The sequence below is a fragment of the Dasypus novemcinctus genome, chromosome 19 (genome assembly GCF_030445035.2).
Source record: "Dasypus novemcinctus isolate mDasNov1 chromosome 19, mDasNov1.1.hap2, whole genome shotgun sequence".
NCBI lineage: Eukaryota > Metazoa > Chordata > Mammalia > Cingulata > Dasypodidae > Dasypus > Dasypus novemcinctus.
The window spans coordinates 22,680,851-22,750,509 of record NC_080691.1 but is presented as its reverse complement, the minus strand read 5'-3'; the positions used below and the strand labels follow the sequence as shown (position 1 = coordinate 22,750,509).

Here is a 69,659-nt window from a genome sequence, read left to right as displayed (position 1 = left end):
CATACAATGGAATACTATTCAGCTGTAAGAAGAAATGAAATTAGGATGCCTATGACAACATGGATAAACCCTGAGGACATTATGTTGAGTGAAATTGTTGCAGCAAAGCCAGTAGTTCTGAATAGCAGAGAAACCCAAGATGACCCTCGGAGAGAGGCGGAGGAACAGATTTATTATGCGCGGTCCCAGAGGAGAGTCAGTCTCCAAATTCTGAGCCCCGTTTTTCAGTTTTCATAGGTTTATATAGGATTTTATATGGGATCAGCATGACTTTTGCTTATTGGCTAATGCGTTGCTAGGCAAAATTTTGCAAGCGGGATTACAGAAGCAGAAGGCAGGTGCAAGGTCGTGCTTTTGCGGGCTGATTTACAGAAGGGGGAGCGGAAGTGGTTTGTTAGATTACAGAAGGGGGGGCGGGCAGGAGTCGTTCGTCTGATATTCTCCTGCAAGGCCATGTTGTTATGGGCTGATTTACAGAAGCGGGGGCAGGAGTGACCCGGTAGATGCTTTTTCTACAAAGTTATGCTTTTTATTTCTCAACAATTCTTCCCTTTAACGCCCTTATAATTTTTTATAGGACATTACTCAAGTTAAGTGGAAAAACAATTCAAGGTAGTAAAGCATTTTATGAAACACAAGTACATTATTAAGATTAGTATTTTTCTAACTACATTCCAGTCTTTGGGAGCTGTAGTTGTTAATTCAGTCCCAAATAGTAATCCGAGCAGTTGGAAAAGGAGCAGTTGGAAAAGGAATAGGAAACAAGAGTTTATTAAGTCAGGTGATGGTGATTTTCGGTGGCTCTGGGCAATTTAGATTTTCAAGGACGGTCAGGTACAAGGTGAGTTGTCCAGCTGTCTTGTTTTTCGTTGGAGTGTGCCCTTTTAACTCTAGTGTGAGGAATCCAACGGGAAATACCTGAAACTTTGAGAGCAGTGGGGTTACAAGGATAACAGTATGTGGGCTCATCCAGGTGGGCTGGAGGGGCTTTTCCTTTTAGTTTTTTTTTTAACCCAAACTAGGTCTCCAGGTAAGTGTGGGTGTACTGGGTGGCCTAATGGGATGGGTTCCTGAGACAGGACAGTTTTGTGTATTTGGGCCAACTGCTAACTGCTGGAGGGTAGAATCCTGGCCAGTTTTTCCTAACTGCTGGAGGGTAGAATCCTGGCCAGTTTTTCCTAGGAGCCTGAGATTTCTCTTGAAGGTTTGAATAATTGGGGGTGGTTGTTTAAACAGAATTTCAAAAGGCGAGTAGCCTGAGGACCTAGGGGGTGCATCTGACTTTAAGGAGGGCTAATGGGAGCAGTTTTACTCACCGGAGTTTTGTTTTTTTTTTTTACAGAACTTGGCTAGGGTGATTTATGTGTTTTACTTTCCCTGAGCTCTGGGGTTTATATGCTGCGTGGAGCTCTCGCTTAATTCCTAATATTTTTGCCTGCTATGAAAGCCGGGCCATTGTCGCTGCCTGTGGATAAGGGTGTCCCGTGCTGGGGGATTATTTCTGGGAGCAGAGCTTTAGTTACTTTTCTCGCTTTTTAGTAAGGATGGGAAAGGCTTCCAGCCAGCCACAGAAGGTGCACATTATTACTAGTAAGTCCTCAGACTCTCGACGTGGTTTTAGCTCTGTAAAGTCCGTTGTTAAGCTTTTAAAAGGGGTGGGTTTTGTGTGCTGGACGCCGGCCGGGCCTGGGGACCTGGGGAGGGTGGTTTTTAAACGCAGGCTTGGCGTCGGCTGCTAACGGTGGTGCAGAGTGGGGCCATCCGGGCAATGTGGCACTATTTCCCGAGCACGGCTTTTAAAGCAGTTTTTCCCAAGCGGGCGAGCTGGTGGTGGTGCTGAACCAGGGTGCAGGAGCCCCGTTTGAGATGAAGACTTGGCTATCCAGGAGTAGCCTCTGGGGTCTGGTGCCTGTTTTTTTTCCCTTTGCCCACTCCCGTTTCTCCCGGGTATAGTTGAGTTTTCCAGTGTGTTGCCCTGAGAGGGACAGGTGAGGCAGCGGTGGGGGGCTCGCCGTGGGAGGGCTCTCTTGGCTGCCTGCCGAGCCGCTTCGTGGGCTTGTGTTTCCTTTAGTAACTGCACCTGTTCCCTTCCGATGTCCCCGACAGTGGATGGCGGCGACCCTGCTTGCCTTCCAGGCTGCCTCCAGGAGCTGAAGGATTTTTCTCTATTTTGATTCCCTGCCGTCAGGAGTCCCCTGTCCTTCTAAATTGTTCCATGGATATGTATAGTAGCGAATGCTACTACAGAGTTCGTGTAAATGTTTGCTGTTTGTCTGGCGGCCAGTTGTAGGTCTCGAATTAGTGCCCAGAGTTTTGCTCGCTGTGCGGACTGCCTTTTAGCCAGGGGAGCTGCTTTTACTGTTTGTTTAGCCATGGTGACTGCGTGTCCAGCCAGCTTCTCTCCATCTCTGATAAAACTGCTGTCGCCTGTGAACAGAGCTGGATTTAGGCCAGGAAGTGGCCTGACCTGGAGGTCAGGGCGACCGGCATACACTGTTTCTGTTTCGCTAGCCAGCAAGAGGCTATTTAAGTATTGAAGGAGAGTACAGTTTAAGTTTTCCCGTGGGTAGGAAGCCAGATCCTCCGCCAGGGCTTTTGCAAAAAGGCTGGAGGAGTTTTTGAAGCCCTGCGGAGCCGAGTTCAAGTTAATTGAGTTTTTGTTGAATCCTGGGATTCTCCCATTCAAAAGCAAATAGAGACTGGCTCTGGGGAGCTACCCGCAGGCAGGAAAAAGCATTTTTTAAATCCAGACGGGTAAATCAGGTGGACCCAGGAGGTACCGACAGCTGCGGAAAGTTTCAGGGCAAAATACTCTCCCCTTTTTGGGGGGGCCTTTCTCGATTGGTTGGGTCTGGATTCTTTAAGGCTGCTGCTAACAGGGAGACCTGCTGTTTCATTCACTTTTTTGCTTCCCCCTCAGCAGTCTTGTCCCGACTGACCAATACGTTGCGACTTTGAGGAGCTGGGAGATGCTTATCTCTGCGAACCCGGTTAGCTTCTGAAGTTTCTGTTTGATGTCTGGTGCCACCTGTGACGAAAGCTGCCTTGACCATTCTCTGGCTTTCTGGGGCTTCTGGTTCAATGGGGGTGTAAATCTCGAAGGCTTTGTGAAGTTGCTTACCAAAACCTTCCAGAGGTGTTTCAGGCTTTTGAGTGATGGGGGCCGTTGTGGACAGGTCTGTGGGCCGCCTCACTCCTTCGCGTACCCCCCTGAGGAGGGCTTCTCGATCCCGCTGAAGGGCAGCCCGTCCCTGAGCTGTGTTAAAGCCCCAGGCCCGTGGAGTTTCCGGTGCCGCTTCTCGGGCCCAAGAGCCCTGCGGGGGCCTGTTCTCGCAACCACGTTCTGGCTCCGGGAGGACCTGGCTGTCTCTTCCGGACTGAACAGGGCTGGGCGGAGCTGGCGGCAATCGTTCCACGTGGGGCGGTGGGTTTGGAAAATGGACTCGGTGAGGTCGCTAAGAGCCTGAGGCTTTTCTGAACTTGAGGGGGTGTGGTGCTTGCAGTTTAAGCGATCTGCAGTTGTGAAAGGCTGATAACCAGGACTGGCCTTCCGGGCTGGGCTCTCCTGTCTGCAGTGATCTGGGCGGGACCCTGTGTTTCATGGAGGGGCGTCGGAGGCACGGGTTGCGCTGGCCAGAGGGGTTTCAGGATGCCCCTCAGCGTGGGCTGATGGGCCCAGGGAGACTGAAGGTGGAGGAATTTCTGAGAGATCTGTTGGTGGAGGCTCCAGGGCAAGGAGATGTCCTGGAATGATTGGAATATATACGGTAGGGGTAGCAGGTTTTCTTCCAGAGATTTTTGTAGAAAAATAGGTTCTCGAGGTCAGGCTGTTTGAGTCACTGGGACCCAACTCTGATCCTTCCTTCCCACACAGAACTGAACCTAAGGGGGCAGGGTTTGGGCAATTTCTAACCGGGAATTGACGTCGGGACACTGATCAGGGTGGCCGGGGGTCCCGGTGACTGCCTGCCCAACTGCACGAAGCTTGCCACCTCTAGGGTTCCTTCTGAGGGCTAGTCAACCCCAAACATAGGCTACTCCGATTCATGCAGAGTCCGGAGAGTTCTGAGGGACATACGGACACTGTAGTCCCCGGAGAAGTCTTTTTTGAAACTTTCATTTTTAAAATTTTTATTCCCCCCGCCACCCCACCACCCCAGTTGTCTGTTCCCTTTGTCTATTTGCCGCGTGTTCTTCTTTGTCTGCTTCTGTTGTTGTCAGCGGCATGGGAATCTGTGTTTCTTTTTGTTGCGTCATCTTGTGTCAGCTCTCCATGTGTGGCGCCATTCCTGGGCAGGCTGCACTTTGTTTCGCGCTGGGCGGCTCTCCTTACTGGGCGCGCACTCCTTGCACGTGGGGCTCCCCTACGCGAGGACACCCCTGCGTGGCACGGCACTCCTTGCGCGCATCAGCACTGTGCATGGGCCAGCTCCACACGGGTCAAGGAGGCCCGGGGTTTGAACCATGGACCTCCCATGTGGTAGACGGACGTCCTATCCATTGAGCCGAGTCTGCTTCCCCTAAACTTTTAACATACAATTAAAAGCTGTGCGTTTGGATTGTGATGATCCCATCCCTGAACGGTGTCCCAGGACAGGCAAAGGAGGGGGCCCCTCACGAGGCCACTCAGATGCCCACCTGTCCGCGTCTCCTGTGAGAACTGAGGCTCGTCTTAGCTAAGGCGTCGTGTAGACTCCGGACTAGCCGTTATGCCGTGCGATGGGCCGCAGAGTGCAGGTTGGGGCCCCCTCGGACCCTGTAGCGCAGGCCGTGGAGCCACAGACTGGGTCAGCAGAGGCAAGCCCTGCAGTCCCCGTTCATTCACTCAATCACTCAGAGGTTACACGGTCCCACCCGAGGGATGGCCCTATCCCAGAATCTCCATCTCGAGGGTTTGAAGGTGATCAGTCTCCCCTTCCGTCTGGGGACGGCCTGACTGGGACTCAGTCAGGGGCCTTGCCTCTCTGGCGTCTTCTCCTGTTATTCTATCCACCTCTCTACCAAGTCTGGCCGGGTCAGAGGACACAGCCCACAGGGTCCTTCCCCCGAAGGAGGCCCCGTCCAGGGACAGGCCTCGCTCGTGTGGAGATCTCCGCTGGCTGCACCCACCAGTCCCAAACTGGAGGCTCGAAGGGCCGGCGTGGCGGGGTTTCCTGGTCAGGGAACCAAATGTCGCGGCAAAGCCAGGAGTTCTGAACGGCAGAGGACCCGAAGATGGCCCTCGGAAAGGAGGAGGAACAGATTAATTACACGCGGGCCAGAGGAGAGCCCATCTCCAAATTCTGAGCACCGTTTTTCAGTTTTCATAGGTTTATATCGGATTTCAGGTGGGATCAGCGTGGCTTTTGCTTATTGGCTAATGCGTTGCTAGGCGAAATTTTGCAAGCGGGTTACAGAAGCAGAAGGCAGGTGCAAGGTCGTGCTTTTGCGGGCTGATTTACAGCAGGGGGAGCAGAAGTGGTTTGTTAGATTACAGAAGGGGGGGCAGGAGTCGTTCATCTGATATTCTCCTGCAAGGCCATGTTCTTATGGGCTGATTTACAGAAGCGGGGGCAGGAGTGGCTCATTAGATACTTTTTCTGCAAGGTTATGCTTTTTATTTCTGAACAAAATAAGCCAAACACAAAAGGGCAAATATATGGTCTCACTAATATGAACTAAATACAACGAGTAAACTCGTGGATGAAAACTCTAGAGTATAGGTTACTAGGAGATAGAATGTGTGTTGAGAATGGGAGGTGACACTGAAAGTATGTAGAATTTTTAATAAGGTTTATTATAAAAGTGCGGATATGAATAGCGTTAATGGTAGCCATTATGGTGAGTATAACTAACACTGCTAATTTATAAATTTGAATGTGGCTGAAAGGGGTAGTCCAGGGACAAAAATGTCAATTGAAAGGAAGCTGAGGATAATCTAGGGACTGTATAACATGGTGATTTTGGTGATGTATGAAGATTGCGGTTAATAGTATAAATATACAATTATGTTCTTTTTTTGCAAAGTGTTATAAATATGGTGATACACAAGAAAATTACAACTAATGTAACTTACGGGCAATGGTTAAAAGTCATATTGTACTATCTTTGCCACAATGGCAAAGAAGGTATGAAGGGACAAAATAAGAGGGCATAAGGGGTATGGGATTTTTCCTTTCGGAGTAATGAAAATGTTCTAAAATTGACTGAGGTGATGACAGCACAACTCTGTGATGAAAATGAGAGCCACTGAGCGTGCACTGTGAATGGACTGTACAGGCATGGGATGTATAACACAGGGAATCCTGTGGTTAACAGAATATGGGACTGTTCTCCCATGAACTCTAATAAAGATGTAAGACTAATACAGGGTGTTCGTAACCAGGTGGTTGGGGAAATATACACCAAATGTAAGATATGGTCTATAGTTAGTAATATTTTTTTTTTAAAGATTTATTTTTATTTATTTAATTCCCCTCCCCTCCCCCGGTTGTCTGTTTTCTGTGTCTTTTTGCTGCGTCTTGTTTCTTTGTCCGCTTCTGTTGTCGTCAGCGGCACGGGAAGTGTGGGCGGCGCCATTCCTCGGCAGGCTTCTCCCTCCTTCGCGCTGGGCGGCTCTCCTTATGGGGTGCACTCCTTGCGCGTGGGGCTCCCCTACGCGGGGGACACCCCTGTGTGGCATGGCACTCCTTGCGCGCATCAGCACTGCGCACGGGCCAGCTCCACACGGGTCAAGGAGGCCCGGGGCTTGAACCGCGGACCTCCCATGTGGTAGACGGACGCCCTAACCACTGGGCCAAAGTCCGTTTGCCTAGTTAGTAATATTTTGATGATGCTATTTCACACTTTGTGACAACTGTATTACAATATTCCAAGGTGTTTGTAGTGGGTGAAGTATGGGGTGTATGATGAGATACATGTTTGCTTTGTAAGTTAACAACTTTTATTATACACTTATTATTTCTGTATGGTCATGTATGAATGACACACGTCAATAAACAACTTAAAAAACAACAGCATTGGATCCACACTGACACTTCTGATTCCAGTCCAACAGCCCAAGTTTTATTCTATCTTTTCCCATTTCTTTATCTGTAACTCACTGGCTGCCATCATTCACAAAATGTGGTTTATTCCTAAAATGCATAGAAGTTGTTTCTGAATTGCTAACTTGAGCTTCTGAGTGAAAGAAAGAAGCCTAATGGGTTCAAAAGCTACTTGAGTTTGTTTTCTTTCTCTCCTCCTTTTAGGGTTACTCACGTGAAATGTGGTTTAGTCCTTTTGTTTCCGTTTGTATTCCGTTTTAGAGTTTTCCTCCCGTTTTTGTTGATTTTGTTTTCGCTTGTTGAGTGTGTGAAAATTAATGTGGTTTCAAAAGCCAAAACTGTACAAGACGCCCAATTCCTTTTATCCTTTCTATCCTATTTCCACTCACTTCCTAGGTAACCAATTTCATTCGTTGCTGGTTAATCCTTCCTGTGTTTCCCTTTGCACAAATAAGAAGACTAGTGTATATTTTCTTGTTTTCCATTCTTTCTTACACAAAAGGTAGCTAGCATGCTATGGCTACCCCTTACACTTTGCTTTTTGTTACTTAGTGTGGTTTGGAAACAAGCCAGTTTATAGCACTTCATAGAGATCTTTTCCCATTTCCCCTTCTCCTTTCCCTTCCTCTCCTTCTCTTTCTCCTCCTCCTCTTTGTTTTCCTCCTTGCTTCTCCTTCTCCTCCATTTCCTACTTATCCTCCTTTTTTGCTGTCTCTTCCTCCTCCTCCTTCCTACAGCTACTTCTTGTATATATACTGTAGTTTGTTCAACCACTTACAAATTATGTAAATTATGTAAAGAAATTCTCTAAGTTCATCTTGTATTTCTGCTTCAAAAAATTTTTAGGTGGAAGGATCCTTAAAAATGTTGTTTGCAATATCTTTTTATTGCATTATGGTCAGTGAGTGTTGTTTGCAAGATTTCTACTTTACGGGACTTTTTGTGTGTGACCTGTGATCAAGTTTTGCACATTTTTCATGTAGGTTTGAGAGGGTGTTTTCTCTGTTATCTGGGGGTCAAATCAGGTATATATATCCCTAAGGTCCACCTTACTGATTACATTGTTTCAGTCTTTTATTCCAAAGCTTTCTTTAGTCCACCTGCTCTGGCTTGCCCTGAGTGTGTTCTGGTCAAGCCTCTTGCTATCAGCGTGTTTCCACGTCTCCCCATTTCTCCTGGGGTTTTTGCTTTGTAAGGTGGTTACCACACTGTAATTGCTGCAAGGAGTGATTTCTTAGAAATGCAACTGTGGTGTTACCAAGTGTATGACTGAAACAGCTACAAGATGATTTGTCTGATGGAGTCCCAAGTAAAAAAAAAATTTACACCTTTTACGATTGACAGCTGGGGGTATCGTTCTTTGTCACGTGGCTCTCTCACTAGGCTGCTCTCCCTGTCTATTTATTCATCTTTGCACACCCAGCAGGCCGCCCAGCTCACAGTAGCACCCTACAGCCACTGCTCAGTAAATGTGACTCAAATAAATACGGCTGTTTGGGGTCCCCGTGCTGGACTGTACTTGCACTTTGGGGCCAAAAGGAGTGGCCCCTGAGTCAGGAGGGTCATGTGAGAAAGCCATCAGGCTCCAGCTTCACATACCATGTCAGCCTCCATGTAGAGGACTGTTGTTTTTTTTAAATAAATGGGTACTAACCTTTTATTTTACTTATCTCTCCCTGCCCCCTTGTTGTTTGCACTTGCTGTGCCTGTTCATCCTGTTTCTTTTAGGAGGCACTGGAACCGATATCAGAGGGAGGAGTCTAATTGCTTAAGCCACCTCCGTTCCCCATTTTGTTGTGTCTCTCCTTATGTTTTCCCTTGTGTCTCTTTTCATGTCAGCTCTCTGTGTCCGCCCATCCTGCCAGCTCTCCATCCTGCTCATCCTCTTTAGGAGGCACTGGGAACCTCTGCTACCTGCTTTGCTGTGTCTCTCCTTATGTTTTTCTTCTTGTGTCTCTCGTTGCATCAGCTTGCTGCACCTGTCCATCGTGCCAGCTTGTTGTTTTCTTTGGAGGAACTGGGAACCAAACCACGGACCTCTCATGTGGTAGGCAGGAGCCCAATCACTTGAGCCACATCCGCGTCCCTAGACAAGAACATTTGTTACAGAGATCCGTGCCTGTAGGTCAGAGCATCTGTGAAGCACCCATCACATCAGGTGCCCTCCTCTCAGTTCTTTGTTCCTCCATCAATGGCTATTAATCAAGTGTTTATTTTCAAACGCTCTGTGATTGCAGATGGGTGGCTATCAGGCATGCCGGCTTTTTTTTCACCCTCTGTAGCACCAGACTTTCACTGACTCCAGGAGATAGTTTTTGGTGTACAAGGATGGTTAGTATTTACCCAGGTGGTTCAAGACTTGCACAGTTTGTGTCCCTGCGCCCCAGGGCACCTCTCGCTTCCCTGAGCCAAGCAGGCTGGTGGATGGGAGCACCGCTGTTTTTTCCTGGGATCACAGAGAGCCCCTTTCCTGGCCGCCATCCTCACCGTGTCCTCCTCACCCTGCCCTCCAAGCCAGCGGGTCCCTCGGCACAGAGCCGACGGTTTTGTTAAGCTTGGCGTTTGCTTTTTTCCTTGAGAAGTTGTAGGCTTGCAGAAAAAATCATGCATGGAACACAGAGTGCCGGTGTTTTACCGCCCTGTTACTCATGCCCTGCACTGGTGTGGTACATTTGTTACAAGTGATGAGAGAGCAATTTAATAATTGTACTATTAACTACAGCCCATCGTTTAGAGTAGGCTCACTGCGTTGGACAGTCCTACGCTTTATTCTCGTAACATATACAATCTGAAATCTCCCCGTTTAACCACACTCAAATATTTAATTAAATTAAATAAAATAAATATTTAACTTAATTCACAATGTCGTGCTACCATCACCATCGTCCATTATCAAAACTTTTCTCTCACCCAAAATGGAAACTCTGTATACTTTAAGCATATTCCCCCATTCCCCCTACCCCAGCGCCTGGTAGCCTACATTCTAGTTTATGACTCTATGAATTCTCTTATTCTAGCTGTTTCATATAAAAGGAATCATATAACATTTGCCTGGCTTCTTTCACTCAGCACCATGCTTTCCAGGTCCCCGCATGTTCTCGCACGCACCGGGACGCCGTGGCTCTGCGGGGCTGAGTCATGTTCTCTGGCACGTGCAGACGGCGTTTGGTTTATCCATTTATCTGCTGATGGAAACGTACACCTTTTGGCTCCTGAGAAAATCACTACGATGAACACTGGTGCACAGGTATCTTTTTAAATCCCTGCTTTCATTTCTCTTGGGTTTATGTTCAGGAGTGGGATTGCCAGGGCTATAGCACTTCTACACTTAGCTTTTTGAGGAACCACCAAACTTCTGCACAGTGGCTGTGGCATTTTATATTCCTTCCCTCCGGCCATGCATGAGGCTTCCATTTCTTCACATCTTCACCAACACTTGTTATTTTCCAGTTTTAGAACAAAGATGCTATTTCGATTTAAAGTAAATATAATAAAATAAATTTAAAATTCATTTCTCTAGGCCCACGGGCTGCCTTTCAAGTGCTCAACAGCGAACATGGCTCGTGGCTCCCACGCTGCACAGTGCTGGTCTACAACGTCCCCCTCATCTCAGAAAGTCCCACAGGTCCACGCTCCTTCGTCTGTGCCCGTAGCCTCCGGGGCATTCTGCTCGGCCATCTGTGAGGATTACAGGAGTGTGATGGTCAGGCTATTGTGTCATCTCGGCCAGGTCATTGTGCCCAGTTGTTTGGTCAAGCAAGCACTGGGCTAACTATAATACAAGGGCATTTATGGACTTTAGTCACCATTGACTTTACTGCAGCGGGAAATCATAGGTAGCTGGTTATAATTACATCAGTCAGAGACATTGCCATCAGCAATGAGTGACGCTTAACCCAATCAGTTGAATCCCTTAAAAGGGGAAGTGATTCCAACATTGAGAGAGAATTTCCCAGCTCGTCTTTGGACAGCCAACATCTCCCAGAGCTGGCCAAGAACCTTCACTGGACTTTCATCGCAGCCCCTGGTTCAGCCTGCCTGCGGAACCTGGACTTGTGCATCCCCATGGCTGTGTGAGACTCTTATAGAATTGCGTACTATTGATTCTGTTTACCTGGAGAACCCCGATTAATACAAGGAGATAATGGCTCCTGGATGTCTGGATCATGCAGGGAACTCTGGAAATGGTAGCTGCTGGCTTTATCCTTCAGCGACCCACACAGAGGTATTTCTGGATGGCTGGGACAGTAAGGTTAGCGACATCATTCAATTTAGCCCCACAAGTCTCAACTTAGTCATTGTCCTCATACAAGTGCATCATGGCTGGACTTATTTTGGACAAGTCAACCTACTCAAATATCTGGCACTATTTTTCCAAAGAGTTCACCCTTTTGAGACAGGAGGCAAATAGCAATACCTTTTATTGGCCCTTCTAAGATCCTTCCGCTGGTCAACCTCTCTGGACGGGTGTCAGAGGCTACATCTATCTGTGGATTCACGGCATGTTTCATTTCTGCTTTCAAGAAACTTAAAATCCAGGATGAACATGCTACACTGAATCATACAATACTTTCGTGCTGTAGTAACGGGGCAGATTAATATGAATGAGGATCAGTCCTGGTTCTATTTTTCCTTGTTCTGGTTCTAGCTCCAACTCTGGGCTGAGTTAACTGTAGCATGAGGAGCTTCTCTGTGGCAACCCCTGAGATGTCAGTTGATTATCCGTAGATCAGAAACCCCCTTCCTACAAACCAACAGGGTCTGGAAATAGACTTTCTTTGGAAATATGTCCAAAGCCTGAGCTGCCAGGTTTTCCTAGGAAGTGTACCACTCAGAGGATCAGGGACTTAAAGGAGGCGATATTAGTAATGGCACTTGAGGTCCACAAAGGTGCGAGGTTAAGGCTATCCCAGGGCTCTGGGCTGAATTGTGGTCCCCCAAATCAGCCCCTGGTCATGTGCATGTGAGCTTATTATTTGGAAATAGTTTTCCTTTTTAATTAAAGAAGTTGTAGATTTACAGAAAAATCACGCAGTTAATACAGAGTTCCCGTGTTATTATTAGCACTTTGCAGAAATAGGGCCTTTGAAGGAGTGATTAGTTAAGATGAGGCCAAACTGGATTAAGGTGGGCCCTAAATCCGACAGGACTGGTGTCCTCAGAAGAGGAGGACAATTTAGACCCACAGACACGAGGCGAGGCGGCCAGGAGGTTTAAGTGCTGCAGCTGCAGCCAAGGAACCCGGAGCAGGGCGGGCGACTGCCAGAAGAGGCAGGGAGGACCCCCCCAGAGCCCCTGGAGAGGGCGAGGCTATGCCCACACCTTGGCTTTGGGCTTCAGCCTTCAGAGCTGTGAGAGAGCGCACTTGTGTTGTTCTGAGCCGCGCCGTTTGTGGTTAAGGCAGCCCACATCGGGTGAGCGGAAAGCCCAAGCAGGTGCCCGGGCGTGTGCAGGAGATGTTCTCAGTGCATTAAAGATTCAGCAGCCCGAAGTCTTCTCTCATTAGGGGCGTGGGTCAGGGGCAGGGAGACAGATGAGGCTTACAGAAGAACGTCCTGAGATAGACCTGACGCCAAGGGAAGTTAGCCTAAGACAAAGGTAGCACATCTTACCCGGGCAGTGGTAAGAGCTTAAGGTAACTGGCCAAGCATTTTGGAAAGAAAATCAAGCTGGATTTCCACCTAGTTTCTTTTTTTTTTTCTTTTTTGAGATTTATTTATTTATTCCCCCTGCCTCATTGTTTTGTGCTCGCTGTCTGCTCTCTGTGTCTATTTGCTGTGTCCTCTCTGTGTCTGCTGCTCTTCTCTTTAGGAGGCACTGGGAACTGAACCTGGGACATCCCATGTGGGAGAGAGGTACTTAATTGCTTGAGCCACCTCAGCTCCCTGCTTTGTTGTGTCTCTCATTGTCTTTCCTCTTTGTGTCTCCTTGTTGTGTCATCTTGTTGTATCAGCTCGTTGCACCTGCCCATTGCGCCAGCTTGCTATCTTGCTCATCTTCTCCAGGAGGCACCAGAATCCGAACCTGGGACCTCCCATGTGGTAGGCGGGAGCTCAATTCCTTGAGCCACATCTGTTTCCCTCCACCTAATTTCTTTTTCTTTTTTTATTAACATTTATTTATTTTTTTATTTCTTTCTTTCCCCACCCCCCCACCTTGTCTGCTCTCTGTGTCCGTTTGCTGTGTGTTCTTCTGCGTCTGCTTGTATTATGGTGGCACCAGGAAACTGCGTCTCTTTTTTGTTGCGTTTTCTTGCTGCGTCAGCTCTCCATGTGAGTGGTGCCACTCCTGGGCGGGCTGTGCTTTTAACACATGGGGCAGCTCTCCTCGTGGGGCACACTCCTTGCACATGGGGCACCCCAATGCGGTGATGCCCCGTCATGGCACAGCACTCCTCATGTGTGGTAGCACTGTGCATGACCCAGCTCACCACACAGGCCAGGAGGCCCCGGGGATCGAACCCCGGACCTCGTGTGGTAGGCGGATGCTCTATCAGTTGAGCCACATCCGCTTTCCTCCACCTAATTTCTTACACCAAGAAATTCCAGACAGATAAAAACTGAAAAATGTAAAGACTGAACCTATTAAAATGGTACAAGTGGAGACTTTTCTAAGCACAACATAAAACCCAAAAGAAAAGAATATACAAGCAAAGATCATCAGAGAAAAATGCAACTCTAGTTAGAAAGCCTAAATGATTTATCATGGAGAGAGCTCGCACAAGTCATTAAGTAAGAGATGGCAGCTCAGAGAACTGGATAAAGGACGTGGAAGGTGGTTAATAGAAGGCTAAATGCAAATGAGTGCAAAATCCCTGATATGATGGTAGACACAGGTCTTTTCTTGTTTTGGATGACCTTGACAATTTTGAGACATACAGTAATGTATTTTGTAGAATATACCTCCATTTGGGTTTGTCTGATTTTTTTCCCTCCTGTTTACACTGGGGTTATGGATTTTGGGGAGGAAGACTGCAGAGATGAGCTGTTTGCCATTTAATTTGCATCTCTAAAATAGAGTTGGGTTCTACTTGTTCTCAAATTTTTTATGAGCAGAATCTGACAGTTTGCATTTTATGTTTGTGGGACTTTGCACTTACATATATTTTTGAGGTTTATTCATTTGCATGCAGCTGAAGTTCCCTCATTTCCATTCCATCGTGCAAATGTGCCCCCCTTCACTTGTCCGTTCTGTTCATCCACACATGGGTTGTTTTGCAGTTTGGGGCTAATCTACGTGTGTTGTGCCAGTGTGCCAGGCTGCTTTCCTAGTGGTCCTTTCATCTCGTAAGCGACATTCATCCCCGACTCCCTGCAACTGATAGGTGAGCCCGTGCTTTATCATACAAACTGGGCTGCTTGTGGCAGTGAGAGGAGGAACTAGAGATACTTACGTCAGGACAGCTGGCATAAACTGCTATTGTCCTGGCCACACCAAGCCACATGGTCCTGTCCAGTTGTCTTCTTTCCCCACTGAGAACTGGTAGCCCCAAGCCTGAAAACAGACTCGGGTAACCTGCCAGAGCAATGAGCCTCAGGCGTTAGGACAGAGGCTGGGCATGGAGCAACTGTGGTCACTGAGTCACCAGGCAGGTGAGGCTGATGCTCCAAGGGGCCCAGCCCTCCCCCCCACTCACCGCCTCCTGCCCTGTGCAACAGGTGCTGCCCGACCAGAGGGACAACGAGTGGAGCCTTAAAAAACCACGTGTGGGAAGCAGATGTGGCTCAAGCGATTGGGCTCCCATCTACTACACCGGAGGTCCAGAGTTCAATCTCCTGGCCTCCCAGTGAAGGCAAGCTGGCCCGAGAGGAGAGCTGGCCCATGCAGAGTGCTGGCCCACATGGAGAGTTGGTACAGCAAGATGACGCAACAAAAAGAGACACAGAGGAGAGACTGTAAGAGATGCAGCAGACCAGGGTGCTGAGATAGTGCAAGAGAATGATCACCTCTCTCCCACACTGGAAGGTCCCAGGATGGGTTCCCAGTGCCGCTTAAAGAGAAGACAAGCAGACACAGAAGAATGCACAGTGGATGGACACAGAGCAGACAATGGGGGTGTATGTGTGTAAATAAATCTTTGAAAATACCACATGCTTGGGAAGCAGATGTGGCTCAACCAGGTGGGTGCCCACCTACCACACGGCAGCAGAAGCCTAAATGAGCAGATGGCACAAGCCAGCAGACCCCGCAGCCTGCAGGAAGGGAATGTGGCTCAGGCTGTCGGGCACTCGCCTCCCACGTGGGAGGTCGCAGGTTTGGTTCCCGGTGCCTCCTGGAGAAGTCCAGTAGGCTCGGCAGGTCGCTTCGCTCAGGGTCCCAGGGGCCCGCAGTCTAGGCGTGGAGGGCTGCGCTCCTTTCTGGAGGCCCTGGGGAGAACGTGCTCCAGTTCCCTGCAGTCGGAGGACCTAGGGGCTGCTTCCTCGCTGGCTGGCTGCAGGGCAGTGGTCAGCTTCCAGGGCACCCCACTTCCCGTGATTCGTGCCCCCTTCATCTTTAAGCCGGCACCCGGGTCGGGGCCCTCTGCTGCCTCTTTGGGGGACTCTCACTTGGGCTGGGACAGGCGCTCTGTTTTAGGGTCTCGTGATTGCCTGGGCCTGCATCGTCCAGGGGAGTCTCCCCGTCCCCAGGTCTGTGAGCTCGACCACGGCTGCTAAGTCCCTTTTGCCGTGCAAGGCCCCAGGGACGAGGGAAAAGACGTCCTTCTGGAGGAGGGGTTGGCTCCCAGGGGTGCTGCGACCAAGTGCCACAGCCCGCGGGGCTTACAACATGCGTTTATTGTCTCAGAAGTCCAAACCGAGGTGTCAGCAGGGCCACCCCCTCTCTGAAGGCTCCAGGGGAGGGTCCTTCCTGGCTCCCCTGACTTCTGGCGGTGCTGGCAGTTCTTAGCGTCACCACAATCTCTGTCTGCGTCTTGACGTGGCGTCTCCTTGTGGGTCTCTTCTTATGAGGACACTGGCCTTGGATTAGCGCCCACCTGACCCTGGTGTGACCTCATCTGTGCTTAACCAGTTACGTCTGCCAAGACCTGATTTCCAAATCCCATTCCCAGGTATCGGGCACTAGGACCTCAATATATGTTTTTTTTTTAAAGATTTATTTTATTTTATTTCTCTCCCCTTCCGCCATCCCTGTTGTCTGCTCTCTGTGACCATTCACTGCATGTTCTTCTGTGTCCACTTGCATTCTTGTCAGTGGCACTGGGAATCCATGTCTGTTTTTTGGTTGCCTCATCTTGCTGCGTCAGCTCTCCGTGTGTGCGGTGCCATTCCTGGGCAGGCTGCTCTTTTTTTCATGTGGGGTGGCTCTCCTTACGGGGCGCATTCCTTAGCGTAGAACTCCCCTATGCAGGGGACACCCCTGTGTGGCATGGCACTCCTTGCGCATATCAGCACTGCGCATGGGCCAGCTCACCACATGGGTCAGGGGGCCCTGGGTTTGAACCCTGGACCTCCCATGTGGTGGGTGCTCTATCCATTGAGCCACATCCACTTCCCTCACCAATTCTTTTTGAGAACACAATTCACCCCACGACATGGGCCATTATGCTACCTAACTACATCCCTTCCTCTTGCTTTCTAGACCTCCAGTGGCCTTGGCAGCTGCCCCCGTCAGAAGAGGCCCAGGGTTCTCAGTGGCCCTCTGCCAGCCATCTTGTTCCCCCAGTGTTCTGGCGCTCACCGTGGCCAAATCCTGCAAAAATCCCCTCTGTCCTCTCCCAATTTTGGAACATTTCCTCTGCTGCCCGGGGCAATGGCTGAGCCCTGGAGAAGCCTCCTCTTTCTGAGCCTTTCTCCTTTGCCTGGCCCTGACCCTTCTGACCCCCAGCGTCTGGACCTTTCTCCTGGTGGGAACTTCCTTCTCCACCAGCTGGACCCCTACCTCTCCATTGTCCCCATTATCCTGGCCTGGCCTGCAGCAAATGGGTAGTGGCTTGGACCCAGCAGGTCTTGGAGAAGCTCCAGGCGAGCGAGCCGGGCACGGTCGGTGCTCCGGGGGAACCCCCTGGCGGGGTCGAGATCCTGGGGCCCTCACGGAGCTCGCCTGCTCGACTCCTGCGCCAGGGTCTTCCCTCTTGGTCTACGCCCCGCCCCGCGTGGTGGGCGCAGGCTGACGCACACAGGGCCAGTCACCTCTTCCTCGTCCGAGGTGCCTCCCAGGCCCTGATGCCCAGAATAAAGCCGGAGGGGGGCGTCTGAACTGCTCCCGTTTTCCCGGCTTGGCTGGAGCGGCTGAGGCCTCCTGCGTGCAGGCTCGGGGGACCCCTTCACCCACGCTTTCTCCCCGTGTGACCCCGTTCACAGCCGGCCTCTCAAACTCTTCCCTTACTCCTCCTAGGCCGTTGGCCACTTGCCACACGGAACTCGGCTTCAAATTACTGCTTATTGCCTTTGATGGAAGTGGGGCGCTGGTTGCTAGGGTAACCAGGAGAGGGGGAGGCGTGTCGGAGCTTGACCTTTCACTCTACTTAACTCAGGGCTTCTTAACAAGGGGTCCCGGAGCTTGACTGAAATTCAAAAAAACTTTATTTTTGTGGGGCCGTGTTGGTGCAGGTGTGATATATTTATTAAATAGCACACAGTGTAGTGTGGACTTAGTGAGGGGTCTGTGGTTTTCACCTGCCTGGCAAAGGGGTCTGTGGAACAGAAGAGGTTACAATCCCTTGTTTTTTTGTTTTTTTTTTAAAGATTCATTTTTATTTATTTCTCTCCCCCCTGTTGTCTGCTTTCTGTGTCCATTCGCTGTGTGTTCTTCTGTGTCCACTTGTATTCTTGTCAGTGGCACTGGGAATCTGTGTTTCTTTTTGTTGCATCATCTTGCTGTGTCAGCTCTCTGTTTGTGCGGTGCCACTCCTGGACTCTTGCACAGGACGGCTCTCCTTAGGGGGTGCACTCCTTGTGCGTGGGGCTCCCCTACGCGGGGGACACCCCTGCGTGGCAGGGCACTCCTTGCGCGCATCAGCACTGTGTGTGGGCCAGCTCCACACGGGTCAGGAGGCCCTGGGTTTGAACCCTGGACCTCCCATGTGGTAGGCGGATGCTCTATCCGTTGAGCCAAGTCTGCTTCCTGAACCCCTGGTTCTGCCCGTGTTCTTGGCTCTTCTCACTTTCGAGGTGGTAAGACGCACACATTCCACGTTTCTGCCCTGGGTCCTCCTTAGTTTTCATTGTCTCGTGGGACACCTGTCTGGTCTACGCCTTTTCTCCCGAATTCGCTGACTCAGTTGCTTTTGTTCCTTATAGGCCCACGTGGGTGCCGTTTCCTCCCTCGCTGGGAGGTGGGCTTCTGCAGGCGCTGCTGAGTCCCCCTTCCTCCTAAGGGACCTCGTGCGACTGTCGGGAGCGACAGGCTGGAGGGCGGTGGACCCATCACCCCTCGCCGTGCACAGTGTGCGGCGCCGAGGCCAGCTGCCTGTCCCTTCCCGCTCCCCTGGCCTCCCCCTGCCCCTGGATCGTTCCCAAGCCCCCGAGTCCCCTTTCCCCGTCTCCGTTTGGAAGGCAGCGCCTGCTGAATTCTGATGGACGCTCCCGATCAGGCTCCCCAGCCTTGCCCTGGCCATGCCGACGGGAGCTGCCCACAGTGGGAAAATCCTCTCTCTCCCTCCCCCAAAGCCTAACTTTCAAGCCCACTGAGATGCTAACATTCCTGTTTTGATAGCTTAAACTTGGACATTCCTTTGCATTTCTTCTGGAACAAACCCTAGCCTTTGCCCAGGGAGACGGACGAGTCGGGGTGTCTTGGGAGAGGGTCCCGCCCTTGGCAAGGCAAACAAGCACAGTCCCCTAAGATTTTTTCAAAGTGTTACCCACGTTCTACATATAAAGCATGTGACACTGTGCCCAGCTCAGAATGTGCCTCGACTAATGTCAATTTTCATGTAAGTATTGCTTTGGGCAGGTCGCCCCACCAAGGGTTGGCCCGGTCTTGTTACGGAGTTACCGGATCTGAAGGCTGTGCCTGCGGGGCCGGTTGCTGGGGGAGGGTTTGCTTTTTGTCTGGCCCCGAGGGCACTCTGCCATGGGTTGGGTCCCTCAGGATGGCCTGGCTGCCTCCACCGAGTTTGGGCATGTGCCTCCATGACCCTTGTGGGTCAGTCCAGTCTGATACCCGAGCATGAAGCATATAGCACAGTAAGGCTGATTTCTTGGAGTGCAAGACCTGGAACTTTCTTCTTAGCGTCATATTCAGAAAACCGACGGGCAGTGAGGGTAGCTGAGCACGCGGCGTGCCGGTCATCAGGCGGGCACCTTTCTTCCACGGGGGCCCGGCTGCACCGCGCTCCCCCTTCAGCGCTTAGGAGGGGCGGCCGGCCCCGAGCAGGGCGGAGGACGGCTCTTGCTGGCAGCCTCTGCTGACCCACCCACACGCCTGCTGTTCTCCTGGTGCGGTGACCCTACCGGGGCCGGCCGTGCTTGCGGACATGTTTCTCGCGGCCAAGTTCGCCCCGTCTGTGACTGCCCACTTCCTGCCCACAGCGCTCCAGAAAGTGGCCTGCGGTGACCCTCGTCCACACAGGGCCGTTGCAGCACGGGCAGCCACGGCCCACGGAGGGGCAGACCGCCTGCGTTTTGTTCACATCCATCAGCATCTCAGTGTTCACCGCTGCAGTCATAGCATGGACTAATTTTTCCTGTTTATTTTGAAAATGTTCACATAAACACAAATGTAGAGGGAGTAATAAATAACCGTGTGTGTGTCATCCCACCCCCCCTCCCCCCGCCCCAATACCCTTCACTAGATGCAAGAGTTGTTTCAGCTCTTATTTTTTGTTGATCTTATTTTGGGAGTATTTTAAAGTGAATAGCGAGTAGCACCCCCGCTGTGAAGGTTTGGCTATTGTGCCAACTCGGCCAGGTAATTGTGCCCAGGTGTTTGGTCAAGCAAGCACTGGGCTAACTGTAACACAAGGGCATTTATGGACTTTAGTCACCAGTGACTTTACTGCAGTGGTAAATCATAGGTAGCTGGTTATAATGACATCAGTCAGAGACATTGCCATCAGCAATGGGTGACGCTTAACCCAATCAGTTGAATGTCTTTTTTTTTTTGGTCTTTATTTATTTTTTTAATGTTACATTAAAAAAATATGAGGTCCCCATATACCCCCTACCCCTTACCCCCACTCCTCCCCCCATAACAACAACCTCCTCCATCATCATGAGACATTCACTGCACTTGGTGCTCCCGTGGCCCACTGGGTGGACTGTGGGAGAGTGTGGGCTATGGTGTGGACCATTGACCATGAGGTACAGCGGTGCTCAGTTGAATGCCTTAAAAGGGGAAGTGATTCCAGCACAGAGAGAATTTCCCAGCTCGTCTTTGGACAGCCAACGTCTCCCAGAACTCGTCAAGAACCTTCACTGGACTTTCACTGCAGCCCCTGGTTCAGCCTGCCTGCGGAACCTGGACTTGTGCATCCCCACGGCTGCGTGAGACTCTTACAGAATCGCCTACTGTTGACAGATAGCTCTTGCTGATTCTGTTTCTCTAGAGAATCCTGACTAACACACCCACATACCTCAGAATTCATCTCCAAAAAATATGGGCATTTTCCTATGTAACCACAGTGCTATTATCACACCTAATAAATTTAGCCACAACTCCTTGCCGTCCCCTAACACCTAGTCCATATGCAGCTTTCCCTGATGGTCTGAAAAAGAAGACTTTTTGTGGCTGATTTCTTTGAATCGGGATCCAAACAAGGTCCACACATTGCATTTTGTGGTAATGAATGCTCAGTCTATTTTAGCCTGGAGCAGTCCTTTTGACTTTTTGAAGAAACCAGGCCAGTTGTCCTATATAACAGGGGTTGACAGTTCTGGCTCATGGGCCAAATCCTGCCTGATACCTGTTTTGATAAATAGCTTTTATTGGAACAATAAATGGTGACTTTGGCATTTTTCTCCCCACAGTGTAGAGCTAGAGCTGAGTAGTCACGACAGAGACCAAATGGCCTGCAGGGTCACAAATATTTACTATCTGGCCCTTTCGTTAGTCCAGCTCTGCTGTAGAATGTCCTGGATGCTATTTCTCTGTTTGCCTCCTTGTGGTATCATTTAATTGTTTTTTCAATTCTCTATTTCCTGTAAACTTAAAATTAGTGCTAGAGGCTTGATTAAATTCGGGTAGTATGTGTCTAAGTATGCATCTGTGTGTCTGTAGACGTGTGGATGTAGGTATATGTGTGTGCACACATACACACAGCTTTCATTTGTTAAAAATACTTAATGGGTGAGGTGGTGGGATCTGTATTGCCTCATACCAGGAAGCACGCCACGTCTGGTGGTCTTTCTCTTAAATGAAGCTAAGATTAAACTGTGGACCCTGGTGGTGGCAGCCTGATTGTCCCCCACCCCCCACCCCATCACAGAGTTCTCAGCAGCATTTCATCTAGAGATTTCATCCACTGATAATCTCTGCCGAAATCATTTAATTCATCAGAGGTTGCAAAACAATGACATTTCTAATTAGTCATCCTTCCACATTTATTCAGTAGACTTTTTCTAATCTTACTGGTCTTAGATGATTACATACACATCACTTAGCACATGGTCGAAATTGACCTTCATTCCTCTACAGGGGATTCATAATGGAGGGTTTTAGTTTCTCCAACTACACCATAAGTCCCTGTGGGGATAGAGGCAGTATCTTATAGTTTTCTCCTCCTTGTTCCTACCTATGTACCCAGCACAAGTTTGGGCATCTAGAAGGGTCTGGTAACTAGTTCTGACTGAGTAGATGTGTGTCTAGGGTGTCCATTCTTTCATTCCTTAACCTCAAGTCCTGTCTATTTCTTTTACCCTCATCCTGGTCAAAAGTGTTGGTATGCGTGGTATGGCAGTAATAAGAGTTTATGTGTGGGTAGATGAGGTGGAAACATTTAGACCTGGCTGTGGCTTGGAGAGATGCACCCCAGAAAAACACGTTCTTAATCCGGTCTATTCCTGTGGGTGTAAACCCATCGTAAATAGGTTATCTCAGGTAAGCTGAGGTTATCTCAGGTAAGCTGCGGCCCAGCTGAATCAACACAGGTCTTAAACCTGTTAAATCACACCAACACACAGAGACAGACGGAAGCTGGAAGCCAGCAGACCTAGAGAAGCCAGGCGAGGCCGTCACACGCGCTGCCCAATGACCGAAAGCCGGGGATCAGGAATGACCAGCGGCCAGACTCAGAGTGCCACAGTCTTCTGGGAGAAAGCAACACCTTGATTTTGGACTTTTCCTACCTTCCGAAGCATGAGCCAATGAATTCCCATTCTTTAACCCAACCCATGGTATGGTATTTGTTTTAGTAGACAGGAAATGAAAGCAGACCTTCAAATGTCCTTGAAGCTAAACCCAGAGAGAAAAGCCTTCAGTTGTGGCGAGAGGATACTCCTGAGTAGGGAGACAAGTTTAGGCTCAGAAGGAAAAGGGTGGATAAGCAGGAAGATGGCAGTTTATCCTCCAGAAGTCCGGAGAGTTTGAGAGTCTAAGGAAGGGGTTGGCTGGCTCCTGGCTTAGAAGGAGAACTTTGAATTTAAGGGCAGAAAAAGCTGCGTGCACGGAGGAAAAGGGACTGGAGGTGGGTGTGGGGAGGATTGTGAGAGCAAGCTCGTGGACTTTGGATGGGTCCGAGGTCTTCACTTTGGAGACATGGAGAGATTTGTCTTCTAAGATTTGCAGGAAGAGGGAGGCCCTCATTGGACAAATACAGAATGGCTGACAGAAGTAGAGGGCACATAAAACTGGGTGAGAGCAAGTATGTTCCCGGAGTAGGTCCCCGCAGAGTGAATTCACAAGACTTGATGGGCTTTGCAGCCTTGATATCAAAAGGGGTCAAAGAAGCAAGGGAAGGGGGAGTAGAAATCATAAAGGGACAATGGGATCAGGGCTACTAATTTACACGGCGAGCCGCAATTACCAAGGCCACAGAATCAGAAACTAGAATATAGGCGACCAGGGGCCTGAGGCGGGGCTAGGCAATGGGGAGTTAATGCTTCACTTGTTCAGAGTCTCTGTTTGGTTGATTGTAAAGTTTTGGTAATGGATGGTGATGATGGGAGCATGACATTATGAATGTAATTAATAGCACTGAATTATATATGTGACTATGGCCAAAAGGCAAAACTTTAGGTTGTATATATGCTCCTAAAATAAAAACAAACATAGGGCTGTATGATGCAAACAGTGAACGCAGTTGTAAATGATGGACTATAGTTAATAGTACAATTATAAAAATGTTCTTTCATGAATTGTAACGAATGTCCCATACAAATGCAAGTGTCACTAATAGGGTGCTATATGGGAACTCTGTATTTTATGCATGGTCTTTCTGTAAGTTTACAACTTCTCTAAAAATGGGGAGGGGGGGAGCAATTGCCAGATGATCTCTAGAAGTTTCTTGGTGCATTGTTGTTCCAGGATTCTACAACCTCTGAACGAGAAATCTCATTGACAATAGGATTCATCCAGCTCTCCAACTTTCCTCTAGGAAGAAAGAAATCTGCATGAGAGAACAGTATGCTTCCTAAGCAGTTAAAAACCATGCGCTAAAAGGGCCAGAAAAGGGAGGGACGGAAGGGGAGGAGGGAGAGAGACAACGGTACCTGGGAGGGTAATTACTGCCAGACAATTTTGTTTTGTCCTTGCAAATGGCGAGGTCCTCAGCCACCCGAGCTAACCCCAGAGGAGGGCGGGGCTTCGTTTAAAGCCGTGGTTCTCAATGGGGGGGATTTTGCTCTCCCAGGAGACATTGGCAAAGTCTGGAGACATTTTTAATTATCACACCCTGGTGGCATCTAGTAGCTAGAGACCAGGGATGCTGCTAAACCTTCTCCAGTGCACAGGACAGTGCCCTACAGCAAAGGAATATCTGGCCCAAAATGTCAGTAGTGCGGAGGTTGAGAAACCCTGCTTTAAAGACTGGGGGCAGGAGCCAAACGCACCTGGGGGCAGGTGTCTGGGGAGGAGCAGCTCTGGACAGGTGTGGCGGACACGGCTGGTGGGCTGACCCGGCCGCATTCACTGTCGTCTTCTCCCCCTGCTGGTAGCCACCTTCGAGGTAAGGCGAATCACACAGAGTCCTGGGCAACGAAATGCCAGGGAATTTGCTGGATGAGGCAGTTAAGAAACCCGTGTTCTTGACCCTCGGATGTCATCCCCCTTCCTGCTCTCTCTGACTGGCCTGTGCCACGAGGAGATGACACCTAAAGATGACCGACCTGAAAGCCAGAAAGGACTGGGCACGACTGTGCTCCCACGAGACACTGGCCAACGTCTGGAGACAACTTTTTGCTGTTACACAGGGGCCGTGTGTGCGATTGGTTTCTTGTTTGGGGGAGAAGGTCAGGACAAGGCCCTACAAGGCACAGGACAGACCCCCAACCAGCAGCTACCTGGCCCCAAATCTCAGTAGTGGCTTGGAGAGGAAATCTGCATTTTGAGAAATCAGTATTGAGCTTCTGTGGGAGCCCTGCATGGCCAGCATCAGGATTTCTTGTAATAGGAGGCAAATAGCAACAATTGTGTAAGTGCCCGTGAGTTGGGTTCACTGTTATTTGTAGCTGAAATAACGCCAAGTTGAGAGAGCAGGAGAAGCCCTTTGGCTTAAGCTAAATTACAATGCCTGTAGATTACTCTTACCGGCACGTTCCATGGCTGTTCTGGGTATCGAGTCCCTCTTGGAAGCGTTCTTGAGCTTCTGAGCTGCAAGGTGCCAGCACCAACATGGCACCAGCAGGTGGTGCTGGGTCCAAGGTCACAGGCCTAAACGAGGGGTTCAGAGGCACTGGAGGATGCTTCAGGGCCTGTTCTGCCTGAACAATAAAACAATGTGTCTAAATTCAGGGGACATGTGACTCAATCAAATATGATGTTGCCAAGGAGACATCTGGTGGTAGCAACCTCTGGAACCTTCGGAACGTCGTTCTCTCCCTCGCCCCTGTTCTTTCCTACATGCCTATCTTTCTTTTTCTTTTTTTTAAAAAGATTTATTTATTTATTTATCTCCCCTCCCCCCCCCACCCCGGTTTTCTGTTCTCTGTGTCTATTTGATGCATCTTCTTTGTCCGCTTCTGTTGTTGTCAGCGGCACGGGAATCTGTGTTTCTTTTTGTTGCGTCATCTTGTTGTGTCAGCTCTCCATGTGGGCGGCGCCATTCCTGGGCAGGCTGCACTTTCTTTCACGCTGGGCGGCTCTCCTTACGGAGCGCACTCCTTGTGCGTGGGGCTCCCCTACGCAGGGGACACCCCTGCGTGACAGGGCACTCCTTGCACGCATCAGCACTGCGCATGGCCAGCTCCACACGGGTCAAGGAGGCCCGGGGTTTGAACCGCGGACCTCCCATGTGGTAGACGGACGCCCTAACCACTGGGCCAAGTCTGCCGCCCTACATGCCTTTCTTTCCTCTTTTTCTCCTGCTTCCGTTGCTTTCTGTCCCCTACTAGTGGCTCTGAGTGGACGCGCAGAGAGTTCTTACCATTCTTGAAGGACAAGGGTTTCGTGGGGCTAAGGTCAGGAACGGCGGGCAGGACTACTCTAGGGCAGACCCCGCAGGGCGGGTGGGCCCGAGGGCAGCTTCGGTTCTCCCCGCGTAGACCTTCCCACGAGTCCACGCTTGTCCTTCTGACCTGGAAAGACGATGGGACTCGGGGTCCGCAGCCCCGCCCTCCCTTCTCCGGGTGACACTTCCCCGCCTCTCCCTGGGGTTTACCGCCGAGGCTGGGGGTCCTGTTGATTACCATTTCCCCGCTAGTCCTCACACGAGAAATCGTGATGCAGAGGAGGAAAACTGAGGTTCTGCGGCGGTGCTAAGGGAAACCAGGCTGGGAAGAGGAGTGGTGGAGGGTTTGGAGCACCAGGTTTTCTGGATCTGCTTGAGTAGGAAGTTCCCCACATTTGGGTCCCCAAAATTGCAGAAATGCTGCTATGTCAGGACTGTTTGGAGACCTTTTGCGGTGTCAAACTCCAGCGCCCCACTCTCCTGCTCCCGGGCGTGAGTGGTTAGCGCCCCAAGGTGTACTTTGGGGGCAGAGACCCCTCTCTCTTCCGAGGGAAGAGTGGGAATATCAGGTGACACAGAGGGCTCAGTGAGAGCCGCACAGATTGCACGTTCAGGACTGCTGGGACACATTGGGGAAACTGAGTCACAAGGCTCCAAGCCAGGGTAGGGGTGCTTGGAGGCCTACACAGTGCAGGTTTGCAAGAGCTCATTTATCGCACAGCCCACGCCGGCCCTTTGTTTTGCTTTTGGCCACATACGCCTTCCTCGAGTAAGAATATAGTGACATTTTACTGACCGCCCCACCCCCACTGGGGGCTACTCACGATGCCAGGTGCTCTCCCTACGTCGTCCCCAGCCTTCCCACCTACCCTGCAAACAGGCATCCTGACCCCCATGTTAGCTGAAGCACGGGGCTTGGGGAAGTGGGTGGCAGCGTGGCCTCAGCAGTGGCGCCATGCCACCGCTCTCATCTTCTGGGGTAGAGACCACAGAGCTCAGCCTCCATCTCGGGCCCGTGGCAGCAGGAGGCAGAGAGGAGGGATCTCAGGAAAAGAGCTGACAGCGAACCGGAGCTTGCGGTCACAGCCATGCTCAGAGCGCACCCGTGAGCGGGTGAGTCAATGCAAGCGACGGGTGGCTCCAGAGAGAAAGCAGCCCCGGCCCCCGCCCGCAGCTTCCACCTGCCCTCCATAGGCCGTGAGCCACGGGCACCGGGCAGCAGACCAGCCACCTGGCGACCCGGAGGCACGCGAACCCCAGCTTCATCCTTCCTTCCATACCCCCAAGCTGGCCGCTTGGGTACCCGCATACCGAGTGGTGAGTGCAGGTGCAAGATAAACCCATTACCAGGTCGGGTGGCTCAAGGTGCTCGTGTGTGGATGAGTAGCGTCTCCCCAACGTTCACGTCCACGCGGAACCTCAGAACGGGACCTGGCTTGGGTCTTTGGGGATGTGATTGGATTAAGACGAGGTGATGCTGGATGAGGGAGGGCCCTGGGTCCAGGGGCTGGTATCTCTGTGAGAGCGGGGGAGACTTGGACACAGGGACACAGAAGAGACACGCAGGCAGGAAGGCTGCGCCACGACACGGGGATGCCCCCCAAGGAACGGCGAGGGCGGTGGGCAGCAGCCGGGAGCCAGGAGAGGCGAGGAAGGCCGCTTCACTAGCGCCTCCGAAAGGAGCCCGCCCTGCTGACGCCGCGATTTCCGCTCCCAGGACTGGGAGACGACACATTTCTGTGGTCTGAGCCCTCCAGTTACGGCAGCCCGAGGAAATGAAGACGTGCTGGAAGCCTGACCCGACTGAACAGGGTTAGTGACGGAAATTCCACCAAGATACCCAGGGCTTAAGGAGTGGGCAGTGCCCAAAGCAGCTCGACCCTTGCGTGGGTGACACTGGTAAGTGCTGTGTCAACGGTCACAGCACACTGACCAATGCAGCAGCCGGAGAGCGAGGATCGGGGCTGCCGTGCCTGTGTGAGCCAGTGCTTCCCCAGGGGGATGAGACGCTTCAGTGCGGCAGGGCAGGAACCAGTGAAGTCCCTCCCGGCTCAGTGAAAAGGTAGACAGACAAGTTTTCTCCCGGGAGTTTGGGGATTTATGCCGAAGGACGAGCTCCGCGGAGGCCCAGTTGGCCTAGCACAGGGGAGATAGTTTCATCATGCCTTAATAGGCATAGTAATTCACAGATTTCAAAATATTTTTGATGAATATAATTGAATTCTAGAAAATTACTTTAACCTGTATTAGTATATTTAAATTACTGACATCTCAGATTATAAGGTATAAGAGTAATGAAATAGGGAAATGTATATATGGCCTGTGTGCGTACAGGCAGTGTACAGGTAGTGCCCTGAAATGGTTCCCTTGTCTGTTTGCTCGTTGTTTTTGCTCACTGCTCGTTGTTTTTGCTCGATGTCTGCTTACTGTCTGCTCGTTGCATGTTTATCTTCTTTAGGAGGCACCAGGCACCAAACCGGGGGCCTCCCGTGTGGGAGGTAGGTGCTCAACTGCTTGAGCCACATCCACTACCCCTAAAGTGTTGTATCTAGACCTGCACTGTTCTTTATGGTAGCCACCAGTCAATGTGGCCTTGGACAGGTAATTAACTAAAAGGAAATCAAATTTAAAGTTTAGTTCCTAGGTCACATTATCACATTTCAAGTTCTCAGTAGATGTATACACAGAAACAGGACAACTCCATCACCACCAAAAGAGCTTTTGGACAGTGCCGATCTGGAGTTTGCAAATGATGGCCCCTGAGCCAAAGCCCACCTGTGGATGGCTTTTGTAAATAAAGTTTTACTGGAACACAGTCATTCCATTCGCTAATGGGTGGTCTAAGGTGGCTACATGGGCAGATGGAATAGCTGTGGTCTTCAGAGATGAAAATGTTTACTGTCTTGCCCTTTATGAAAAAAACTTGCTGTCATCTCATCTAATAGTTATTCTGTCTCTGAGAGATTCTAGGATCCATTCAAAGGGAAGGGCCTAGAATCTTCACGATTTCAATTTAATAAGATTTGGAAAATGCCTGAAATAGCCTTGGTTTCTTTTAACACACTTACGTAGCTGTCATGATTGAATTGAATTTCTGCAGGATATTTTTGCCTAATATTGAAGGCAAGCGCCCACACTTCCTGTGTTTTTGCCTCCAACGTCCTCCCACGGTCCTTTCTTTAGTTTCCTCCATTCATCCTGCAGCCTTTTTATCAACGAGTGTGTGTGGAACTCCTTGCAGCCCATTCTTTGACAGATATTGTGGGTGATAACGGGAGTGTGAACATAGCCCCAGCGGTCCTGGGGATGCAGGAGGAAGGAGAAGGCAGGCCTGCCCGGGCGTGAGGTCTCGCCTGCTCCCGCGCCCATCGCCAGGTCACGTGGCTCTCTGGCCCCCTCTCCCCCATCACGCCCAGATCCGCCTTCCTGCTGCAGCAGCTGAGGTCCTGCGCATCTCACCTGGGGCCTGAAAGCCTACGGGCGCTCTCGTTGAGTGTGCTGGATTTCTGAGAACAGCTCAGCGCTCGGGGAGCCTGCTCCCATTTGGAAACCTCAGACTTCATTCCCAAGAGTGTCCTCCACGGACAAGGCTTCCAGCTGTCCCTGGATCTTCTGGGTGATTCTGCATTGCTGTATTTCTGGGAGGCAGGGCTCTTAAATGAGTTGGGGAACACCACGGCGTGGACCTCAGAGGCGCCTTCAGAGCTGTGCCTGAGCCTCGCCGAGGAGGAAGGGAAGCGGCGCCAGCATTTCCTGCACCGCAGGTCCCCGCGCCCTAGGAGGGGGGCTGCGGGGGGGGCTGCACAGGACCACTGGTTAGCACGAGTTAGGACTAGCTCTACACGGGGGCCGTTGTTCTCATGCCCTTTGATGAGCTTATTTCCACACCGGCTATTCAAAGGAGCACAAGAAATCACCTACGTCTCAAGTCAACGCTCTGCAGCATTCTCCTAAGGAACACTTAGCCTTGTTGCACGACTGCGACCTTCAAGAAATCAAATTGAATGCAATCATGAAGTTGGAAGTTCTCATCGGTTCCCTGGTTTATTAGTTTCCTCCTGCAGTCTGGGGGTCACTGGATGAAGCTTCTTAATTTAGGTCCAGGGCTCGGCAAATGTTTTCTGTTCAAGGGCCAGAGTGTCACTATTTTAACCTTCGCAGGTCACAGTGTCTCTGTGCCCTCCGCCGCCCCCCATCCTTTCTCTCCAGCATCTTTAAAAATGTCAGCCGCTCTCTGCCCACAGGCAGTGGTTTCCAAGCCCCAGACTGGCAGTGGACAGGCTGCCTGCGAGTGGGGAGGAAGTCCACGTGAGGCACAGCCCTGGGCTCGGGGCCCCTTTGGGGGCAAGTGGGGACAGAAGGTGGCAGCCATGCAGAGCCCCCTCCTCTCCCTCGGGGGCACAGACCCTCACGCTTGTAGCCCTGGTCGCCCCTGGAAAGCTCATTCCATTCTGTAGGGAAAATCTTGAAATCGCCCTGTGGTAGTTGACGCCAGGTGGGTGCAGCTCAGGGTGGGGTGGGGACCAGTGTCCTACGCCCAGATCCTCCAGCCTCTCCCGGCCCTCCAGTCTCTCCAGGTCCTCCAGCCTCTCCAGTTCCTCCAGCCTCTCCAGGTCCTCCAGCCTCTCCAGTTCCTCCAGCTTCTCCAGGTCCTCCAGCTTCTCCAGGTCCTCCAGCCTCTCCAGGCCCTCCAGCTTCTCTAGTTCCTCCAGCCTCTCCAGGTCCTCCAGCTTCTCCAGGTCCTCCAGCTTCTCCAGGTCCTCTAGCCTCTCTAGGTCCTCCAGGCTCTCCAGGCCCTCCAGCCTCTCTAGGTCCTCCAGGCTCTCCAGGTCCCACGTCCAGGCCCTCCAGCCTCTCGAGGCACAGCCCCTCCTCCCAACCACCAGGTGCTGCTGCCCCCACACCTCTGACCTCCCTTTCCAGCTCACGCCAGGCGCCAGGAAGGTAGAAAGCCGTTTCTCTTCTGCCGCTGGCTCTCGCCCTGTTTTCTTTTTGGCTGGGTCCTTCTACCTTTTCTTATTTATTTGCCGTCGTTTCCCGCTTTCAGGAAGCAGAGCCGTCCTGTCCTCACAGCTCTCACACTGACCACCAACTCGGCCCCGTCTTCACCCCAGTTAACCTCGGTGCGCTGCTGTGTTCGTCTCGCAAGGCGTATTGGAAGTTTCCCAGACCTCTCAGCACAGCAAGCACACAGATCTGGTTTTGCGTTGCTAGATGTTTCTGCACGGATATTGGCATTACCGCCCCCCTCCCCTTCTTGTGACCAAGGGCACGGCTTTGTCAGGTCTGTGGCCAGCAGACAGGCAAGAAGGCCCAGTCCTCTGCATTTCTAGCTCAGCTGAGGGGTGAAGCAGACTTCGGTCACTGAAACCCGGAAGAGCTTACTTTCTGGTTTTGATACACACCGAGTTTCAAATCTCCTGTGGACACGCCCTTCCTTGGTCCTTGCACAGGTCATTCAGGCAAGGATCTCCAGCTGAGGTCATCCTGGAGAGTGTGGGCCCTACATCCAGGGACAAGTGTCCTTAAAAGAGAAGGGGAGACGGCGCATGCGGGAGAAGGGCACGCGGAGGCAGAGGGGGCTGACGCGTCTACTAGCCGAGGTGTGCCAAGTACGGCTGGTGGCCCCGGAACCAGTAAAGAATCAAAAGTGCGCTGTTAGGGCAAAGGCCATCCAATGCCCACCACCAAAACCCACCGTCCTGGCTGCCGGAACGCCCTGCTTCCCTTCCTCCACCCCGGCCCTCAGGTTTCCTGGTAGGTGCGCACCGCAGAGCTGCGGCACCTGCTCAGCTCCTTCCCAGAAGCGCCCCGCGAGCCGAAGGCCAGGGCTCACCCTGCGCACCTTCAGGAGCTCTGGAGCTGAGCATCGAGAGCAATTTTCTTTAAGGAATATACAGCCGAGGTCAATGGCTGTCTCCGTCTGGTCTAGGAAACATCTGTCGGGCTGGAGAAAGTCGCCGAGGACCTTGCCCAGTAGGAGGCCTGGAGTGGCGCGAGCTGGGGAGACGGAGGGACCGCTGGGTGCGTCTCCCTGCAAGCAGACCCCGCGGCGGGCGGGGGATTCTACCCACCCCCTGCTCTCCCGCCCTCTTTGGCCTGCCCTGACATAGCTTGAGAACGCACCTGGAGCTCTAGGTGGTGCCACCCACGCCACTCAGAACCTCTCCCGCTGCCCCTCCCTCTCCCCAGGAGAGATGCGGACCCTTCTCTTGGCAGGTTCGTAATGTCCCGTCTCCAAACAGCTCTCTACTACCCACGTCCAGCTGTGGCACCGTTTAAGGACAGCCGGCCCCTTCTTGCTTTTCCTACTCACCTGCTCCCTCATTTTCCCGTTTACCGTAGGTCCCACGGATTTCTGAGTGTCACAGGCATCCGTCCTTTTAAGGTTGCGTCAGCCTTCGCTAAACCCACCACACCCGGGCATGCGTGGCTGTCCGTGACCGCTGAAGGACGGGCGGGCCTGGGTGCACGGGGCGTGTGTTCAGTCTGCAGGGCGGTTCTCTACTCCCTATCAAATGGGACCGTGAGGGTGTGGCCCATTCAACCCCTTGCACCTGCGGGCTCGGCTGGAAAGGACCCGTATTCTGGTTTCTAGCTGGCATCTGACACCTGCACAAAAGTACAGTCCTTTCCTCAGTAGAAAAGCTCCAATAGTGGCGTTGGCCCCCATGTACCACAAGGTCATGGTCAGCCCACCTGAGGCTGCCATCTACTCCCTGATTCACATGCTCATGGTCAGCCTCCCCTGCAGCCCTCGGTCCCAGGGGCCAGTTTGCCTCCTGCCCGGGGCAGGGAAATAATGGCCCCCCAAGATGTCCATGTCCGAATCCCCAGAATCCATGAACATGCTACCTGACAAGGTAGAAGGAAGTAAGTTAAGGATCTTGAGCTGGAGAGGTTCTCCAGGGTTATCTGTGTGCTCCTATATAAGAGGGAGGCGGGAGGGTCAGAGTGGTAGAGCTAGAGCACGTAAGGATGGAGCAGAGGCGAAGATGCAAGGGTGCTGGTTTGAGGGACGGAGGAAGGGGCCACACGCTAAGGAATGCTGGTGACCCCTAGGAGCTGGAGAAGGCCGGGAGTGGTACTCCCCTCGAGCATCCAGGCACCTCGATTTTAGGCCAGTGAAATGGAGTTTGGACTTCTGGTCTCCAGAAAGGTAAGATAATAAATCCGTATTGTTTTAAGCCACTAAAATGATAATCCATTACAGAAGAGTAATAGGCTGCTACCCCGCCGCCTCTGGTTCCTGAACTATACTCCAATCCCCTCCTCTGCAGCCGAGGGAGCCCGCCCAGCTCCCATACACACATGCTTATTATGCACACACGCATGTGCATGCACACACATATACACAGGCATGTGCACACACATACCCATCTACACATGGGTGCACGCACACACGTGCATACATGCACATGTTACAGTACATATTGCAGTGCACACATATACACGTGCATGCACATACACACATCTACACATGCATGTGCACATGGCCACAACACATGTGTGTGCATGCACACACACATCAAAATTCTGCCCTGTGGGAGGGGCAGGACTGGCAATGAATTTGCCTTCCAGGAGGCACTATCCAGCAATTACAAGGTGAAAGAAGATATCAAAGGGCATGAGAAGTAAATGCAAGGTGTGGTTCTGGGCTGGAAAAAATTTTCTATGAAGGACGTTTTTAGGAAAACTAGCAAACATCTGAAAATGGAGTATTTTTAGATGATCATACTGTATTAATCTTAAGCTCCTGAAGCTGATTCTTGCAGTGTGGTTACTAAAAAACTGTCCTCGTTCTCAGAAGATCCCTATGGAAGCCTTTGGGGGTGAAGGAAGTGGTGTTTCTCTCACATGGCACCATGTATTTAAGTTTTAGGAGAAAGCATGCAAGACTGAAAGAAGAGCAAAGCAGATGTGGCAAAGGGCAAAGAGGAGTTTGTTTTTGCAACTTTTCTGAAGGTTTGAAAGCTTTTCAGAATACAATGTTAGGGGAAATAATTTTTTAAAAAGCTGTATTAGGAAGCCAGGAAAATTGGGGTCAGGAAGTCTAGTGGAGGGGCAGGGACAACCTCTCGGAGCACCAGGCTCCTTCTTGATTCAATCAGGATCACAGATCCACCGCCAGAACTCCCCGTATTTGGGAAGCTCATTTATACCTCCATTTACATTAGAATTTTGTTCTGTTGGCCCTCAAATTTCTGTGCAAATGGAATGTAGAGCTGCACCTCCCAAAATTTGGATATAATGTGAAATGTGGAATTTGGTTTACCCATAGGGCCTCAGATTATACATTTGACCTCCCTATAATCCTTACGGAAGCCACAAGGCTTAGTGGCCACCCTGGGACTGGCCTCGGGGGGGCTGCCTGCTCCAGCAGGTGCTGAGAGCGCAGGGGGACCCCAGGGTGAGGCCTGGGCTCCTCCGCTGGGGACAGGAGGGGACGCCAACGATGGGCTTCTCGGCTACCTCTGCATCCTGTTTCCAGCCCCCCTTCTCCCTCTTGCCCTTCACACCTGCTTGAACGGAGCTGACACCTGCCCAGGTGTCTGCAGGCTGACAGCCACCTACTCTGGGCTCTGCTCCATTTCACCTGTCACCACTTTCTCACCTGCTCTCTCTCTTGCAGAAATTAACTGAAACCTCTCATCTGTGGGCACCCCCTTTTCTCTTCGTTCCCCTTTGCACATCACCCTCATTTCAGGTGGGAAGGGGGGGACCCCAGTGGTGCTTCTAGAGGAGATTGGGGTCTGGGCATCAGGGGACCTTCCCTGCAGCACGACACAAGCTGCATTTGGAAAGACCTCTTGCTAGAACATTCCAGGATGGTGCGGGTGACTCATTGTTCAGACTGGGAGAGACAACCAGATTTGAACTTCTAGTTTCAGCAGTTCCCAGCAATCCTTTTTATTCTACCTACCTTGTTGGTTGGATGACTGGCCTATGAATTCCATTAGATTGAAAAACAACAACAACAAAATAGTTGAACTGCTTCTAGGAGAAGAAATCAGTTTTTTTGGGAAAAAAAGCACAGACTTGGAATCTGGTAACCTGGATTCCAATTCCAAGCCTCTCCGGCCCTGCCCTCTCTGTTTTATAGAGCTGTTGCTTTAGTAAAAAAATGAAACGGCCTCTCCTTCCTGCCAACGCCGTTTTCTCTCTTAGCCCCTTCTCTAAGGGGAAGCGCCTCTCCAGGGTCCATTTCCAGGGTGAAACGTGACCACGGCTCGGAACGCGGAACGCTGCCCAGGCGTCCCCTCTTCCAGGCAGACCTCGCCCTGCCTCTCCTCCCGCCGCTGCCGACTTTCTTTTGGCGCCTCATTGGCTGGACAGGGCAGGGAACAGCCCAGCCCGCAGGTGCAGGGTTAAAGCGGGAGGGCCGGCCCAGCCTCACGCTCACAGCTGACTGCCCGACAGACACACAGCCGCTCCCACTGCCCCACTGGGCCCAGAACAGTCCTGATGCCTTCAGCTCTGCACCTGTGCCCAGGAGAAAACTGGAAGCAGCCCCAGAGCACACGGGGGCAGCAGCATGACGAATCCCCCAGCTTTATCTGACACCGTGGGGGGAAAAAAGGGCAGTGGCTAATCGGGGGACTCAGTTCCTCCCGCGTCAAGCCTTAGAAATCAGGAAACTGGAAATCAGTAAGAAGCTCCCACCCCCCACCAGAACGCCTCAGATTAAATGGACTTGACAATACCAAGTGTTGACAAGGATGTGGGGCAACTGAAACGCGTAACTGCTGATGGGGGCGCGATATGGTACAATCATTTTGGGAAAATGGTAGTATTTTCTAAAGTTATATAAATATGTATCTATATATGTGCATATAGACATATATAATGTGTATGTGTATACACTCATAGTACATGTTCATATACTTGTATAAGTCAGCAATTCCACTCTTGCATATTTACTCAAGAGAAGTGTGTGCTTAAATTCACCAAAAGACTGGTGGAAGGATATCTATTGTAACCTAATTATATCAGCTCCAATTTGGAAACAACCCCGATGTCCATCAACATTGGAACGCACAAATGTGCATACATTAACACAACGGAACACTACAAAGCAAGGGAAAACTACTGCTGCATGCAACAGCATGGCTGACTCTCCCAGGCAAGGCTGAGCAATAGAAGGCAGGGCTGTGCGGGGCTGTGATTCTCAAACCGGGGTGTGTACCAGAATCTCCCTGCAGAGCTGACCTGGAGCCTGGGCCTCTGTGTTCCGGATTAGCTCGGGGGGGGGGGGCGGGTGCATTCAGATGCACAAGGGGGAAAGACCGTGGGCCTTGGGGTTTTTACCAAGCTCCCCAGCTGCTTCTGTACCCCACTGAAGCCTGAGAACCCCTGGGGTGAGGTGAGGAAGTAAACGCAGCGGGGCACATGCCAAACGATGAGTTTAATGAGTGGGCTTCTGCTCTGGCTAGCTGAGCGCCACCGTTCATGAACATCTGGATGGACAGCCAAGACGGCGCGGCCAGCTTGCTTGCTTCATTCACTCAGCCCGTGCCCACGGGCTCCCTTCTGCGTGCCAGGCACGGCCTGGGCCCTTGGCACGCGGGGAGGTTGAGGGAAAGGAGGCCTGAGGATGCCAATAATGACGACGAGACGGCGGATGCTGATTGCCAGGTCCCAATTAAGTCCTTGAGGTACAGTGAGGCTGACTAGCCTCACCGGGCTCATGGGATTAGGGCAAACGTCACTGTCGATTTACAGACGAGGAAGCTGACACCCAAGGAAGTCAAGGAAACAGAAGCGTCCTGGAGTCAAAGTCCCTGTGGAGAGAGCCAGGGTGGCACGCGGAGCTGCGGAACGAGCCGGAGCAGCGGGACGCCTGGCTGGAGCTGGTGTAAAAAGTAGGCCAGTTTAATTAGGCTAGTATTTAGGAAAGAAAGCAATTTAAGAACTCGCCTCCAGGCCACTTTTCTCACAAAAACGATCTAGATTGTTTCTTCTGGAAGAAGGGATCTCCCTTCAGAACGTGCAGCTCTACCACCACCTGGCGGTGCCTCTGGATCGCTGGTGGGAGCCAGGGCTTATTTCTGGTTCTCACGCCGTCCTTGCCGCGGGGTCGAGCCCAGCAGAGGGCGCTCTGGCGAGGTCTCCACCCACAGGCTCTGAACCAGGGGAGGGGAGGGCACAGTGACACTGTGTCTTCTTGCCTCGGCCCTTGTTCGAGGCAGGCACTGGCTTTCAACCCATTTGGTCGTAACGGCCCTGCCAATTAGAGGATTTCTAGCCTGACCTAACAGTTGGCGAAAGTGGGTAAGTTAGTGGGGTCGGGATAAGAATCAGGCAAGCGGGTGAATGGCTGTGACACGTGTGTGCTCGGCCGCTTGGGATTTCACTGAGGAGTCTATGTGAGCTTGTCTGCTGATTCTGGAACTGTTTAAAGGGAGCAAAGAAGAGGACGAGGGTACCATCGGAATGGGCCCTGGAGACAGTTCACTGGCTGTAGGGACCACCCTGCCAGCCAGCAACAGAGAAGCAGATGCAAACTCTGGACCCTTTGGGGTCCCAGGAGCTCCACTCGGCGGTGTTATTTCCAACAACACACAAAAGCCAAAAAAAGTCACTATAGTCTTAAAATTGAGTGGCAGCCATCCATTTGTCTACCAAAACACCCGAACCAGTATGTTCATAGTGTAGTGTACTTTCCATACTAGCCAAACATGGGACAAACTCGAGGGGCTACCAGCAACAACAGAATGGACAAACGTGGCAAGTTCTCCCAGTGGAATACTATACAACAATGAAAAGGATAACAACTGCACATGACCAGGTAACTCTCACAAACAAGATGGGTCACCCGCTGTTTCAGTTTGCTAAAAGCTGCTGGCAGCCATCTACAATGGATTGGTTTTTCCAACGGGAATTTATTAGGTTAAAAGCTTACAGTTCTGAGGCTGTGAAGACGTCTCAATCAAGGCATCATCAGAGATGTTGTCTCACCGAAGGCGGATTACTGGTGACCCTGGACTCCTGGCATGTGACAAGGCACGATGGCACTTCTGCCCGTGTCTGCTTCTCCTCCAGGCGCTTTCTCCCAGCCCCCCACTGTGGGTGAGCAGGCACATGGCTTGCTTCGCCCTTCTCCTTCTCCTCGGGGTCTTGTCTCTCCCAGCCTCTGGGAGGGCCTCTTTCCGTGCCTCCATGCTTCGCCCATTCCAGCCTCTCAGCCTCTTGGGGTTTCTCTGTCTCTGTGGCTCTTTCGGTGTATGTCCCCTTTATAAAGCACTCCAGCAGAGGACCAAGACCCACCCTGGATCATGCCTCGCTGAAGCCGCCCAGTCAAAGCCCCCTCACCCGAGTCCAGGCCAGTCCAAAGGGCCCCACACGGCAGGAACCGATTAGCTCCAAGAACGGGATCTTTTCTGGGATCCCCAGAAAGCTTCACATGGTCCCACCCACTAAAGTACACCCATTCCATTTATGCGGGGTGACCAACTCATCCCAGGTTTCCCAGCGCATTCCCAATTTTAGCACTGAAAGTCTCCTGTCCCAGGAAATCCCTCAGTCCTGGGCAAACGGGGATGGTTTACACCCTACATTTATGTAAAGTTCAACATCACACAGAATGAACCTGCGCTGCTAGAATTTGGGCAGTGACTGGATAGGGGGCCAAGGGGGCTCTAGGGGACTGGGAATGTTTTGTTTTGCCACCTGGGTGTGGATCAAAGTGGTGTGTTGCTTGGGATCACCCACTTTATTTTTTACTTTGATTTTTTAAAAAAAGTTAACAATATTGAGAGGCAGGATAGCATAGTGGTTAAGCGTGGATGCTCCAAAGCAGATTACCTAGGTTTAAATCTCAGCTCCGACACCAGTTGCCAAGTAACTGAGCTCACTCAACTTCTCTGTGCCTCGGTTTCCCTGCCTGACCAGGGCAAGGTGGCAGCCAGTGTCCAAGCTTCCTTTCTGTTAAGGCTAGCGGGCGTGGAAGGTCAGAGACCAGAAAGCACTGTGACCATGAGGGGGATTCCAGGGCTGGAGGAAACAAGGGTGGAGGTGCCCCGGCAGCGCTGCCCCTGCCCCGGGTCCTGGTGGCTTCCCGGTGGCCTGCTCTTCTCGGACTGAGCCCTGAGACTGTGCCTGCAGCACCCAACCTTTCCAGCCCATTCCCCCCCCCCCCCCCACCGAAGAATCCCCAGAGCTACTCTGAGCTTTTTCCAAGGCCCCACGGCTTCAGCTTACTCCTCTGTATTAAGAGGAGGAAAGAAAAAGCAACAGGGAAGCGGATTTGGCTCAACTGATAGAGCACCCGCCTACTATATGGGAGGTCCTGGCCTGTGTGGTGAGCTGCCCACATGCAGTGCTGATGCGCGCAAGGAGTGCCGTGCCACGCAGGGGTGTCCCCCGCGTAGGGGAGCCCCACGCGCAAGGAGTGTGCCTCAGCAAGGAGAACCGCCCTGCATGAAAACAGCACAGCCTGCCCAGGAGTGGCGCTGCACACACGGAGAGCTGACGCAGCAAGATGACGCAACAAAAAGAGACACAGATTCCCGGTGCCGCTGACAAGAATGCAAGCGGACACAGAAGAACACATAGCAAGAGGACACAGAGAGAAGACAACGGAGGGGGTTGGGAGAGAGAAATAAAAAATAAGTCTTTTTAAAAAAATTGCTACCTTAAGAAAAAAAAAACCAGCAGCCACAATGACGAGCAGTCAGGCTGATTGCCTGAGCCCTGAGTCTGTGCCAGGCCCTGTGCTGAGAACCCTCTATGCTTAAGCCTCATGACACCCCGAGGTTCCTTCTCTCCCTGTTTCACAGCTTTGGAAACAAACCTAGAGAGGAAGGGTCCCAGTGAGGAAGAAGCAGAGCCAGGGCTGGGCCCCGGCGGCAGCTCCAGAGCCCAAGCCCCTGGCCTCGGCTCCCCTGGCCTGGGTTCCCCCAGCCGCGGCTCCCGGCCCCTCCCGGGGACAGGACGACGCCTGGCCTCGGGCTGGCCCCGGCACCTGGCCTGGGCTCCCTCTGCAAGCTCCTGGCTCCCAGAAGCCCTTCCCCGGGCCTGACGCTCTCTGCCCGCCCTGCACTTGGGGGAACGCCGGGGTGTGTCTGACGGTCCCTACAGGGCACCCCGGTGTTCTGGAGCAACCCAGCCGGGTCCCTGGAGGCACCAGGGCAGCTCTGTGCCCCCGGTCCCCGTCGCCGCTGCCGTGTGGCCGCTGATGACCGGCCGGGAGCAGAGGACAACGAGCAGCTCTACCGCTCAGAGCCAAGAGACAGAACCAGCAGGGTCCCCGCCCCTGGGCCGGGCTTAGCGGCCCTCCAGCTGGAGAGGGGAGAGTCCCAGGGGGGCCTGGCACAGCGGGGCTGGGGGGCCCGGGTCAGGGCTTGGCAGCCCCTCGGCAGACGCCGGGCCCGCCGGCGGAAGCAGCGCTGCGCGGCCTCCGCGCACGCGCACACGGGCGAGCCCCGCGGGGCACGCGCCCCACCCGGCAAGGGCAGCAGCAGACCCGGGCAGCAGGGGCCGTGGCACAAGCTCCGCCTCCAGCGCCAGGATTCAGAACGCACAGGGCGCCCCGGGTGCCTCAGCCCCCGTCAGGAGCGTACAAAAGGGACCCCTCCCCAAGGGGCGGGAAGCCAGGGCCCTCGGCCGCCCATCAGCTCGTCTGACTTTCCAGCAATAGTGAGAGGTGCCCCGGGCAGGGATCCTAAGGCCCCTTTTCCAGACGGGAACGTGGAGGCTCAGAGAGGTGGAGAGATTTGCACAAGGTCACACAGCAGCAAGTTGTCTGCCACACTACCTGATGCCAAAGCCCATGCTGTACTCATTTCCAAATAAAATGTTCTAAAAATAATAATAATTTGAAATGTTAGAGAAGTTGCAAATGAGTGAGTCGAAAGAACTCCCTTCATCCTTCCTGCTAGAACAACTGCCCACGTTCGCCCCCTTCATTCTCTCTCCATCTTATGGGTACTGTTATTACTGGGCAATTTGAGTGTAAGTAGCAGATATTATGACCCTTTACTTATAAATACTTTGCTACTTATCTCCTAAGAACAAGGACATCCTCTCACATACACGTAGAACAATGATGCAATTCAGAATTTTAACACTGATGTAAAGCTATGATCCCCATAGGGCTCGTATTCAGATTTCACCAATAGCCCCAAGGCCATTCCTTACAGCCCCCCTCAGCCCCCCCAGCCCAGGGCCACACACTGCGGCTGCATTCAGCTGCCCTGTGTCACCGACGGGTTCCCCAGAAAGGAGCCTGAGAACTGGGCAAGGACGGCGATTTTCCCCGGGGAGAGCCCCTCCGTGTCCTGCTGTATCTGGAAGGGGCGGGTCGAGTCGTGCCCTGGCCTGCCACCCCCTAGCCTGTCCTGGGAACGCCGCGTTTATCGACTGTCTCCACGACGCTCTGGGGGCCAGGGCTCCCGGCCGCCCCTCCACGACTCCTTGTGAAAGCTGCGCCCGCCTGATGGTCCCGCTGGCCTCTGTTGTGCCCGGCGCCGTCATGCCCAGGGCTGTGGGCGAGGCTGGTTCAGCCTTGGCCGAGGGAGGAGGCCGCCTGAGCCCCTTAACCTGCCGTCCCCTCGCGCCCACGCCTTCCTTAGGCCTCGGTGAAGCGGCGCCCCGGGCCTTTCCATCAGTCCTTTTCTGACCTTCCACAGTAGCCCTCTTTCCTGACTTTATTTTATTTTTTAAAAAGACTTATTTATTTATTTAATTCCCCCTCTCCCCCGGTTGTCTGTTCTGTGTCTTTTTGCTGCGTCTTGTTTCTTTGTCCGCTTCTGTCGTCAGCGGCATGGGAAGTGTGGGCGGCGCCATTCCTGGGCAGGCTGCTCTTTCTTTCACGCTGGGCGGCTCTCCTTACGGGCGCACTCCTTGCGTGTGGGGCTCCCCTCCGCGGGGGACACCCCTGTGTGGCAGGGCACTCCTTGTGCACATCAGCACTGTGCGTGGGCCAGCTCCACACGGGTCAAGGAGGCCCAGGGTTTGAACCGCGGACCTCCCATGTGGTAGGCGGATGCCCTATCCATTGAGCCGAGTCTGCTTCCCTCCTTTCTTGACTTTAAAAAGTTACTGTGGTCACATGAATGTATGGCTGTAAATGTGTATATATGTGTGTATAGCAAAATTTGCCTTTTAACCTTTTTTTAAAAAGATTTTATTTCTCTCTCCTCCCTTCTCTCCCCCCCATTGTTTGCTCTCTCTGTCCATTTGCTGTGTGTTCTTCTGTGTCCACTTGCATTCTTGTCAGGCGGCACTAGGAATCTGTGTCTTTTTTGTTGTGTCATCTTGCTGTGTCAGCTCTCTGTGTGTGCGGCACCACTCCTGGGCGGGCTGTGTTTTTTTTTTGTGCAGGGCTGTTCTCCTTGAGGGGTGCACTACTCCTTGCATGTGGGGCACCCCTGCGTGGCACAGCATTCCTTGCACATGGCAGCACTGCGCGTGGACCAGCTCAACATACAGGCCAGGAGGCCCTGGGTATCGAATCCTGGATCTCCTATATGGTAGGTAGACGCTCTATCAGTTGAGCCACATCCACTTCCCTTTTTAACCATTTTTAAGTGTACAGTTCAGTGTACATTACAATGTTTTCCTGCCATCACCACCATCCAGTACCCAAAAGGAAGGATTAGCACACACACTAACATCAGCTGTGTGTATAGCATGCATGCCTGTACTCCATCTGTGCCCTTGGCAGACAAAACTAGTCGAACTGGGCATGTTCTCCCGCTAGCAGCTGAGCTCAGAGGGCATCCACTGTAGGCCTGTGAGCACCTGCTTCTTCCTACAGCTAGGCCAGACATTGCTAATCAGTCATGGCATTTGTGCCCCCACTTTCCCTTATGGCCCCATGGCAGGCATCACTCATTACGTCATTCTTCTCTTTAGAGTACAGGTTCCTCTCCAGGCAGCCACTGCCAACTGACGGTGGCTGGCCAATGAGATGAAAACTCTTTGCATTTCCTGATAAAAGTGCTTGGACTTGGGAAGAGAGAGAAGTCATGGACAGGTCAAGAATGGTTTCAGCAGGGGGAGGGACGTGAGTGGGTTTGGATGAGCAGAGTAGTTGAGCAGCTGCGTGGAGGCTGGCCCTAGACAGTGTTGGGTCAGGGCTGTGTGTGCATGTGTGTGTGCGTGTGTGTGTGTAGGGTGTATGTGCGTGTGTGTGTGTGTGACAGAGAAGCTGAGAGCCCAGGCTGGTGCCAAACCATGGAGTCTGGACTCAGGGTGCAGGTCACAGGAGAGGCGAGTGTGTGAGCTGGTGACCGCCAGCTGATACGAGGTGGCACTTAGTGACGCTCAGGCAGGCTGGGTAAGCAGGGCGGGCTGTGGAGGCGGAGGGCTGAGAGGCAGGCAGAGTCCCTCAATCTCACACGCACAGGCTCACCTGCCAGGCGACACTGAATGTCCCCACACCCGGCGCTGGTGTCCATCTGTCCATCCCGTGTGACACTGCTTTCCTGGGCATCGCACAGCAGCCTTGGGGGGAGGAGTTAGAGAGGGTGTTAGTCCCTGGAGACACTGGGACCCCATGGGCGGACAGGAAACGGAGGCACGGGGGGAGCCCGGGGGCCATGACCCCTGCCCAGCCACCCCGCACTGTCGGTCTCTCACCTACCCGTCGTGGCTGGATGGGTGCCACCCCTGCCCGTGCAGTACGGGTGGGCACGTGGGCTGCAGCTTCCTTGGCAGGCAGGTCCCACGGAGCACTCTGGCCCCCTGGGGCCGCCAGATCCATGCCGACAGGCCTGCAATTCCCAGCCAGGGTCAGTCTTATTTCTGGCAACTTCTTTTTTTTTAATTTTAATTTTAATTTTTTTAAATTATCTTTTTTAAAGTTAATAGATCACATAAAACGTTACATTTAAAAACATAAGAGGTTATATACCCTACTCCCCACCCCCCATCCCCATCAATTTTTTTTTTTTTTTTTTTTTAAAAGATTTATTTATTTATTTTAATTTCCCCCCCTCCCCTGGTTGTCTGTTCTTGGTGTCTTTTTGCTGCGTCTTGTTTCTTTGTCCACTTCTGTTGTCGTCAGCGGCACGGGAAGTGTGGGCGGCGCCATTTCTGGGCAGGCTGCTCTTTCTTTTCACGCTGGGCGGCTTTCCTCACGGGCGCACTCCTTGCGCGTGGGGCTCCCCTACGCGGGGGTCACCCTTGCGTGGCACGGCACTCCTTGCGCGCATCAGCACTGCGCATGGCCAGCTCCACACGGGTCAAGGAGGCCCGGGGTTTGAACCGCGGACCTCCCATATGGTAGACGGACGCCCTAACCACTGGGCCAAAGTCCGTTTCCCCCCATCAATTTTTAAAGTTGTATTTATCTGAAGATACATAGATCACAAAAAATGTTACATTCAAAAAATAGGAGAGGTTCCCAAATACCCCCCACCCCTCACCCCACTCCTCCCATATCAGCCCCCGCCCTCATCATTGTGGCACAGTCACTGCATTTGGTGAGTACACCTTGGAGCGCTGCCTTTTGGCTAAGATCAAGCGTAGTATTCTGGCAACTTCTAGGCGTCAACCAGTGGGGTGGTCTCTTCCTTCACCCAACACTCTGCAGGGCTGAGGGGCAGGGCTGAGGGGCAGGGCTCAGGGGCAGGGCTGAGGGGCAGGGCTGAGGGGCAGGGCTGAGGGGCAGGGCTGAGGGGCAGGGCTCAGGGGCAGGGCTGAGGGGCAGGGCTCAGGGGCGCCTCCACCCCGCCCCACTCAAGGCCCAGCAGCTCCCCAGGGGGCAGACATTACTCATCAATCACAGTGCTCAAAGACCCCTTACCCCGTGCACAGACAGCAGGCATCGCTAATCGACCACGGTGTTGGCTGTACCCCGCTCTGCACGTGCATCCGCACTAGCTCATTGCGTTACCCTTTTCAGCTGAGCCACACCCCATCCTCAGAGTCTTTCTCAGCGCATGGCCGCCCACTCACTGCAGGTGCGTCAGGAGCTGGCAAAAGCATCTCTGCAGTCCCCGTTTCAGGTGGGGTCGCAGGTAGGGCCGACAGATCGAACAGGTGCAAGCCCAGGACACCCAGTTACATCTCAGTTTCCAGTAAACAATGACTACTTTCTTTTAGTGTGTCTGTGTTCCAAATATTGCACGGGACATTCTTTTACTACAAAGTGACTCATTGTTTGAGACTCGCACTTAACTTGGCCTCTCGTATTTCATCCGGTAACTCTAGGCGCTGGTGACCAGGAAACTGGCTGCCTGCCCCTCAGGTGCTAAGGCTATCACTTCTAGAAAGGAACCCCGTTCTACAAAGAGGGTCCTCGGGAGGTGGGGAGACAGCAGATGATGGAGACTCGGGGACCCCGTGATGGGTCTGGGCCTGGACTTGCGAGGCTGCAGGTTCAGCAGGCCTCCAGGGGTCTTGTTTTCAGCATCACGTATGGTGGCCCTGTAGACGCAGAGCTGGCGCTGCTGGCTGACCGGCTCCAGGACGGGTACTGTCAGGAGTTCCCGCCCACGCTTGGGGGGGCGGGCAGGGAGCTTTTCCCCTTGGGCATCTTGTTGTACTGGGGGAAGAGGGGAAAGAAGATATGTTGGCCCATCTTGGCAAAGATGAGGTACAGTAGGGACCCTTCTTTGGAATTGGCAAACCCACCCCCAAAGTTTAATTGAGCACCTACATGTGCCAGGTGCCTCGCCATGCTTTATCCCATCCAACCCCGGGACGTAGTTATGTCACCCCATTTTACAGATGAGAACCCCGAGGACCCACAGCTGGGAAATGGACAACCGCTTTCTGTTCCACCAACCCAGCGTCCCGGGCAGGGCTGAGTGCACTCCCTTCCCAGGACAGTGCTTGGAGGCTGGTACCAGTGCTTCGCCAGTCGGATCGGACTCTCTGGCTTAGCGGGGCGACAGATGAGGCCACCCCGAGGGCGGGGCTGGGGGCCGCGGAGCAGCTGGCCCGGGGGAGGCGGGGAAGGCGGTGTCACTCCATTTCCCACAAGAGACCTGGGGGGCCAAGGTGGAAGGACGGCTGAGCTCTTCCACCTGAGCGTCTCCCTGAGGGTGGTCCGTGACCCCCTGGGAGGCCACGGGGTGCTGAGCGCAGCCCAGCCTTATGTCCCTGCTGAGAAGCTCGTTCCGTCTTCCGCCCCCTCCTGGCCCCCCTGATGCCCCTCGTGGAGGAAGTCTCAGTTTGGAGCTAGCACGTCCTCCACGCCTCTCCAGCACTTGCTCTCCTTGCTCTCTAGCAAAAGAGAGGAGACCTCAAGTTTAAAGTCATAGAACATCAACTGGTTTCTTTGCACTTGACATTCAAACTCTCACTCTGAACCGAGGAACTGAGCCGATTCGGATCCACGCCTGGGAGAATCCCTGCCTTCTACACGCTCTTTAAATCTCAGGAACCAAAAAGATCCAGACACTCCAGATCCCGTTACCCAAACGCAGACCTGAAGAGACACGAGTAGATCTGTGGCTGTTTGGTCCAGGGCGAGGTTCCCAATGCCTGGAAGGGCGCTGGGCACACAGTAGGTGCTTTGTTCTGTTATCTGAGGGCACACATCTGTGACCCGGAGGTCATGCACACAGGTCTGGCGCTGGGCGCGTCAATCTCCTCCTCGTTAGGTGATGGCGTGGGGCTCAGGGTGGGGCAGCCCCTCGCTCAAGCCATGCGGCACGTTGGTGGACTTGGTGGGACCGGAACCCAGGGCCACTGCGCGAGCCCACGCCAGGGTTGTGTGCAAACCGGCCAGGTGCCCTTTCCTTGAGGCGCTTTGCTGCCACCTGCAGGAAGGCTGTGGTAAGTACACCCACTTACACACCCCGCACAACCTCTGCGGCTGTCGGCGGCCCTCCTCTGCTCTGCCCTCCGCAGGCCCACGCCCGGGCACCTCCCCTCGGGCGCCCAAGGCTGGCAGCACGTCAAAGTCCACTCTCTGGCCTGGTGTCCTCTGGGATGTCAGCGAGAAGCTCAGCTGGGGAGAATTCTCCTGCTTGGAGATCTTGAACTTCACCTCCACCTGCTGCCCTGCCTCCAGCTGGGCTTGGGTCTCCCAGGTGATCTCCGCCCACCTGCGGCCCTGCTGGGAGCACCGGCTTCTCTGCGCCTGAGCGGCCTTGCAGAGCTGTGTCTCTGGCTGCAGAGCCACCGGGACAGAGAGGCAGGAGGCTGCCCTTGAGGCACTGCCCGGCTTCCTTCTGCCAGAGTCTGAAGGCTCTGCACTCAGAGCGACAGAACTGCCGTGTGGTTTTGGGCAAGCCACCCAGCCTCGCTGTCTTCAGTCTTTTAATAGGGGGGAATACAGGGCGTGATCCTGAGAAAAGAAGATGTGCAAGAGGTAAGCCCTTCAACAAATGCAAAATCTCTCATTCCATCCTGTTAGGGGCTGGGAGGCATTTGAGAGAGATTGGTTTTTTTTTCAGGTCTGGGCTTTCAAGCCTGACTTTGTACCTGGAGGAGAGCTTTTAAAAATGAGGCCTGACCCTATTCTCCAGAGATTGTGATATAATTTGCCTGGGATGGGACCTGGGCACCCATATATATTTTTTCAAAACTTCCCCTGTGATTCTAAATGAAGCCAGGGTTGAGAAGCAGTGAGCCAGGGCTCTCTCCTCAGGTGGTAAGCATGAGGAGTGACAGGATCAGAGAGGGGAAGGTATTTGCCTGGGGTCACACAGCAAATCAGCAGGCACAGGACTTTTTCCTGGCTGCCTCTAGGCTGACACTCTTTCTAGAGCTGCCCTGGGTAACCTGTGACTTTGGGGACTGATATTGTACCTGGTGCAGGGTGACTTTTGTAGGCCCTAGCATTGCTTCCATCCTCTGTGATTTCTTGCATCCTGGTTTTGGTTGGGGGACCACCCATCCCTCACAGTCAGCCCCAGGAGGTCCAGATGGGGCCGAGTCCACCAGGAGACCCAGGCCTGGCCAGTGAGAGCAAAACCTCTCCCTAGCCCCAGTGACTGGTTCTCCGATGGGCATGTACCCAAGCCAGGCCAAGGAGACTCGATTCCAGGACTTACTGGAATTTTGAGCCAAGAGAATCCCCCTTTCCGGAAGCTGAGTTAATGTACACTTGGAACTGCCAAGGACCACCACATGGAAAGGACCTCTCCAGAGCCAAGAGCTGAAGAGAGGAGCTGAGTCCTGATGAGCTCGTGCGGGCTCCTGGATCGTGCTGTTCCTGAAGGCAGAGCTACCCCAGGGCTTTTCAGTTGCTCCTTTTGAGTTGGTGTCTCTAGAGACCAAAACAGACTTGTCGGGGAAGCGGATGTGGCTCAACAGATAGAGCATCCACCTACCACATGGGAGGTCCAGGGTTCAAACCCAGGGCCTCCTTGCCCCGTGTGGAGCTGGCCCACGCCCAGTGCTGACGCACACAAGGAGTGCCCTGTCATGCAGGGGTGTCCCGTGTGTAGGGGAGCCCCACGTGCAAGGAGTGCACCCTTAAGGAGAGCCGCCCAGCGTGAAAGAAAGTACAGCCTACTTAGGAGTGGGGCTGCACACACGGGGAGCTGACACGACAAGATGACACAACAAAACAAGACACAGGTTCCTGGTGCTGCTGATAAGAATATAAGCAGACACAGAAGAACACACAGCCAATGGACACAGAGAACAGACAACTGGGGGAGGGGGTGAAGGGGAGAGGAAAAAAAAACAAAACAGCCTTGTCGGCCCCCTCTGGGCCCTCCCTTTGCCCCCCACCCTTGACCGCTTTCTGGCTCCTTCTCTCTGCCTGGGCTGGTGCTGGCCTGCAGGGCCCTCTTTGCCCACAGCTCTCTGGGGCTCGCCTTGACCACCTGGAGGGCTTTGGAGGGAGAATTCCAGATGCAGTTTTCCCTCGGGAACGAGCAGGTGGCCTTGGCCAGGAACGCGCGTTTGGGCTGGGGACGGCCACTGATGGACCTGTCCAGGTCCCGGCCAGGGCTTGGTGAGGGCGAGCGGCTGCAGAGGAACCCAGACGGGCTCAGGCAGGTCCTTGAGGTCACGTGGGAGGGACCCGAGTGAGTTCCCGTTCCCCACCCACCCGCAGCCTTGGTTTCCCCTGTCCTCACTCGATTGTTTTGGGGGGTAAGCCCCGGTCGTGAGACCCCCCCGCTAAGCAGCAGAGTCGTGGCACCGCCGCCCTCTCCTGGAGGGCCCCTGGCTGGCCTCTCGGGGCAGGTTCCCTGGAAGCACGCCGAGGTGGCCACGCTTGTGCACGCGATTCAAGAAAAGGGGAGTGAGGGGCGTGGGCGAGGCGGCGGAAGGAGAGAAGGTGGGGGCTCACCTGGAGGAAAGTTTTTGCCTGATCTCATGAGGCGCTCTAGATAAAAAGGTAGATAAAAAGCTCGATATTTTGGAAAGATTAGTAAAGACGACGCACTAGAAAAATTGCCGTGACTCTGGGTAAGAGGAAGGAGGTTGTAAATGTATTGGGGGGAAAAGACATTAACTCAGAAGGAGCCTGTTCTCACGTGGCTTTGCTGAGATCGTGAAGGTTTTGTTTTCCTTCCAAGAAACTGAAACTAAAAAAATAGATTAAAATCACCTGAGGAGCTTTAAAGGTCCCCTGCCGGGGCCTCCCCCTGCAGAGAATCTGATTCAGGCCCCGTCAGCAATAGAGTCTAAGAGTTCCCCAGATGATTCTAGAAGGAAGCGGGCTGAGGGCTGGGGCGGTTCACGCAGGTGGGTGAATGTGCAGCCGTCTTGGGGCCCTGTGGCAGTTTGATATGGTTTATGAATTCCACATATAGATATTGGGTTATGTTTGTAAACTGGTCTGTACCTGGGCATGATTAAATTATGATTAAGACTTTGATGGGGCCATGGCAGTGGGAGGTTGAGTCCTTGCCCTGCTGATGGGTGAGGACTCACGGAGAAAACTACGCAGCAGAGAAGAGAATAAGCGAGAGTTTTGATCCTGGGGCCCAGGAAGGAATAACACAGAAGCAGGTATGTGAGGAAGGAGAGAAGGCTCCATTAAACACAGAAGGAGACCTCAGGAAGAGAGACAGAGCCTTTCGCCTGATAGTCTATAGCTGGCCTTGTGGAGAGAGCACAGCAGCTGAGCCCAGAGAGAAACGAGCCCCGGGAAGAGAGGAACCCAGGAAGCCTGAACCCTGGCAGACGTTGCAGCCATCTTGCTCTAACACATGGCGACAGACTTTGGTGAGGGAAGTAACTTACGCTTTATGGCCTGGTGACTGTAAGCTTCTACCCCAAATAAATATCCTTTATAAAAACCAACCGGTTTCTGGTATTTTTCATTAGCACCCTTTTGACTGACAAATACAGGCCCATTCAAAAATTGATTTAATCTTAAGAATGCTAGTGAATGAATGCACATATGTATTTACTGAATTAAAATAAAACAAAGGGGTGTATGCATCATTTTTGAAAATGATATCCCCTTTTAAATGACTTTTCAATTAATCACCTAATTACTGGCCCATCTCCCTGGTAAGAAGTTCTAATGTACCACTGTTCATCATCACGGAGCACGCTCAGAAGACAACCCAGATGGGGCACGTGCGTGGTAGAAGACGGAGCAGCTGTTACATGTGATGCCAAAATTTACCTGTCAGCATGGAGAGAGAATGAAACATTTTTTTAAACTTAAAAATTAAAGTGAAAAATCAGGAAAGAAACCAGGATGGGCAGTCGAACCCTATTTTTATATACAGAGAGAGACAGGTGGAGTCATAGAAAAAGCCGGAAAGATGGGACCAACCTTTTAACAGGTTTGAAGGAGGGACTATGGGAGATATTTTTAAAAAATGATTTCTTTATTCATATTTGCTCATCTTAATGCCAAAAGCCAAGTGTTGTTTTGGGGATACGGAAAGTAGTAATATTTTTGGATGTTAAAGACTTTCTTCTGAGGTCCAGAAGACCTGTGTCCAGGAAACACCTGCTAGGGGCTGTCTGACCTGGAGGAGACCCCCGGGAGGGTGTGGTTAAGTTCAGTTTAAAGAACTCCCAAGGTCCAGAGTCTCACAGAATAAGAAGAGGAGGCAAGAGAAGTTCACGCTTAAACTGTGTCCTCCTCCCTTCACCCAAGTAACGAGGTCCAGTGGTTTTGAGAAAACTGCTTGGGGTTGTCAGATTTCCAGGGGAAAGGCCAATGGCCAGCTCTAAGTAGGACCTTGAAGGCATCTGCTGCCAGTTCAACGTGAAGAGTACCCGTTGGCTCATTCCTGGAATCCAATCAGATGGAGAGGGGAGAGAGAGAGAGAGAGAGAGAGGGAGGATGGAGATAGCTGAAGACTGATTTTCATCTTCTACTTCATTTCATTCACTTTTGTTTTGTTTTCCTTTTTTAAACCACAAGCATGTTATTCATAAAATTTATATATATATATTTAACTACTGTGATAGCTCAGATTGTTCTACAAAATGTTTGGTGCTCCCTGCCTCCTCCCCCCATCTCTAAGGGGGCTGGTGTGCACTTTCTGTCCCTTTAATTTGGGGCTCAGCCATGTGACTTGCTCTCACCCAACGGGACATTAGTGGGTGAGACACGGGCAGAGGTGGTGGGTGGAGTGGGTGGGACCTCTTGTGCTTCTGAGCGCCATGAAAGGAGCCCGGTCAGCTGCTCGTCCCACGAGGATGGGTGGCACGTTGAGAAGAGCTGGACCTGAGAGTAAGGCAGAGCCTCCCTTGCAGATACATAGATGCATAAGAAATAAATGCTTGTTGTGGTATGCCAGTGAGATTTCTGTGGTGGTTTATTACGCAGCAGTAGCTGACCAATACAACTATGTGAAAACTAAGGGGGGTGGGAAACAGAGGAAACACACAATTATGCTTTAGAAAGGAAGGTGTGTCAGCCACGCTAGGGACCACTTCTGCCTGGCGCCCACTCTCAGGGTTGTTTGGCAGGCTGGGTTCCCCAGGAAGGTGCAGGTGGAGGCACTCCTTAGAGTGGGGACTGGGGAAAAGGAGCTCAGTTGCCAGTCAGCTCCATTCCATGCCAGCTCTGGCTCTTAGAGCTGGGCGATCCGGGAACAATGTCGGAGCATTCTGCTCGGAGTGAAGCTTCACTTTCTCTGCTTCTGGGCAGCTCCCTGAGCTCTTTTTCTCTCCTGAACATCTGGAAGCTGGAACCTCACCCTCTGAGGGGCCCCCTGTCAGCCTCTCCCTCTAGCCCTGAGCTCACTCCCCACCTCCCCACAGGTGCCAGGAGGGACTCAGTTCCCTGCTGCCTCCGTTTAGTGTAAAGCACCTCGCAGGGTGCCCGGCACATGACGGGCACTTCGTGCACGGCCGCTGCAGTACTGCCTCCCCCTTTTCTTTTTGTTGTTTTTAATACGAAAACTAGAAACGGCACTCACGCCCGCGGTGCAGCAGGCCATTTGGCTCTGCGCTGGTGGTAGGTGGGCTGGGGAGAGGGTAGGAGGGCTGGGGGAGAGGGAGGAGTGAGGTTTGCGAGGGAGGGTGCAGAGGCCGGGACGCAGTAGCTGCTTCCGCGCCCGTGCCCCGTAGGCAGGTAGTGTTGGAGAAAACGTCACAAGCTGCAGCTGGCAGGGCGTGTGCCCGTTCTCGCGTGCAGCTAGGAGTCCCTGAACACGGCACAACTGCCCTCAAGCTGGCGGAGGAGGCAGTGGGCACAGCCTGGGTCCTCCATCTCCACGAAACGGAGGCTGAGAGAGGAGGAAGCGTGCCAGGAGTTTCTTAGAGGGGACCCCTGTGTGGAGGGAAACGGGGCAGGAGCTGGTAGGGACTGGGGGAGACGGGGGTCAAGCTTGACCCTGAGAAGGAAGGAGGCGGGCGAGCTGGGAGGGCGTCCTCAGACGGCCGTGCAGGCTGGAGAAAGTTCGGCAAGGCCGTGGGTCAAGTTCATGGAGAACAGCGCGGCCCGAGGCCGCCGGGTGGGAAATCCAACCTCAGAAGCCAGTGAACCGAGAACCTCACGCCGCACCGAGGTGGGGAGCACGGCTTCAGGGCGAGGCGGAGGAGGGTCCACCTCAGAATCTGCTCTTGGGCAGCGCGGCGACCTTGGAGACCCTCAAGGTCCTTGATGGATGGCTCTGAGGATAATAAGCCCATGTCCCAGGGATGCAGACGTCAAAGCCGCTCAGGTGAGCACCCGGCCAGAGCAAGCCGGGTGCTGGGGCAGGATTCACAGTTCAGAACCCTGGGGGCGCTGTGGCCAGCACCCAGGGCAGCACGGTGGCGCACACAGTGTGCTTTCAGCCGGCGACTCCCTTTCTGGGGCAGCGCCGCCCAGAAGTCTAATGCCGGCCCCCTGGGGGATTTTATATTTTCTAGCCACAGCAAAAAGGCAAAAAGGAACAGATGAAATAATTTCGATTTAACTTGACATATCAGCATGGAGTCCACAGTATGAGTCATCAAGAATTGGACATATATATATTTTTTGTCCTAACTCTTTGAAACCCAGTCTTGATTTTAACCTTGGCGCATCTTGTTTGGACCAGACACATGTCCAGTAGCCACGCACGGCTGGTGGCCACTGGCTTGGACAGGGAGGTTTAGAGTCTTTCCTAGAGAAATAATCAGAGATAGGGACAAAGGTTTATGAACCAAGATGTTTGTCTTGGAATTACATGAACTAGGAAAACGGGAAGGATCCTAACTTGACCACCCCTGAAATGTTCTTCTCAAACGTCAGTTCCTCAAGGATGCGGAATTTTGTCTGCCTCGTACACTGCTGTGTTTCCCAAGGCTTAGAACGATGTGTGGCACATAGCAGGTGCTCAACAAACATTTCCAGTTGAATCAATGAACACACACATGCACGCACACGTACATACATATACTGATCTGCATGTACATGCGATAAACATACAAATAGCTCTGTACTTGCTGTTAATTAGCATCCAACGAATGGTTTCCATTATTTTTATTATTATTGATAATGAATTGGACCAGAACTCTTTTGCATGGTACAGAAAAGGAAGTCGGGCCTGGGATTCTACTCTCTTGTCTAAATCTCTTCTATGTCTCCAGAGTTGAGGGTGGGAGAGGATGCTATCTAGGAGAGGAGAAAGAGCACTGAATGGTGGCAGGGCAGGGCTCAGGTGGCCTGGATCCCCGATCGGAGGCCCACTCCCTGGGGCCTGGGGCAGCCCTCTGCCCCGTCTGGACGCAGGGGCCCACGTGGCACTGGAGTTCAGAGGATGCTGCAGGCCCACTTGTCTTCTTCAGGTCCACAGACTGCCACCTGAGGACAGAACCCGAGGCCACGTTAGAGAACTGGTCTTCCCCCCTTGGGGCTGGTTCTCAGGGGGCGTTTCTGGGGGCTCTGCTTTAAGCGGGGGGCTTGGCACCAGCAGCCGAGAACGCAGCCAGCAGCCAGCCTTCCGTCTCCCCGCTTCGGGGACCACCCCAGCTGCCATGCAGGGGGCACGCCCCTTCCTGAGTTGACCCGAGTGAGGGAAGATAGGCCCGGCACCTCGGGCCACTGCAGGGCAGCTCCCAGGGGCCCCTCGAGCCCCGGGCGTCCCCTGGAGTCGGCTGAGGCCCTGCGGGGGCCTGACTGTGACTCGGCGTCCGCCTGTGCCCGTCCTGCCTCGTCCCCCCGCTCTCTAAAGGTTCCGAGGGCGCTGCCCGGGGCAGAGCCTGCATGCTGACCTCCCCCTCAAAGTCTGTGTCCTGGGGGGCCCACCCACGCACAGCACCCCCAGTCCCCCGGCTTCAGAGCGGCCCCTCGGAAGGACCCCCTCCTGGGAGAGGCATGACCAGAGGTCGTGTGGCAGGGCCTAGGTCACTCAGCTGCTCTGAGCCTCCTGTTTGCCAGATGGTAAGTGAATTTGACTGGGGGCAAGTCTAGTGCGGTGGAATGAGCACTGGCTTTGGAGTCCACTGCGTTTGAACCCCCGTTCCACCGCTCCCTGGATGTGTCCTTGAGCAAGTGACTCCAGCTCTCTGAGCCTCAGTGAGAGAAAACATCCCTCATTGGGTGGTCATGATGATGTCACGCGCTGACATATATTAAAGGGCTTTGGACAGCGCCTGAGCACGTAACAGAGGCTCAGTAAGGTGGTTGTTAGTGTGCATTTTCCTCCTTAGAATGAGCCAACTGGGGCTGTCTAAAGAGTTACCCCCGGCCAAGGCAGCTTTGAGTAAAGAATGAGCTCTGCACAAGGGAAGTTAGAATTCCAAGAACCAACTGTTTGGGACCCAAATGACCATCAAATATGGAGCAGAGCCTGTAACTACACGAATATAGGAGGTCTCCAGCAAGGAGCAATTTCTCGGGAGAAAGGTCTCCAGCTAGATCCCATGTGTCCCAAGCCGTGCAGAGTGGGCGGGTAGGTGGGGGAATGCACGAGGGGGAGGAGGCGGAAAATCTCACCGGCACAGGCCAGGAGCCCACTGGAGACCCGTCCCATTTCCTAAAACACGGGTAACTCAGCCAGTCTTCGGCCTCTTGTGCCAACCGCCTCCAGCCCACTGGGTCGCCGCCACCTACGTTTCCTGTGGGGTCAGCTGGGTCCAGAATGACAGGCCTGGAGGAGAAGGTTGGGAGAGGGACAGGTGAGGAGCTGGGGCTGTGTCCCGGGCACCGAGATGCTCCTGGTGCAGCAGGCGCTGCTCCCTGGGGCTGCGTCCTGCCCCACAGTGGGCAGTGGGCATGAGAAGAAAGAGCCTGGCACTTGGGACTGGCAGACGTGGGTTCAAATCCCACCTCTGCCCTTTCTTTGAGGCATGCTCATGGGCAGGTCACTTGACCTTTCTAAGGCTCAGTTTTCTCATCTGTGAAATGGAGAGCGTTGAGCATGCCTACCTCAAAGGTGTGGCGCTAGGAGAGAGACAAGGGACGTGAAGTGCTCAGCACAGTAAATGGAACATAGTAAGGGGTCAATAAATGTCAGTTATAACAATAAAAATATTTACTCTTATGCTGGTGTGCGTTAGCCCTGCAGTCAGCCTGCCAAGCGCAGGAGCAGCTCTGATTACTGCTGCTGCTGTTATTTCTGTTCCAGTTCCAGCTACCTTACTTATTCTCTGTTAAGGTTTGGCCAAGCTCCTTACCTCTCACAACCTCGGCTTTTCTCGTCTATGAGGTTAGCATAGCGCCTGCCTCACGGGGTCGGAGGTGGTTGTTTGAGTGAGGTTAGACGGCAGTAACGAAGTGCCAAGCACTGTTTGGCGACACAAGATGCTCAGTAAATGTGGGGCCCTCCCCGTTCTCCATTTCTAAGGAACCCTAGCTGTATCTAGGGGTTCACGTATTTGGGGAGCTGAGCCATGTGGGGCTACGGTACCTGGGTTTCTTCAGCTGACTCTTCAGGTACTGTCCAATAAAGGGGTTTTCAAAGTTGTAGTTCACTGTCCAGTAGATGCAAAGCTGTTTATAGTTCAGGACTAATTCCAGGACAGTCTGAAACCCTTGGGCTGTGACGAATTCTGTTTTCCTGCATCCTTGCTCCCAAGCATAGACTGTCAGGAGCTCCAGAGCGTACTGTGGTGGTAAGGGCTTCCCAAGGCCCTCCTTACACTGCAAAGAGGAAAAACAACCAGGAAAATGGGTTTGTCTGGTTTTTGTGTGACGCGCAGGGCTTGGTGTATGGTGTGGTGCATGGTTAAGAGCAGAGATCGGCAGACGACCGCCTGCAGGTCAAATCCAGTCCTGTCTTTGTAGATAAAGTCTTACTGGAAAAAGCCACGCCCATTCACGTACGTATGGTCCACGGCTGCTTTCATGCTAGAGGGCAGAGCTGAGGGCTGTGAAAGGGACCGTGGGGCCCACAAAGCCTAAAACGTTCATTATCAAGCCCCTTACAAAAAAGTTGGCTGACCCCTGGTGAAGAGGTTGGGCTCTGGATTCTGACCGATGTAGACTTGAATCCTGGTTTCACCATTGTCTGATTCTGGGCAGACAACTTAGACTCCCAGAGCCTCACTCAGTTTTCTCAACTTCAGAGTGAGTGCTAATAATAGTACCCGCCTAGCAAGGCTAATAAGAAAATTAACTAAAAAACTACCAGAGTGTCCCCAGGAGCCTCACAGAAGCAAACAAAAATACTTTATGGAAGAAGATATTAATCATATTAATTATAATTAACAACTCAATAGCAAATTAGAGCTAAATTGGACTAAATTAGACTCGGCTCAAGAGAAAATCAGTGAATTGGAAAGTAGATCAGAAGAAACTATCCAGAATAAAACCTGGAAAGAAAAAAATAAAAGGAAACTAAATAGACAAAAAAAGGTAGAGCTATAGAGGACAGAGTGAAAAGTCTAACGTGCATGTATTTGGAATTCCAGGCTATAAGGAGAGAAAGGAGGGAAATTACTTTAGGAGAATGGCTGAAAATTTTCCAAAATTGATGGAAGACATCCATCTCCAGATTTGAGAAGCTCAAAGAGCCCCAAGCAGGACAAATAAAAAGGAGTCATTATCTAGACACATCAGAGTGAAACTAAGCAAACACACAGACATGGAGAAATCTCTTAAAAGCAGCCCAAAGAACAAGACAGATAGCCTCTAGAGCAGCACCGATTAGACTGACAACTGACTTCTCAAGGCTGATGCTGGAAGGCGGAATGAGATCTTCAATGTGCTGAAATGACCACAGACCCAGCAAAGAATCCTCCAACAACGAAGGTGAGAACCAAAGCACTTTCAGATGAGCAAAAACAGAGCCTTCACCACTCGCAGACCATTACCAAAGGAAATCCTAAGGGATGGACTTTGGGCAGAAGGAAAGTGATCCCAGATGGAAGGTTAGTGATGCAGGGAAAAATTAATAGTGCAAAAAGTGGTAATTATGTGCGGAGATTACATAAACATCGGCTGTGTTACACAATATACTTTGAGGAATTTGAAAATATACAGAGACGTGAAATATACGACAAGAATACACATACGTTGAGGTGGTGGAGGTAAGAGGAGTTAAAGTATTGGAAGGTCCTTGTATTTTTTTAGAGGAGGTTGGACTTGAGAAAGACACTTCTTTGCTGTTCAGGACTGTCTTGCTCATTGTAAAAAACTAACAGTCTTGGGTTCTTTCCACTAAATAGAGAAAGCATTCCTGCCCCATCTCCATGTCCACCAAATGCCCTTGTGAATTTCCAAGACATCTTTGGCGGCAGTGCCGCTCTTGCTGAGAACCACTGTTGTAAGTTCTAAAATGCTCAGGACACATGATTAAAATACCTGGAACATCAAACTGAGATGACTAGCGGCTAAATGATTGTCTTGCTTTACCCAGAAGTGGTGTTTTCAAATTAGAGATATTATCTCCAATTATTTTCAATCTTTCATCAAGCAAATAAATATTGATCATCTATTATCTCAGGTAAACTCTTGAGTGAGAAGACCCAAATTCGTCTTAGTTGTTCTACTTATTAGCTGAATGAGCCATCTCACCCTTAGTTTCTCTTGCTGTAAAATGGGTTTGACAGTAACACCTCCCCTTACCTAGCTCCCGGAATCCCTGTGAGGACGAAACAAGGCACAGGGCATTTAGAATTACATGAAAAATATTAAATGCATTGAGGAGCCTGGCACGAGGTGAGCACATGATACATGTTAGCTTTTTAAAAGAAGCTACATTTATGAGGACCAATTGTTAGGTACCTTACCATTGCCAAGCCTACTGCTCTTTCTGCAAATGAGAAAACAGAAAGCACAGAGGGACTGAGCTGCTGGCTCGAGGCGGGATAGCCTCGAAGAGGGTGGATGAGGGATCTGAGCACATTAACACCCTGGACCCACCTCCTGAACAGAGTGTGCGCCCTGTGCGTGTGTGTGCGTGTAGTTAGAGCATTCACTTCTGCATTCATTCATGGCAATTATTGCTTGAGCACCGATTATATGCCGGGCACTGCCCTAAGTTCTGGATATACTACAGTGAACGGAACACAAAAATCCCTTAATTCACCCACCTCTTTTGGTGGGGGAAACAGACTCTAAATAGGCAAGTAGACATAAACTAGATCAGTGTTAATTAAGCGCTGTGAGGAAAACTAAAGCAGCTTAAAGGGGGTGGAGCGTGATGGGTGGGTGTGGTAGGTTAGGATAATCAGGGAAGACTTCTCGGAGGAGGTGGTATCTGAGCTGAGATTTAAAAGAAATGAGAGAGAGGAACTGGGCAGCCCTTTGGGGGACGAGGTTTCGAGGCAGAGGGAAAGGTGCAGGGGCCGGGGGGGGGGAGGGCAGATTTTCCTTCTTGGAGGAGCCAGGAGCAGAGTGTGGCTGGGAGCGAGGGCGAGAGAGGAGGCTTTGGAGAGGTAGAGGGGGTCCCGTGAGCCTCGTGTGCTGGCCTGGGCCAGGGTGAGGGTCACGGGCTGGGGACAGCTGGTGAATTACGGCTGTACTTTGGGTACGTCATTGGATGGGGAGGGAGTCAAGGACGATCAAGGCTTCTGGGTGGAGCCACTGGAAGCCCACAGGGGCCGTTGCCTGAGATGGGAGGACTCAGGGGTAGGAGGCACGGGTCCTGCCCCTCCCCGCCTCCCTGCCTCCTGTGCTGTCCGCCCCGCCCCCCCCCTGCCCTGCCTGTGTTCTCCCTGCCTCCTCCTCTCTCTCCTGCCCCCCCACCCCGCCCGTCCACCGCCTCCTCCTCTGTCTCTCCTCCTTCCCTTCTCCCCACCCCCTCCTCTCCTCCTTTCTCTTCTCTTCTCTCCTTCCTTCTTCCTCTCAACCTGTCCATCCCTGCTCCCCACTCCTTCCCTCTCTGCCCTCCTCTCCCCCCCTCCTCTCTGCCCTCCTCTCCCCCTCTCCTCTCCCCCCTCCTCCTCTCCCTCCCCCCTTTCCCTCTTGCCCTCCTCCCCCTCCCCCTCTTCCGCTCTGCTCTCCCCTCCCTCCTCCTCCCTTTCCCTCTTGCCCTCCTCTCCCCCCTCCCCTGGCTCCCAGCCTGGGCAGGGCCCTGGGGCTGCTGCGGGAGGCCCACACCTGCTGGTACCAGCACTTGACCAGGCGGATGAGGCTCTTGAGCTTGGTGGGCCGCTGCCTCAGGAAGGCACGCTGCAGCTCGGTGAAGCAGGTGGAGAACTCGCCCTCTCTCCCCTGTTCGGTGCACTCCTGGATGAGCTGGACGTAGACTTGGGGGTCGGGTCTGTACCCGTTAGTCACCTGTCCTGTTGGGGACAAACCCACAGCTGTGAGCCGCCGGGGAGCCCAGTTCGCTGGCCGTGGGGCGCAGTGGGAGGGCCGCGGGTCCCAGGCGGGGTCGGGAGGCCTGAGGGCCACTCCCCTCCCCATCGCCACTGCCCCATCCAGGCCACCATCATCTCCCGTCTGGCCTGGGGCAGCAGCTCCTCACTGCTCCCCCGAGGCCCATTCTCCACCCAGCATCTGGGGACAGGGGTCTTTGGAAAGCTGATCCTGCCTGTTCCTGCTTCTCTTGTTGCCCAGAATAAAATCCAGGTTGCCACCTTTGCCTGCCCCCGCCTGCCCCGCTCTCCTTGCTCTCTTACACCCGGGCCCTCTCCCTCTCCCTCCAATGTGCCAAGCGTTGTTGCTCTCCTTGCTCTCTTACACCCGGGCCCTCTCCCTCTCCCTCCAATGTGCCAAGCTCAACGCTGCCTCAGGGCCTTTGCACTCACTGCTCTCCTTTTTCCAGAACCGCTCAGCTCTTCCCATGACTGGCTCCTTCAGGCCTTAGCCCAAATGGCACCTCCTCTGGGAAGCCCTCCCTCATTACCTGCCTGAAAAAGCCTGTCAACGTTCATGGTTCTTCACCGTCTCACTCTGGTTCGTTTTTCTCACAGCACATATCACTCCAAACTGACCTTGTCTTTACCTTCGGGCTCTCAGGTTGCCATTCCTTGTCCGGCTTTCCCGGCTGTGAGGCGACCCGGCACCCGGCAGGTGCTCAGCAGCTACTGAGCGGTGGGTGAGCTGTTGAGCGGCCGCCTCACTCCACCCCGGCCGCCCTCGCCCTCAGGATAAATTCGTTGCTAGGTACAGGGTCCCAGAGCTCCCACCACACCCCAGCCTCTTTCACTTTTCCTAATGTGGAAATTGAGCCTCTGAGAAGTTATATTTCCTGTTCAAATGTTCCTGTAGGATAAATATACCCTAACACTCAGGAAAAATTTGATGAGGTGTCCTCTTGTTTGGGAAGAAAAATGAAATGAACATGCTGACTTTAAACCAGATCCACCCTGCCCCATTCTTAAAAGGCATGACTCACACACCTTGCCTTAAGTGGCTCTGGCAAGCCTTGTAGATGTTCTAGAACACGGGTCCTTAGCCTTTTTTGTTCCACGGACCCCTTTGCCAGTCAGGTGAAACCACAGTCCTCTTACTAAGTCCACACTATACTGGGTATTCTTTAATAGAGATGTCATACCCGCACCAACATGGTTTTTTAAAATTTAAATTCAAACCCATAGACCCCTTGTTAAGAACCCCTGTTCTAGAAGAAAACTCTGTGTCCCGAAATTGAGTTGTTGTTTTTTTTTTAGGTACTGGAGCCGGGGATTGAACCTGGGACCTCACCTATTTGAAGCCGGTGCTCAACCACTGAGCCACGTCGGTTTCCCTGAGTTGGTTTTATCATTTGTTTTGCTTGTGGTTTTGTTCTTGTTTTTTCAGGAGGCATCTGGAACTGAACCCAGGACCTCCCGTGTGGGAGGCGGGAGCTCAACTGCTTGAGCTGCATCTGCTCCCAAATTGAGCCAGATTGCTGTTTAGTGCCTCTCCCTTGTTCCTTCTTGCCCCTGGAGAGATCCTAAAATCTCCCCTCACTTCAAAGGGATGCCCCGTGTTGATAAAACCCTCCAACGGTGGGAGATTTCTGCTCAGAAACGAGGAAAGGGAACGCAAGAAGGCCTCTCGTGCGGTCACAGGACGGGGCCGAGGCCCCTCGTGGCAGGGGGCACTCACCCAGGGCGTCAAAGGCTGGCAGCACGTCAAACTCCACCCCCTCCTGGAGCTGGGGGCACCTCAACACGAAGCTGAGCACACGGGGGTTCTCCCACCAACTCCGGACTGCAAACTCTACCCGGAACCTTCTCTCTCTTTGGCAGGCTTCCAGCTGTCTCCTGATTTCCTCGATGAACAACTTCCGTTGGTTCAACTGCTGCTGAAAACTGGTGAGATTGACGAGGAAGACGACGAGGTCGGCGTCAGAGCGGCCTCTGAGGGCCGTGCCTTTGCCTGAGGAGCCACCCTAGATGACCAGGATCATAACGAGCACACACTGAGAAGAGCCTCCCTAAGTAAAATGAGGAGAACGTTCACTAACAGGATTGAGCGCTTACGATGGCCAGGCCTTGCTCCATGTGGGTCAGCGTGCAGCCCTCACAATGGCTCTACGATTTAGGTACTATTAGGAGTTCCCGTTTTATGGATGGGAGCTGCTCAGAGAGGCTGTGTAAGCAGCTCAATTGCACAGCTTGTTGATGGCAGAGACAGGATTCAAACCCTAGTGACCTTGTCCCATATTCTGTGTTCTAATGCCCTGCCCTTTACCACCTTATCTATCCCAGACTGGCCTGTGCCCAGGGCTTTGCACACATTATTTTACTTGATCTGCTCAGGAATTATCATCCCCACTTAATAGATGAGGAAATTGTGGCCCAGAGAGGTTAAGTGACTTTCCCAAGGTCTCACAGCCAGGGGCCGCTCTCTGGTCTAAGACTCCTAACCAGCTCGTGATACGACAGAAATGGTGAGTCCCCAGCCTGGCCACTAATTCAGCAAATCGCTTGCTAAAGCTGCGCCTCGGTTTCCCTATCTCTGAAATGGACGTGGCCTAGAGCACACGTCCCTAAACCTCCCCCAGGGCCCCTGTGAGAAGCGCAGCTGTAAGGTCGCACCCCCGGATCTGCTTTAACCAGCGGTGGGTGCAGACAGAGCGGAGACAACCAGCCCCTCAGCCCTCAGCCCTGCCCTCCACCTGCCACGCCGGGCTCTCCGTGTCCCTCCTCCCCGGCGGGCTCACCTTCACCACCTTGGACACCCGGATGCGGTGGGCAGCACCTTGGAAACACTTCTCCTTCAGGAACGTGCAGATGACGTTGATGGCTTCTTTGACCTGCTGGCGGAAACGGGCGTCTGGCTGGAGGTGGTCGTCGATGAACTTGTCCAGCTGCCTGGCCGGGACCGTGCGGAGATCGTCCATGGTGCTTGGGAGATCGGGAGGCAGAGCTGGCTCCGGATTCTCTCAGCCTGTTCCTCCTGCAGGCTGAGCCTGGGTGCAGTTTCGTTTCCTTGCAAGGGAGGAGCTGCAAATACTCCAGAAGGGCCTGAGAGTTTCACTGGGTGGAAGTGCCGCTCTCTTCCCTGCTTGCTCCTCCCCTTTCTGAGACTGAAACTTACTCTGCGCTTTTCTTTGGACATTCTGAACTTGTTGCTTCTTAACTCCCATTAACTCCTCTGCTAAGAGAAATCATAATTAAAAACAGATTTTTGGCTTCCTTCTTTGTCTTGGCCGTTGTTTACTAAATTGCTTTATAGTTGCCTATGACTTTTTACAGTAATATGTGCATATTGCAAAAAAAACAAGTTAGAAAAATCAGGAGGTCTAGAGATCACCCATAATCCTAAAACCCAAGGACTACCGCTAGAAAATTTTTGGTGTAGATATTTTCAGATGTTTTTCTGTGTACACACACACACTTGTCGTTCCATTTTCTTTCTTTAATGGCATCAGACTAGACTTCCGGCAAGATGGTGGCTGAGTGAGCTTGCCTTGCCGTCTCTCCTGGGAAGAGGCAGCTGGGCACCGCTGGAGGTTCTCCGGGACCAGGCTTTTTCAGGATTTTTTCAGGGCAGGAAGTGTCTGGACATCGATTTGGTGGGAAGGTAATGGAAAGGACTGGTCTATAAGATATAATTTGGGACTTTTCAGGAGGGGGAGGCAAGATGGCGGCTGAGTGAACTTCTCGGTTACTAGCTCCTGGGGGGAATCGGCTGGGAGGCGTCGGAGACTCTTTGGGACCGGCTGTTTCGGGATTTTTCCTGGTCCAGAGGTGTCTGGACATCGATTTGGAGGGAAGGTAACAGAGAGGATCCATCTGTGAAATATACAAGGAGATCCCAGCTACGTGTGGAGGACTCCCTCCTTGGGTAGGCGGAGCCGAGGCAGCTAGCACCTTGCGGAGCCCCGGCGGGCGGCGGCCAGGGTAGCCGAGTCCGGCCGAGCCCGCCTGAGCCGCGGCGGGCGGGGGGGCGGAGCCCGGCTGAGCTCAGCCGAGCCCAGCCGCGCCGCGCCGCGAGCGGGAGAGCCGAGCCGCGCTGCGCCGCGCCGGGCGGCGGGTGGGAAAGCCGAGCCCGGCCGAGCCCAGCCGAGCCCAGCCGAGCTGCGGCGGGCGGCGGGCGGGGGACCGGAGCCCAGCTGAGCCCAGCCGAGCCTGGCGGCGGGGTTTCTGTTCTTTGGTTTTTTTTTTTTTTTTTTTTCGTTGTTGTTCTTTTTTTTTTTTTTTCAATCCTCTCTTTCTTGTCCCCAATATTCTTCTTATACTATTTTACCTTAACAATACAATAGGTCCTACAGGAAATACCTCACATTTGCTGGGTTTCCTCACCCTCCACTGCCTCATTTCTCTGTGAATAGATTTAGCCTATCTACACTATCCCCTTTCCCCTACAACTTGATATCCTCCACCATCTGCTCTCTCTCCTATATTCCATCTCCCTTTCTTTGATCCACAAAGTGTCTAACTCTTAATTTCTAATACCTTTGTTTAGTTTTCCATCTGGTATTCGTCCCTGAAACTATTACCTTTCTTTTCTCTTTCCCTCTCTCACGAAAACAATAGCCTCTTAGTAGGTACCACATTCCTCCCATATTCAGTCGTCTACCTCATTATAGGTACTTTCCTACTACTATAACTCTACACAATTTACATGATCTAACCTCCATCCTCCCAGAACTCATATTGTTGATTTGTAAACATATATCACCAATACTACTTCACACTTTTTCCTTCCTTACACAATTGACTTTCCCCAGCACTAATACTTTCCTTTAAAGTGAGCTTAACTAGCAATAAGAAATTGGAATAAGAAGAACAAAGTGACAAAGAGAAGATATAACACTTACGCAAAAACAACAGCTAATTAATCTCCAAGACTAGACAAAGAAGCTAAGGAACTGATTAAACCCATCAAGAAAAAATGTTGACAAGACAGCAACAAAAATCTACAAACCAAACCAGTAATCAGGAAAACATGGCTGAATCCAATCAACAAACTGAAAATCAGGAAGGGGGGCAGGACTTCGCACAAGCAATGAAAGATCTCAGAACATTTATCACCGACAAATTTGATGAAGTAATGAAAGAGGTTAACAGCGTGAAGACAACACTTGGAGGGGAAATTGCAGACATGCGCAAAAAAATAACAGATATGATGGAAATGAACACCACAATTCAAGAAATCAAAAATACACTTGCAGCAAATATCAGCAGACTAGAAGAGGCAGAGCAGAGAATTAGTGATGTGGAAGACAGTGCATTGGAAATCAAACAGATAGTAAAAGTGGTCAATAAAAAGGTAGAAAAAATCCAGATAGGACTTAGGGACCTGAATGATAACGCAAAACACTCAAACATACGTATTATAGGCATTCCAGAAGGAGAAGAGAAGGGAAAGGAGTCAGAAGGAATGTTGCAGGAAATAATGAATGAAAACTTCCCAAATCTACTGAAAGAGACAGATGTACATATCCAAGAAGCACAGCGCACTCCACTGGTCATAAACCCCAACAGGCCCACCCCAAGACATATACTTGTCAAATTATCCAATGCTCAAGACAAAGAAAAAAATTCTAAAAGCAGCAAGAGAAAAGAAAACCATCACATACAAGGGAAACTCCATAAGATTAAGTGCTGATTTCTCATCTGAAACAATGGAGGCAAGAAGGCAGTGGTATGATATAGTCAAGGTACTAAAGGAAAAAAATTTCCAACCAAGAATACTCTATCCAGCTAAACTAGCATTCAAAAATGATGGAGAGTTCAAAATATTCACAGATAAACAGAAACTGAAAGAGTATATCAACAAGAAACCTCCCCTTCAAGAAATTCTTAAGGGAATTCTGCAGGAAGAAAGGAAAAAACAGGACAGTCAGAGATGGAGGAGAGTGTAAAAGCAACAAGAAAGACAAAAATAGAAGGGGAAAATAAAATAATACAAACAAAATATAACAAACACAAATCCAACCAAAATATGGCTACCATAAATAACTCTCTAAACGTAATAACACTGAATGTCAATGGATTAAACTCACCTATCAAAAGATTCAGACTGGGACACTGGATAAGGAAATACGACCCATCTATATGCTGCCTACAAGAGACACATCTTAGACCCAGAGACTCATGGAGGTTGAAAGTGAATGGCTGGAAAACAATCATACAAGTAAACAACAACCAAAAAAAGGCAGGAGTAGCTATATTAATATCAGACAAAATAGACTTTAAATGCAAAACAATTGTGAGAGACAAAGAAGGATACTATATTTTAGTGAAAGGGACAATTTGTCAAGAAGATCGAACAATCATAAATATTTATGCTCCTAACAAGGGCGCCTCTAAATATGTGAGGCAAACGCTGGAAAAACTAAGTGAAAGAATAGATGCATCTACAATTATAGTGGGGGATTTTAATACACCACTATCAACTCTGGACAGAACATCTCAAAAGAGAATCACTAAAGAAACAAAACATTTGAACAGTATATTAGAAGAGCTGGATCTAATAGACATATATAGATCATTACACCCAAACACAGCAGGATATACATTTTTCTCAAGCGCACATGGAACATTCTCCAAGATTGACCATATGCTAGGCCACAAAGAAAGGCTTAATGAATTCAGAAAGATCGAAATCATACAAAACAATATCTCTGACCACAGTGGAGTCAAGCTGGAAATTTGCAAGGGACAGAGACCCAGACTTCACACGACAATTTGGAAATTAAACAGCACACTCTTAGAAAAACAGTGGGTCAAAGAGGAAATCTCAAAAGAAATCAATGACTACCTTGAAACAAATGATAATGATAACACAACATACCAAAATTTATGGGATGCAGCAAAAGCGGTACTGAGAGGGAAATTTATAGCCATAAATTCATATATCAAAAAAGAAGAAAGAGCAGAAATTGAAGAATTAACTGCACATTTGAAGGAATTAGAAAAACAACAACAAAGTAACCCAACAGGAAGAAGAAGGAGGGAAATAACAAAGATAAGAGCAGAACTAAATGAAATAGAAAATAAGAAAGCACTTGAAAAAATAAACAAGACCAAGAGCTGGTTTTTTGAGAAGATCAACAAAATTGACAAACCTTTAGCGAGACTAACAAAGAAAAAAAGAGAAAAGATGCAAATACACAAAATAAGAAATGAGAAAGGTGAAATCACCACTGACCCCACAGAAATAAAGACTATCATAAGAGGATACTTTGAAAAACTATATTCCAACAAAAATGACAATTTAGAGGAAATGGACAAATTCCTAGAAATACATAAGCAGCCCATACTGACGAAAGAAGAAATTGATGATCTTAACAAACCAATCACAAGCAAAGAGATAGAATCAGTCATTAAAAATCTCCCAACTAAGAAGAGCCCAGGGCCAGACGGCTTCACAGGTGAATTCTACAAAACATTCCGGAAAGAACTAACACCAATCCTGTTGAAACTATTCCAAAAAATCGAAACAGAAGGAACACTGCCTAATTCCTTCTATGATGCCAACATTACCCTAGTACCAAAGCCAAACAAAGACACCACAAGAAAGGAAAATTACAGACCAATTTCTCTAATGAACCTAGACACAAAAATACTTAACAAAATACTTGCTAATCGTATTCAACAACACATTAAACGAATTATACACCATGACCAAGTGGGATTTATTCCAGGTATGCAAGGATGGTTCAACATAAGAAAATCAATCAATGTAATACACCATATAAACAGATTGAGAGAAAAAAACCACATGATTATATCTATAGATGCAGAAAAGGCATTTGACAAAATACAGCACCCCTTCCTGATAAAAACACTCCAAAAGATCGGAATACAAGGAAACTTTTTGAACATGATAAAGAGTATATATGAAAAACCTAAAGCCAACATTGTTTACAATGGCGAAATCCTGAAATCCTTCCCTCTAAAATCAGGAACAAGACAAGGATGCCCATTGTCTCCGCTCCTATTTAACATTGTCTTGGAAGTACTGGCTCGAGCACTGAGACAAGAACCAGATATAAAAGGCATTCAAATTGGAAGGGAAGAAGTCAAAATTTCATTATTTGCAGATGACATGATCCTATATATAGAAAACCCTGAGAGGTCTACAACAAAGCTCCTAGAACTCATAAATGAGTTTAGCAAAGTCGCAGGTTATAAGATCAATGCGCAAAACTCAGTAGCATTTCTATACACCAATAATGAGCAAGATCAGGAGGAAATCAAGAAACAAATACCATTCACAATAGTAAATAAAAAAATCAAATACTTAGGAATAAATTTAACTAAAGAGGTAAAAAACTTATACATCGAGAACTATACAAGATTGTTCAAGGAAATCAAAGAAGACCTAAATAAATGGAAGAATATTCCCTGTTCATGGATAGGAAGACTGAATATTATTAAGATGTCTATCCTACCAAAACTGATCTGCACATTCAATGCAATCCCAATAAAAATCAACACAGCCTTCTTTAAGGAACTAGAAAAACTAACTATGAAGTTTATTTGGAATAAAAAGAGGCCCCGAATAGCCAAAGACATATTGAAAAAGAAAAACGAAATAGGAGGAATCACACTTCCTGACTTCAAAACATACTACAAAGCTACAGTAGTGAAAACAGCATGGTACTGGCATAAGGAGAGACACACAGACCAATGGAATCGAATTGAAAGTTCAGATATAGAACCTCATGTATATAGCCATATAATATTCGATAAAGCCACCAAACCCTCTCAACTGGGAGAGAATGGCCTATTCAACAAATGGTGCCTGGAGAACTGGATAGCTATATGTAGAAGAATGAAAGAGGATTACCATCTCACACCTTATACAAAGATCAACTCAAGATGGATCAAAGACCTAAATATAAGAGCCAAGACCATAAAGACCTTAGAAAGCAGTGTAGGGAAACATCTACAGGACCTTGTAATAGGAAATGGCTTCATGAATATCACACCAAAAGCACGAGCAGCAAAAGAACAAATAGATAAATGGGACTACCTCAAAATTAAAGCCTTCTGCACCTCAAAGGAGTTTGTCAAGAAAGTAAAAAGGGAACCCACACAATGGGAGAAAATATTTGGCAACCATATATCTGATAAGAGACTTATAACTTGCATATATAAAGAACTCATAGATCTCGAAAACAAAAAGATAAACAACCCATTTAAAAAATGGGAAAAAGATTTAAACAGACACTTCTCCAAAGAAGAAATACAAATGGCTAAAAAGCACATGAAAAAATGCTCCAAATCCCTAGCTATCAGGGAAATGCAAATCAAAACTACAATGAGATACCATCTTACTCCCATAAGATTGGCAGCCATGAAAAAAACAGTAGAATACAAATGCTGGAGAGGATGTGAAGAAAGGGGAACACTCATCCATTGCTGGTGGGAATGCAGAAGGATCCAACCATTCTGGAGGACAGTTTGGCAGTTTCTCAAAAAATTATCCATAGATTTGCCATATGACCCAGCAATACCACTGCTGGGTATATACCCATCAGATCTGAAAACAAGGACACAAACCGATATATGTACACCAATGTTCATAGCAGCATTGTTCACCATCGCCAAAAGTTGGAATCAATCCAAAAGTCCATCAACAGATGAGTGGATCAATAAAATGTGGTATATACACACAATGGAATACTACTCAGCTGTAAGAACCAATACACTACAATTGCACGTGATAACATGGATGAACCTTGAGAATCTTATGTTGAGTGAAGCAACCCAGGCATTGAAGGACAAATACTATATGACCTCAATGATATGAAATAAGTTAACTGCCTCAGAGAGCTAGAGTCTGGAAAAGTGGCTTACTGGAAATCGGGGGGTGGAGGAAGGCTGTGAGTTAATGTCTGTAGGGGTGGAATCTGTGATGAGCTGGGGTTAAGTATGAGCACAAAGAAGGGACAAAATGGGGGCAAGGGGTTACCTTCGGGTGGGGTTTTCTGGGTTTGAGGGGGGCTGGGGATGGGAAGAGGGGTAATATGGTCCAAGAAATAGGTGGGAGGGAGGGGCAACATACAAACATGGGAGACTGCCAGAAGTTCATTGAGAACTAAATGTTGAGTAAAACGTATCAAAGTATA

General features: G+C 51.3%; 2 protein-coding genes and 1 long non-coding RNA gene across 5 annotated transcripts; 1 reads left to right on the top strand and 2 right to left on the bottom strand.

The window, feature by feature from the left end:
• The first annotated feature begins 1,226 nt into the window (after positions 1-1,226).
• Positions 1,227-15,116, top strand: LOC111765998 (uncharacterized). Its single transcript, XR_002798172.2, has 3 exons — positions 1,227-1,590; positions 10,095-10,272; positions 10,546-15,116. It is a non-coding gene; the product is annotated as an uncharacterized lncRNA (long non-coding RNA).
• An 8,187-nt stretch (positions 15,117-23,303) lies between these two features.
• Positions 23,304-44,521, bottom strand: LOC111765980 (uncharacterized). Of its 2 annotated transcripts, XM_071210030.1 has the most exons (6): positions 44,261-44,521; positions 43,093-43,226; positions 42,866-42,957; positions 24,651-24,823; positions 23,954-24,091; positions 23,304-23,495 (listed from the first exon to the last, which is right to left on the bottom strand). In XM_071210030.1, the coding sequence occupies exons 1-6, from the start codon at positions 44,326-44,328 to the stop codon at positions 23,399-23,401; spliced, it is 702 nt and encodes a 233-aa protein (XP_071066131.1). In that variant the 5' UTR covers positions 44,329-44,521; the 3' UTR covers positions 23,304-23,398. The 2 variants fall into 2 exon arrangements, 1 of the variants encoding a protein (XP_071066131.1); XR_011646590.1 differs by lacking the exons at positions 23,304-23,495; positions 23,954-24,091; positions 24,651-24,823 and adding an exon at positions 41,496-41,974 and having other exon boundaries at positions 43,097-43,226.
• An 8,754-nt stretch (positions 44,522-53,275) lies between these two features.
• On the bottom strand, positions 53,276-62,471 carry LOC101434635 (2'-5'-oligoadenylate synthase 1). 2 transcript variants are annotated; one of them, XM_004448176.4, is made up of 6 exons: positions 62,292-62,471; positions 61,232-61,517; positions 59,294-59,478; positions 55,659-55,891; positions 54,746-54,899; positions 53,276-53,611 (listed from the first exon to the last, which is right to left on the bottom strand). In XM_004448176.4, the coding sequence occupies exons 1-6, from the start codon at positions 62,469-62,471 to the stop codon at positions 53,561-53,563; spliced, it is 1,089 nt and encodes a 362-aa protein (XP_004448233.2). In that variant the 3' UTR covers positions 53,276-53,560. The 2 variants fall into 2 exon arrangements, with proteins under 2 accessions (XP_004448233.2, XP_071065898.1); XM_071209797.1 differs by having other exon boundaries at positions 62,301-62,471.
• Between the last annotated feature and the right edge of the window lie 7,188 nt (positions 62,472-69,659).

Bases quoted from the DNA above. Each gene is read 5' to 3' on its own strand.
- LOC111765980 (XM_071210030.1), bottom strand. From the start codon at position 44,328: ATGCACGTGCAGAGCGGGGTACAGCCAACACCGTGGTCGATTAGCGAT. The intron at 43,227-44,260 runs GTAAGGGGTCTT...TGGGAATTGCAG, and splicing joins GCCTGCTGTCTGTGCACGGG to GCCTGTCGGCATGGATCTGG. The intron at 24,092-24,650 runs GTAAGAGTAATC...TTCGTTGCCCAG, and splicing joins AACAGCCATGGAACGTGCCG to GACTCTGTGTGATTCGCCTT.
- LOC101434635 (XM_004448176.4), bottom strand. From the start codon at position 62,471: ATGGACGATCTCCGCACGGTCCCGGCCAGGCAGCTGGACAAGTTCATC. The intron at 61,518-62,291 runs GTGAGCCCGCCG...CTGGTCATCTAG, and splicing joins GGGTGTCCAAGGTGGTGAAG to GGTGGCTCCTCAGGCAAAGG. The intron at 59,479-61,231 runs GTGAGTGCCCCC...TGTCCCCAACAG, and splicing joins GCCAGCCTTTGACGCCCTGG to GACAGGTGACTAACGGGTAC.